The sequence below is a fragment of the Ceratotherium simum genome, chromosome 4, assembly GCF_057802395.1.
Source record: "Ceratotherium simum simum isolate JZ-2026a chromosome 4, ASM5780239v1, whole genome shotgun sequence".
In the NCBI taxonomy this organism is placed as follows: domain Eukaryota; kingdom Metazoa; phylum Chordata; class Mammalia; order Perissodactyla; family Rhinocerotidae; genus Ceratotherium; species Ceratotherium simum.
Window position 1 is genome coordinate 18806946 of NC_141903.1, and position 72089 is coordinate 18879034.

Genomic DNA, 72089 nt, shown 5'->3' on the forward strand with positions numbered 1-72089 from the left:
TTCAGCAAATTAACTCACTCACTGAGGCTCTGACTTTACCCAAGCCAGCCAGGTGTAAGCCACCCATTGCCTAAGGAGAAGGTTTTCTAGGGGAAGCCAAACAAAAGAGTGCCAAATTCTTGGCTCTTAAGTTTCAGAAGGCAGGTCCAGGTATAAGGTGGAAAACTGTGGAAGCATGCAAGTTCTTCCAAATTGACCCAGCCCTCCCTTCGTATCCCCACCCTCACCCACAGCCAGGCTAAATAAAGATTCCATGGACTGGTGGGGTAGGGCGAAGGGGGTCCTGAAGGGATCTGCTAGGAGGAGGTGGGGTAGCTAGAGGCTGCCATGTTTGCTCCCAGCGCCAGGTGGAAGCCAATCCTGAATCTGTTCTACTTTTTGGCATCTGGTGAGGACATCCTGGTGACAGCAGGCAGGATGAGGCCTGTTCTTATGTGGAGGAGCGATGCTCAGTACTTTGTGTAGGTCTCATCCAATCTCCCTCCAAGAACCCAGGGCGCTTAACCATCACCTCCTCGCCCCAAATGGAAGATGGAGCCTGACACTCGGGGTGTCACCAAGTGAGGATGATAGTGGACCCCCCGACCCCTGTTACAGACTCAAATAGGATTGCCTGGTGACCTGCCCACCTCTCATCCAGGCTGAGTTCCCCGAGGGCTGGGTGGGATACATTCACCTCTCTTGTGCGTACCTCTCTCTGGATTTGGCTACTTTTGTATATTGAGGGAGGTGAATCTGTAGGGAAGTTTATAACCTGGGTGTCCGTTGGGGGATTCGTGGGGCATGAATTGTAGGTGAAATTTGGGCTGTTATGTTCACTTTTCTCTAGTTTTCATCAGATTCTTAGAGGAGCTGCTGATGCAGGAAAAGTTGAGAACTGCTGGAATGGAGGATCTATAAGGTCACCCGCAGGTAATAACAATAGGGCCTACTCTGGGCCAAGCTCTTAAATATTTTGTTTCATCTCAGCCTTGTGAGGTCACTGCCAACCACGTCCTCAATTTACTCGTAAGATGATTGACCTCAGACGGGCTACGGTACCTGCTTCAAGTACTGGAGCCGGACCTTGATCTCAGGTGCATCCTGGGAGCAGCTCTGTGTCCCCTCCTCCTGCTCCTCCATCACAGCAGCACTGTCCCTAAGATATCCAGGCTTCCCTCATGCAGCCCGTCTGGTTTTGTCAACCTGGAATGTTCTATAACTTTTATTACATTTCATTTTTACTTTTCGTTTGGGCTGATCGCCTCTTTGAGTACCATGTTTCTTCCTGCTGTAGAACACACAATTCTTTTACTCTGTCATAAACTTGTGTTTTTCTTCTTCAAGGTAGACTCTGAGTCCTAAAACCCTGGAATCTGATGAATAACACTGAATTTGTTTTATTTGTCCCTTTACTCAGATTGTCTAAACTTCATATATCAAAGTAAAGAATTGAATAATTAATACTTCCGCTAATAGCTACCGTTTATCGGATGCTGACCCAGTGACTGGCATGGTGTTGTTTACCCTCATGGTCTCATTTGATCCTCCTAATGTCCCTATGAAGTAGGACTATTATTACCCCTGTGTTATAGTTAAGGAAACTGAGGTTTAGACTCATGATGTGAGTTGCCCAAGGTCACATGGCTGCTAAATGACAGAGGTGGGATTTGAGCCCAGATCTGAAGGATTAACTAACTAACCCCATCTTGGGAAGCCACTCACCTCTTGACTTTGATTGGCAGATGTTTCCCTGTGCACGCCTCAGTGGTAACAAATGACCCAGCAGTGTTTGGGTGGCTGGAGAGGATAAAGTAGGGCTGCTTTGCTGCCAGTTGGGAGGTCAGAGGAGAGAGGACCTGTTTTCCCCAAGGGCTGTTGATGAACTCTGGATCCTTCCTGGGCCTGAGCACAGTGAGGTTACCTGGAGAGTCACCATAATACAGGCCCTGGCTGGGGGCAGATCTGGAACCCAGCACTTTCTGGGGATGTGAGCCCCTACTTGGCCAACCTTCCTTCTGGAAAGACGCAGGAGGCTGCCATGGCTCCCTGCATGGCCTCCCTATGTTGCCTGGTGGCCTCCAAACACCAGTAATGTGTGAGGTCATCAGAGCTGAGCAGCTCAGGAAATGACTTTGGTGCCTGTGGCTTCAGATATCTGAGGTCCAAATTATAACTTGCATCTTCCCAGTGATTCATAGTTCGCTGTTTATACCACGATGATCTCACTGAATCCTTTGTGCTTCCTGGTGGGCTGTGGCGATTGTGCCATCTAACAGATGGGGAAACAGAGCAGAAGAGGCAGGGTGAATCGTTCAAGGTCACACAGAGCCAAGACTTGAACCCAGCTCCTACTGACTCCAAGTCTTATTCACTTGCACTAGACCAGTACTTTTCAAACCTCATTCTGTGGGTGCTTGGGCAGGCCAGAGGAAGGGGCTGAGGAGGAGGAGGAGGCCAAGGGAGTGGGGATCTGTCCTCCTTTTCCCACTTCACTCTGGGCCGCACTTACATCAGGATTCTGTGTCAGGCTGGTTTGAAAGATTTGCGTGGCTAACAAAATGTTTTCAGAAGACTGCCCCAAACTGTTCCTTCCTCCCTGGGAACTGGGTCCAGGCTCCTCCTTCCCTAGGACTCCCTTTTCTCTACAGAGGCAAGAAGAGACCTGCTTTCGGTTGGAGGATGTGCTCGACCCCAAGATGGCAGCATGAGGGAACGTAAAAGGCAGTGGACAGGGAGGCAGCAGACCTGAGCTCGAGTCCTAGTCCTAGTTTAGTATGACTTGGTCAAGTTATTTACCTCAGTCTCCCTATCTGTAAAGATGAGGGTTTGGCCTAGATAATTCTGGAAATCCAGTTTAGTTCAAATAACCTGTGGATGTGGGGTATCATGCTTAATTCGTTGGATCTTAAACAGGATGAGTCACCTGAAATTGTATGAAAATGCTGTAAATTTTTTTTTATATGTGCATTTTTCTGGAAGGTATAATGTTCATAAGAGTCTCAAAGGGGTCTGTGATACAGAACCTCTATCTTCCCAAGGACTTTTTTTTCTTCTTTGTAGAACTGCTGGGAAATCTTATTTCTCCTTTTGAGGGAGTTTCAAGTTGTAAGAATGGTGTGAGAAAGCTATTTGCAGAAAGGAAACAGGAGCAACATATAAAGATAAGCAGAGCTAAAAGACGGAAGCTAGACGAAAGAGTGAGAGCCTGTGAGCAAGCTGACAGTCTTGTTTAAGCCCCTGGATCCAGCCAGGCCTGACACACCCCCCCTTTTCAGCTACATGAATGACTACCTCTCCCTCCTTAAAGCATTTTCTATTTCAATCACCTATAGAATAAATGATTGATGTGCTAATATTATTGGAAGAGGCTCCTGCCATTTGAGAAATTATGAAGCTCAACTTAGAAAAAGCAAAGTGGGAAGAGAATGGGATTGAGGTGGGGCTTCCTCTGACGCTTGTTTTTGAATTTCAGGGAAGAAAAATGGTCCCTGTTTTGTTCTCCATCTTGTATTGTTTTAGCAAATTGGAGGCTTTCAGAGGCAGAAAAGACCCTAGAATCAATCCTATCATTATCACACATGGGAAACCAAGATCTAGAAAGGGGATGTGACTGTCTCAAGGTCATACTATAAATTGGTAGCAGGGCTGAAACTAGAACTTAGGTTACCTTCCTCAAGGTGGGCTCCACCTCTCTGCCTGACTTTCCTAGTCAGGCCCACCAGTTAGGAGAGCTTAGGAGGGTCATTGTGCCCATGTGTGTTGATTGGCCACACAGATCCATATCTTATCCAGAAAATTCTGCAGCCTGGATTTCTTTTTTTTTTTCCTTTCTTTTTTTTTTTTTTTTTGTGAGGAGGATCAGCCCTGAGCTAACATCCACGCCAATCTTCCTCTTTTTTTTTTGCTAGGAAGACTTGCCCTGGGCTAACGTCTGTGTCCATCTTCCTCCACTTTATATGGGACGCCACCACAGGATGGCCTGACAAGCGGTGCTTTCGTGCGCCCCCCGAGATCTGAACCAAGTCCACCAGCAGTGGAGCGCGCTCACTTAACCGGCGGGAGGGACGCTGACAAACCTGAAGGGGAAGGAAACGGAAACTCCAGACCCTGCCTACCACCCAGTTCACAAACTACTCAAAGCCGCACAGGAGAAATGACCTTTAATGTCCGACTTTGCTTCCACCCCCGCCAAAGTGCCACCGTTCAGGGAAGTACAAGGAGGGGCTTGAGAGGTACGAAGTCACAAGACAAACGACGCCCTGCTGCTTCCTGGGCGCGCACTCGCTCTGCCCCCGCGCGGGCGGTCCCACTCACGCACACATGCAGACACACGTACACCGCACAGACACACGCACGTGTACCCACGGTTAAATACATGTACACAAGGATTCGATGATATATACACAGAGAGAGAGAGAGAGAGAGAGAGAGAGAGAGAGAGGTAAATCCCGGCCGGCGTCGGGTCCCCCAGGCTCTCAGCATGCTCGGCCCAGCTCTCCGCTGTACCTGGCACCCATGCCCCTGCCAGAAAAGCAGCTGCCCCTCTCCCCGCCCCCCGCCCCCTGTTCCCCTTGGGGCCCGTGTCCACCGGGTGCCGACACTCCCTTCCTCCCCTCCCCTGCCCGCCCCCCACGATGATTTCCTCCCCAGGGAAAGGAAGCGGTGCGCGGGGCCCTAAAAGTGCCCGGGCGCCAGGGGCATGTTGGTTTTGAAGCCCGGCTGCCCGTTGGCCACGTCGGCCGCGGCCTCGCAGCCCCCGTCCGTCCCGGGGCTCTCGGGCTCGGCCAGGAGCTTGAAGGTGAAGAGCGGGCCCGAGTCGTGGCGGCCGCGGTGGCCCGGGGGCTCGGGCGCGGGCAGGCTCAGGAAGGCGCCGGGCGCCTTCCACTCCGGGAATGCGCACAGCTCGACGGGCGGCGGGGCGCCGCGGCCCAGGTAGCCGGGGCTCGGCGAGGCCGAGGGCAGGGTCCGCTGGCTGCCGCTCAGACAGCTGCCGCTGTCGTCCAGCGAGTCCTTGCGCGACTGCGAGCGCTCCAGCGAGCCGCCGCGCGTCCACGGCCGGTAGGTGTAGGCGCGGCCGCCCAGGCGGCGACGGCGGCGGCGGCGGCGCCGGCCGCGGCACTGGCACCCGAGGATGCGCACGAAGGCGCGCTTGAACTCCTTGCTGGAGCACGGGTAGATGATGGGGTTGAGGCAGCTGTTGAAGTAGCCCAGCCAGAACACCACCTTGAACACGGCGTCGGGGGGCTTCAGGGTTGAGAACAGGGAGCCTGCAGGGGGAAGGGGTGGGGTGGGGTGGGCACGGGCAGAAAGACAGACAGCAGTTTGTGAGTACTCAGGCCCTCTCCTCCACGTGCTCCGCGTAAACATTGTCAACGGGCAATTCCTGCTGCCAGGCCTTTGCCCGGGCCAGTTCCTCTGCCTGGATTGCTCGCCTTTCTGTCTCAAAATAAATGACCCCTACATTCATTTTTAGGACCAACATCGTTAACTTTCCCTTCGCCCATAAAACCTTTTCTGATCTAGCTAAACAGCGGTTAAACTCCTAGATCTCGCGATTTCCTAGGGTGGCGCTTATCGCTTTCTACTCAAACGATAATCACCACCCACAATTGCGCAGCTCTTGGGTCAGAGGCACTGTGCCAGGCGCTTCACCTATGTTATTTTATCCTTCACAAAACGCCCTGGAGTAGACGCTGATTTATTTCCATGGCAAATATGAGATGTGTTAAAGACCTAAATGCAAAAGGTAAAACTTGAAAGGTAAAAGAAGACAAATGTAAAGGACGATCTTTTTGATTAGGGGTGAAGAAAAACCACTGAACGCTTCAAAAAGATAAACTAGGAGGCAAGGGTGGGAGGAGATATTTACAATGCCAAGATAGTCAAGGGGTGTATTTAGAATATACAAGGAACTCCAGGAAATCAACAGGAGAGCGTTCCCAGTAGAAATGTGGGCAAAGAAAACGAACAGGCAATTTACAAAATCGGAAATTTATAATGAGCATATGCCAAGATGCTCAAAATATTAGACAGTCAAATAAATGAAAATGAAAGCCACTAAGAGATATAACATATCTGTTAGGCTGGCAAAAATTAGGAAGCTGGCTAGTGCCAAGTGTAGGCAGGGGTGTGGGGACATGGGGAGCCTTCTGCATGGCTGGTGGGGGCACAGACTCTGAAGACCTTCTGGAGAAGACTCTGGCACCACTTGGTCCCATTAAGTATACACACACCTCCCGACCCAGCAATTCTGCTCCGGGGCATAGATCTCAAAGAAATTTCACACAGGTCCATAAGGAGACAAATACGGGCATGGCTCAGGGCAGTGCTGTTTATGGTGACAGAGAGTTGGAGAAAACCTGGGTGTCCCTCACTGGGAATTACGAGAAGGTAGAGTGGGGTCGATGCATAGCATGGCGATTATGTGATGCTTAGAGGCCCTGGATGACAATGTCCACATAGCGGCATGGAAAGATCTTAAGTACATCGTTCTTTGTGAAAAAAAAAAAGGAAACAGAATGAGATTTATAACATAATACTGTTTAACTAACACAACAAACAATCACATGCATTTTGCAAATACACTTTCAAATTAAAAAATACATATCAAACACAAAATGGTTGCCTAAGGGTGGAGGCAGACGGAAATGGGAATAAAAGGAAATAAATCAGTAACATGAGAGAGAGGCCTGGCAGAGATTGACGACAGTGGGGTGTTATGAAATGAGAAACATGATTAACTCATCCCTCTGCATTCGAGGTCCAAAAACATTTTATGGCAATATTAAATTAAAAACAATTTCCATTTTAAATGCAAAGGCAGCTGAGACTTGGAGAGGTTAAGTGACTTGCCCCATGTCACACAGCATGTTTGTAATATTGCTGGGATTTAAACTAAATTCTGTTTGAATACAAAATACATTTTTATAGAAAATGCTATTAATAATATCCTTTGTGGAAAACGAGAAAACATAAGAAGCAAAAACAAAAGAAAAAGTGTTTTAAAAGCGTGCATAACCCTGCAATGCAGAGAAATCACATTATGGTACATACACTTGCAGATTTTTTTTTCTGTTGTATGTACATATTTAAATATTAAAAAAATGGGATTGTGCTGTACAGAACATTTTGTAACTTCAAACGACATCCCTAACCCTGCACTCCGCCTGCGGTACAGTGACTATCATATTCCTGTCTATTTCCTCCGTTAGACTGTGAGCTTCCCAAGGGCCTGGTCTTTGGGATCATCTTTGAATCCATTTGTTGATTGAAGAGCATGCACCTCTGGAATAACTGAATGGGAGGGATCTTAGCAATCAGGAAGTCCAACCTCCTCGTTTTGCGGATGGAGACACTGAGACCCAGTGAATGGCTGAAGATCCCACAGTGGTGGTGCAGATCCTACAAGAATTACTGTCTTTGATTTTGTATTGCGCTTGATTTTCCCCCTGTAGCACTTCACCCTCAGGATAAGTTTGGCCTATTGCTACAGGGAGCCTCCCGCTTCTCTGCTTAGCAATCCAGGGATGGTGGCTGGGCTCCTGGCGCAGGGCTAAGCCAGAGAGGGGTTAAACTTGGAAAGAAAGTCATCCATACCAGGATGTAAGTGCTAACTACAAGTACGCTGACTCTTTTCCCAACTCAGGGGAAATGTGGGAGTGGGCTACGTTCTGTGTTTGTCCTTGGTGAGGCAGATGAGGGCGCCACCTTGTGGTCTTATTTGTGACAAGGCCCACACCATTAGGTTTTTGTCCCACCATCCCAGATACTCCTTTGGATTAAGACACTGTATGGAAGGTCTGAGCTGAGATGCAAATACGGCATCTGAACACCTAGTAACCACAATGGATGAGTTGTCTCTGGCCACAGGGATGGACCTGTTTTTGTCACTGGGTCTGAAGGGCGTAGGAACTGGTTTTGATAAAATGGGAAACGGGAGAATAAATTTTGGGGAGAAGTGGAGAGAGGGAGATGAAGCTTGTGTATTACCCTGTGTGAAACGTTGTGTATTAACCTGGAGGGTAAATGCTGATGAGTGTGTGTACAGGTAGGCACACCATCTTAACGAGGACGTGTATGTCCCAGGATGGAGGCTGGGGATGCACAGACATTCGTGGCCAAAGGTGGGAAGGATCCAGAGCAGGAGAGCGTGCCTGCTGAAGACAAACTTGTAACTTTGCTTGCCAACCTTAGGTAGCAAAATAGGCAATAAATGGCTTAATGGGGATGCACCTTCAGGGACTGGCATTTTTAAAGGATACACAAATAACAATATAATGCTAACAGCTAATATTCATCAGAACCATGATTTATATTGTGTGTGTGCTCTGTACAGGTCCTGTGCTAAACCCTTTACACCATTAGCCCACTTAATTATCACAATAATCCCTTGATGAAGGCACTACTTGCGGCCCCATTTTATGGATCAACTCACCAGCATATGAAAGTGGTATTGCATTTTATACATTCATTCATTCCACAAATACTGAGCACCTGCTGAGTGCCATGATAGGGGCATGAATATCACTCTGTCCCCTCCCATGCCCAAATGGCATTTCTTTTTTTTTTTTTACTGAGGAAGATTCGCCCTGAGCTAACATCTGTGCCAATCCTCTTCTATTTTATAGGTGGGTCGCTGCCACAGCATGGCTGGTGAGTGGTGCATGTCCGTGCCCAGGATTCAAATCTGTGAACCTGGGCCGCTGAAGCAGAGTGCACCGAACCTAACCACTACGCCACTGGGCTGGCCCCCAAGTGGCATTTCTTTCTAGGTTCTTCTTCACTTCCATCACGTTGGAAGTCCGTTTTCAAGGACAAAGGTAGGCTGGACTTTTGCTTTTATTTTCTTACAAAGTGCTCTCCAAGGACCATGGCCCTGAGAAGTGTTCAGCCAAAGGTGAGGGGATGATGCCAACTTTTCTTGTGGACAAATGTTTATAGCCGCAGTTTGAGTTTGGGCTCCCTGAGCTGCGTGTTCCTCTGAGAAGGTCGTTCCTTGCCCTTGGCCGATTTAGGCAGTGTTTCCCAGTGGCTTGAGCACAGGGTTTGGGATCACGTAGACCTAGTTTTGAGTCCCTTTTTTGTGTGTACTGGCTGTTTGATTTTAGAAAAGTTAATTGGCCCTCTCAGGCTCAATTTTCTTATCCATAAAATGGGGGTAATATCTGTTTCATAGGGTTATTTTAAATACATGAAAATATCCACGTAAAATACTTGACACAGGGTCTGGCATCTTGAAAATAATAATAAAATGATGGCCATTTCCCAAATACACTTTATATCCTGGTTCAGCCATCGCCCTCCTCTAGAAACTCTGCTCTGATTAATCCCACCCAACTCAGATTGACTTCATTATTCTGCACCCACAGAACGTATACAATCAGATCTTATTCTGCTATATATTTTTTTGCCCGTTACTGTTGTTGAGCCATCCCAGGGCTGGCTGAGTCCTTGTTCACCCTCCAGACTGTAAAGTCCTTCTGGACAGGAACCACATCTTCTTTTCTTTTCTTTTCCTCTCCAGACACGTGTATGTCTATTATGAAAGTGACACATGGAGGGATGAATAGGGGAGCACAGAGGATTTTTAGGGCATTGAAACCACTTGGTATAATACTATAATGGTGGATACGTGTCATTATACATTTGTCCAAACCCATAAAATTTACAACAGCAAGAGTGAGCCATAATGTAAACCATGGACTTTGGGTGATTATGATGTGTTGATGTAGGTTCATCAATTGTAACAAATGTGCCACTCTGGTGGGGGATGTTGATAATGGGGGAGGCTGTGCATGTGTGGGGACAGTGGGTGTATGGGAAATCTCGGTACCTTCCCATCAATTTGGGTGTGAATCTAAAATTGCTCTAAAAAATAAAGTCTATTAAGAAAACCTCACTTAAAATTTAAAAAGTGAATTTTAAAAAAATTACACATTCATTACAAAAATTGTACAAAATATGGAGTGGAAATTCTTTCTCCATTCAAGTAGAGGGGGCCAGAGTTAACAGCTTTGTTTTTATCCTTTTAGATTGTTTGTTTAGGGTCATACACATATCTTTCCCTAAGTTGCTTAGAGTATATATTCTTTGCTTAGAATACATATAAAAGACATTTCCCCATGTCAGGACATTACATTCTTCCGTCTGGGTATATAGTAGTTTACTTAACTCTTTCCTAATGATAGTCAAGTAGGTGGTTTCCATTTTTGGTTGTTATAAACTGCAGTAATGAAAAGCCCCATGCATTTTGCTTTTTGTATGTTTGAGTTTTTCTGTAGCATAAATTCCTACAGGAAGAATCACTGGGTCAGTTGCACATTTAAGTGCTGACAGCTAGCCAAATTGCCTTCTGAACTGGTGGGACCTGTTTACCCTCCTATCGATTGTGTATGAGTGTGATATTTTCCCTACACCTCTACAACTCTGAGTTCGGTCAGTTTTTAATCCTTGCTTGTCTGGATGCTGAATAATGATGTTACCCATCCTCTTGGTCTATTTTCATTCCATTTATTTTGTCCTCCTGCAGACCCCAGCATGGCACACCCACCCTGAACAAGCCCTCAGTGACTTCTGACAGGGAGTCCCTTTTCTTGTCTGAACTGGACTCCTTGGGATAGAATCCTGGCTCTCTCACCAGCAGCCATGGGACCTTGAATAAGTTTCAGACTATCCCCAAGCCTCAGTTTTCTCATCAGTAAAATGGGGCTAATAATAGTACCAGTCTCTCTGGGTTATTGTGAGGATTAAGCAAGATAAAACATGTAAAGTCCTTATTAGCATTCTGTGTACCAGGTGCCTGCCACCCAGATCAACTCTGCATTAATGCTAATTAACTAAATCATTATTATTATTCCTGTAAATCTCTGATTGAGCTGGAAATCGAATTACAGGAAACCTGTGCGTGGGACCTATGTTTGGTGACTCGGTGTATCATTTTGGGTAAGTTGCTTTCCCTTTCTGGGCGTCAGTTTCCCTCCTCTATTTGGTGGTTTGATCTGAGTCCTGTCCAGCCTTAAAATTCAGAGTCCCCGTGAAGCTGGCGATGGAAGTCCTGCCCATCCCTGCTGGGGCATGCCTGCTTCTCTAGACCCACCACAGAGGGGCAGTGTGGGTCAGGGACTGCACTGCCGGGTGCTTTGGATTCCACACATATTTTGGCCCCTTCCCCCCTCCCTCTCCCTCCAGCAGCCCAGTAGCTACTGGGATTAGGGGCCCTGTTTGCTAGGCTGGCCAGCCCTGGTGGCAGCCAAGAAGCCGTAGTTAATTAGGGAAGGCACTGAGCCTCTTTGGCATGAAAGAGAATTGGTGACAGGGATCTTTTTCCCTGGGCACTAAAACAGACCTTTGGGGGCCAACGAAGCTGCCAGGAGAGGGGAGCAAATATCAACAGGAAATGCGGCTTCCTGGAAGGCCTGCTGGAAGTCAGGGCTGTGCCCCGCTCTTTGAGATGGCCACTAACTGGCTGGACATGTCTCTAAACCTAGCTCCACTTCTCTTGCTCATGAAATGGTCTAAGCCCCTTGCCATGCATCGTAGCATCACGGCTTGCCGGGACTGGGAAACCTCCTTCCTTAACGGAAGCTCAGTGAGGTTGAGTGACTTGCTCAAGGTCATTCAGCTAGTGAATGACAGGACAGCTGCCAGCACCTGTTCAAGTTATCATTCTTTTGATTCAGTAAACATTTATTGAGGTAGTGGAATTTAGTGGTTAAGGATTTATTCAGGCGCCACAGGTAGGTAGGTCTGGGTTCAAATCCTAGCTCTGGCTTCCCAGCTGTGTGACCTTGGAGAGGCTACTTGAGGATGAGAAGGGTGACAGTTCTTTTCTGCACGGATGAGATGAGCTTAGGCTTGGTAAGTGCCTGCCTGGCTGAAAGCACTCCGTAAGAGCAGTTATTCCACCTGCTTCAAACACTGTTACCTTTACCACTGCCAGCACTGCCGTTACTGTCAGGACTGCTGCCACAATGATGAGGGAGGTGGCGAAGAGGATGAGATCTACCGTGTTGACCAGGCATCGGGACTCTCGCCCTACTGCTCTTCCCAATACAGGCCCATAGATGGGCTCCAGGTGGTTCTCGAACCTGATGAAATTGTACTCGATGTTCATGCATTTTTCTGGGGGAGGATCTGTATGGGCTTGAAGGGGTCAGCAACCCTCTGAGAGTTAAGACTCACCCATCTCAAGTCTAGGGCTTCCTAAGCATCAGTCACTCTACCACCTGGACCATGAGTTACTTAATGATTTTCCTTAAATCAATTCACTTTTGGTATCTAAACTAAACTTTTTTTTAAAGGAAGCTTTCTATCGCTATTTTATTTTATTTTATTATTATTTTTTTTTTTGTGAGGAAGACCCAGCCCTGAGCTAACATCTGACGCCAATCCTCCTCTTGTTTGCTGAGGAAGACTGGTCCTGGGCTAACATCCATGCCCATCTTCCTCTACTTTATTTGGGACACCGCCACAGCATGGCTTAACAAGTGGTGTGTTGGTGTGCGCCCGGGATCCGAACCGGCGAACCCCGGGCCACTGCAGCGGTGCGCACGCACCTAACCGCTTGCGCCACCGGGCTGGCTCCCATCACTATTTTAAAACCTGCATCGTTTTTTATAAATAGAATGTCATGATAGAGAGAAATAAGATGAAAACAAAATGACGTTAGTACCTCTGGATTGCTCCAGACAGTGGTGGGCCTGAGCCTGCTCTCTCTTTTTCTAAAAGGGAGACTGGCAGGGGTTGAGGGGTGTTGAAGATGTGCTGCCCCTAAATTGAGAGGAATTTCTCTGTGAGGAACCTAAAGGACTGAAAGACAAGTGAACAGGGAATAATTTTCTCACTGGAGAACCCAGACCCTGGCACATAGTAGGTGCTAAATAAATATTTGCTCAGTGACTGACTGATTGACTGAATATGTGCCTCAGTTTCTTGTGCCATCTCTGGCTGTCACTTCAAGCTCTCTTGCACATCACCCAAATCCGGAGTGAATGTGAGCAGAGCATAGGCGCAGCCCCGGGAAACCACTTGCAGAGGCCCCACAGCTCCACCCTGATGCCTCTGGGTAGCCTCTTACTGAGGCTTTTTAAGCAGATTAAATGAGACAACACTTCTGAAAGGGCTTAGAGGGGTTGAAAGCTGGATACCTGGGTGGGGCAAGCAGGAGGTGGAGCTTGAGGGGGGAAGGATAAAGGGGCCAGCAGATGTTGCAATGAGCCCACCCACGTCACTTGGGCTTTGCCTGCCTGAGGATGATTTAGAGGGACAGGGGAGTGCAAGGATCAAAGGTTAAGGCTGAGCAGGATCAGCAGAGGGAGAAGCATTTCTTGGCTGGATGTGTTCCCAGCAGGTCACCCTTAAGGTGACATTCAACAAATCTGAACAGTGAACACAAAGTCTCAACCCTCTGTGAACCTCCACTCTTCAAAACCACAGGGCATGTTTGTAGAATAGTAGCTACCATTTCATAAGCTCCTACTCTCTGTCAGCCACCGGGCTAGATGCATATCCATCCTGTGCCAGTTACTCCTTCAAGGGTCACTGTTCCCAAGGCAGCCCGGCATGACTGTGCCCTGCACAGCCCTAGGGGGTGCCATTGCTCACTGTAGTCTACAGCACTGCTTGGTGACTGTGTGTCCAACCTGCATACACCTGCTGGAGGCCACGACTATTACACCTGAGGGAAGGGACAGTAAGCTGCTCGAGGTCACAGAGCTAGTGGGTGAGAGAGTTAGAATTTGAATCCAGCCAGCCTCTCACAGAGGCTCTTAGTCACTCCCCGTGCAGCTCATGGGGAAACAATATATATGTGTTGATGTGTATACAGGCCTGGAAGGATATACATGGAAGGAAACATCAAGTGTTTATCCTTGGGTGTTGGAGTTATGGGTGAATTTTGCTTCTCTGTGCTTTTTGGTGTTTTCCAAAATTTTCTCCATAAACATGAATTACTTTTGTAATTGGGAAAAATTCAATGAATATTATTTAAAGAATAAAAAAACAAACCAAAAGATACCGTGCTTATTGGGTCCTTGTTATGTGTCAGCCAACTTTCTCATGTTCTATTTCATTTAATGCCCACGATAGCTTTATGAGCAAAGGGGGATTATCCCTGCTTTACAGATGAAGAGATGGGGGTGCAGATGGAGGGCAGCACTTGCCCAAGGTCCCGCACAGGTAAGAGAGAGAGGTTTGAAATGAGATCTTTTGTTAAGCCCAGCACTCTCCTCTGTTAGTTCCCGATGTGCCTGGGGGCCCCCTGCCCTTATCCCCTTACTGTGGGGCAGAAAGGGAGGCCCTCTTTATTCTTTATGTATTCCTATATCCGTAGGCCTTCCTTAAATATGGGTTGATAGAATGACCAATGGGTGGGTTTGGAGACTGCAGCAAGGCATGGGGGCCCAAAGCACCATTTATCTGGTCCCCCCAGGGCTGGGTGGTTTGTGACATCCCTCTGGGCTCTGACATTCTGGGACTCTATGGTTATAACTTTGATGTGACTTATTTCAGCATCAGACAAACCGAGGACCTCAGGGGAGCCATTGCGTGGTAGAACCATTTGATCAGCTTGTAAATAGAGTGGAGCTCCTTTTCAACATGGCTCTTATTAGGAGCATTTGGCTACACCTACAGCCAAGCAACGTCTCCCCACTGAAACAGTTTGGCCCAATAAAAACTTGAAAAATTTGAAATAGTTATTAATTCTTTCAGCAGCAGCTTTGTAAAAGTTTACTTGGATTTGGAAATTCCCTTTGAGGTTTTTCCATTTTTATTTGCCACTTAATCCTGGAATGAGATCATAAAATTGTCTAACAAATACAATATCTTTGGGGCCTACAGACCCATGTTAAGTTTTAAAGCAAATGCTGAAAACAATAATAATCACTAGAGTCACCAATTACAATGAACTAGAAACCAGTTATTAGGTACTCTGTTTACAAACATTCGCTCATGCAATCCTTCCAACAGCCCTGCTATTATTGTACCTCATTTTACAGATGAGGAAACTGAGGTTTAAGAGATTAACAAAATCATATGTCTAGTAAATGGTAGAGCTAGGATTAAAATCCAACTCTGAAGTCTGGGTTCTTATTCATTGCTTAATAATAAGAAAGAGAAGCTTCTATTCATTTCCTTAAGCACCAGGCAATTTCTCCCTCAACTGGGAATAATCTCTCTCTTTGATGAATTTCAAAGCACTTTATCTGAACCTAAAATATGGCATTTATCACTTTCTACCTTGAATTACAGTTGCTTAGGGCTATGCCTCATCTCCTCTGATTAGTCTGTGAGCTTCTAGAAAAGAGAGTTATGTCTGATTCTTCTCTCTCTCCCCAGGGCCTAGCACAGTGCCTGACATGTGATAGGCACTCAGACAACATGTTACATGAATAATAATAGTAATAAAAAAAATAAAACTGACATATGTTAGCCCCTGGCTACTCAAAGTGAGGTTCATGGATAAACGGCATCAATTTCACCTAGGTGCTTGTTAGAAATGCAGAATCCCAGTGATCCAGTGAATCAGAATCTGCTTTTTAACAAGATCCTGGGGTGAGAAGCATTGCCTTCACCCACATTACAATTTTACTTTTAAAATTGTTTTCCTGGGTATCGTGGGATTCATGGATGAGCAAAGGCTGGGCTGAGAGCCACCTCACCAAGGGACTGACTCCCTTGACCCAAACCCTCCAGCGACTCCTATAGTTTATAGGATAAAGTTCAAATTACTTAGGCTGGAATGTACGACCTGCTCAACTTGGCTGCAATGGACTGATTCTTTGCAACATGAATTGACTTTTCTGGCTCCTTTCCCTTTATCCTTGCTGTCCACTGGTGTAAGATTCCCTCTCCTTTCCCCTCCTCCTGTCTATCTGTTCTAGCCTGGCTCAAATTCTTCCTTCTCATAACCACAGCCCACAATGCCAGGCTTCCTCTGAAGTATGAAACAAGGAGGAAGGAATGAGCAGGCCCGGAAGACCTGCTAAGATCCAGGTGATCTGCACACCTTACCCAATTTCACCTTCTCAACAGGCAGGAAGGAGGGGTGGGTTCTGTAATTCCCCATTCTTGATTAACAGATGTGGGAATCAAGTCTCCAAGTATACAGAACTCACTCAATGTCACATAACAATTAAATGGTAGAGCTGGGATTCAAACCCACATCTGCCTGGTCTCAAAGCTGGGCAGTTTCCCCAACAGACAATATTGCCTCTGAGCTCTTAGCACAATTCTGGGCTGGGAGAAGGCTAGAATCATTTGCTTGTTATTTGTAATAGTGTCTTTATATATATTTTATCTGGCCATTAAAACACAAGTATCTGGAAGTCAAGAGTTTTGTGTCACTCTACCCCAGTGATTCTTAAGCTGACAGTGCTGGTTACACAGATAATCTAGCATCATATAATTTCAGGGGCTCACAGACCCATGAATCCCATCCATGGTACCCAGGAGGTGCATAGTCACCAGTTTAAGAGTCTGTTGTTCTCTCTACAGATTTCTATCATAACAGCTGTTGAACTTATTTATTTAAGAACCTGTCTCCCTTGTTTACAAGCTCCTCCAGGCCAGGGTCAATCTTACTCTTCTTGGTTTCTCTAGCACCTAACCCAGAGCTTAGCTTATAGCGAATTTGCACAAACATTTGCTGAGCATGTCACCTCCTCTTCATGTGCCTCACCCAGAATCGGGTTCAGAGCAGGTGCCGAACAAATGGTTGTGGAGTGATTTCCTTGCTTCTACTTTGCCTCCTTCCTCTTCTTTATTTATTTAAGTGGTAACCACATGCCAACGTCCAGTTCAGTTCCCATCTCGTTTCTGAAACCTCTCCTGACTGCTCCAGGCTTCTTCTCCTTTATTTTTCATCAAAAGAGTCCATAGCACGTGGGTTAACATGGAATGCCATTCTTAAGGGATGTGCTGCTGTGTCTTAAGGCAGTGTCAAAGCTCCTTGAAGATGGGATCTATGACGTATCCTTGTAGCACAGGGCTGGGCATGTGGTCACTGTCGTCAGTTACCCACTGATTAATTGATGGACCCATGCCAGCCTCCAGGAGGAAAGCTACCTCCTGGCTTAGGCCCAGAGTTGGGAGCAAATGGAATGGAGTGGTCTCAGCAGCACTTAGGGGTCCATCTTTGATGCCAAACTGAGTGTGTTCCATGCTTTGATCTCACTGGAAATAGCATTTTCCCTGAAGAACACTTTTAGAAACTGCATATTGGTGGGATCTATATGAAGGAAGCTATAAAACTTTATAAAGGGGCATAAAAAGAAGACATGTATAAATGGAGAGACATAGGTTGCTTTAGTACAGGAAGTTTCTATCCAAGATAACTTCAGTTCTCCCCCAATTAATCTGTAAATTCAAGACAATCTCATTAAAATACCGACAGGGTTTATTTTTGGGGGTGTGGGGGCAAAGAGAGGAAACGAAATGATCCTAAACTAACTATATGGAAGATTCTGGAATATGGAAGAATAACCATGAAAAAATAGCCAGGTCAATTAAAATAAAGAAGAATGGTGGGGGTGGTATTGAGAAGATGAGTAGATCTACCCCTATAGATATTAAAACCTATCATAAGATCATAGTAAGAAAAAAATATACTAGGGCAGCAAGTGCAAGAAAATGCAAATAGATCAATGAAATTATATAGTTTAGAAAGAGGGCCAAATATCCACGAGAATTTTACATGGCATTTCAACATTTGTGGGAAAAAAGAGATTATTCTATAAGCAATGTTGGGACAACAGGCTAGGTATTTAGAAACAAATAAAGCTGGATCCCTACTTTATTTCTTTTTTTTTTTTAAAGATTTTATTTATTTATTTTCCCCCCAAAGCCCCAGTAGATAGTTGTATGTCACAGCTCCACATCCTTCTAGTCGCTGCATGTGGGACGCGGCCTCAGCATAGCCGGAGAAGCAGTGCGTCGACGGTGCGCGCCGGGGATCTGAACCCGGGCCGCCAGCAGCGGAGCGCGAGCACTTAACCACTAAGCCACGGGGCCGGCCCCCTACTTTATTTCTTACATCAAAATAAACTCAGATGGATCCAAGATTTTAGGTATAAAAATTATTAAAATATTAGAAGATATAAGTGAATATTTTTATGATTTTGAAATAGAAAAGACCATTTTAAGCATGAGGCAAGTTCAGGATCTGTAAAGAAAAGTATCGAGTTTGATTAGACATTTCTATAAGGTTGTAAACTTTGAAACAAAGTTAAAGGAAGAATAGAGAGAAATATTTGAAATTCAAATGACAGTAAAGGGAATAACATTTCTAATATACAAAGCTCTCTTTCAAATCAATAAGTGAAAAAGAACTCAATAGAAAATAAGCAAATTATATGAATAAGCAAATAAGTACAATGGACAGCTGATGAATTTAATGAAAACATAATAAAATTCCTTTACAAAATGAATAAGGCAAGTTAAAAAGCAGCAAAATATTTTGAGTCTATTAGTTTGGAAGATATTTTAAAAATTGCTTAGGCTCAATTTGGCAAAGGTATGGGAAAACAGACATTTTCATACATTCTGTGTGCGGGTGTAAGTTTTGGGTAGAAAATTAGCATTATCTAATAAAATTAAAACGAGCATAGCTTTTGATCTAAGTACTCCACGTCCAGGAATTTATCCTACAGAAGTACTCTTAAAAAGAAACCAGGACAAAAGTACAAGGAATTGTACAAATGTTCCCCTGAATGGGAAATTACCTAAATTCCAACAACGGAATTGTGAAATAAACCATGTACCATTCACACAATGAAACACCATACATCTATTAAAATAGTCTCTCTCTGAAAGTCTACATGGAACGATGTCCATGAGAGATTTAAGTGGAAAAGAGCAAATTTCAGGAGAGAATGCCTAGTATGATCTGATTTTTATAAAAAATGTGTGTTTGTGTGTGTGTGTGTATGTGTGTATTAGTATATTCACAGAAAAAAAAAAAAGGTGGGTGAATATACACCGAACTATTTATAGTGATTCTCTGTGGAGGATGGGTTTATGGGAAGATTTTCACTTTGTATTTAAAATTGTTTCTGCATTGAACAATCATTGCTTTTGTGATGAGAGAGAGAGAGGTTGAGAATTTGAGAATATAGGGAGAAAAAGAGCCAGCAGAAGGCTAGCAGCAGACGACTTTTAGGTGGGGTCATCACCTTTCTGGGCCCCCATTTCTTCAGGTATGGAATGAGGGGGTTGCATTAGTTACCAGGGCCCCTCCTGCTTGGATTCTAAGCTTTGTGTTCACCCTATTTTAGAGATGGAATGAAAATTAGGGGAGAAGGTACAAATATACCTGCAGCCAGAGTGTCTCTGGGCCTAGAACAAACAGGCCGTGCAACACGTGATCCTTCCTTCTGAGGGAGCAGACGAACCTACCGGTTGGCGGAGAGGCCCTGTGTCTTTGGATGAAAGGCTCCATGAAGGAACAGGCACAATTACCGGCCTTGGGGAATCAGACGGTAAAACGCCCAGATCGGGCCACTTAGGCCATTAGGCTCTGAGTGATGCCTTTCATCCCTTCCCTCTGCAGCTGTCTGCTGATTCCCCTGCCCTCCTCTTTCTGACTCATCCATCTGTTCTGTCCTTTGGCTGGTGGTAATCAAACTTTTCCCTATATCCAAACTGCTTTGTGAGGTTCAGGTTGGGCCTGGGACCCCTGGACAGCTCTGTGTCTCCTTTCCACTTGTCTGGCTTGGTCTGGGATGCACTCCTCCCTCAGGGGGTCACACTTGGGGTCATGTCTTCATTGTCACCTGCAGCCCTCGGAGTTTCTCAACCACAGAGTGAGTGATGCCAGCCCACTGTCTCCAGCGTGTCTTGTCTTCTCACCGGAGCCCTCTTCTGCCTTTTCGTATCCCCAGAGCCGGGCACATCTCTGGTATCATGAATATTGTACAATGAAATGATTAGTCTTTGCTGCTGAATACGTGCCGCTCTCCAGATTTTAGCAAAGTGGGGTTTTATCTCGCTTCTCAGTTTAGGTCAGGTTTAGGCGTGCTATAAAATGACCCTGAAATTCCTGCCCTTACTCAGAGCTCGAAGGCTACTCACCACTAGGAAATTTAATAGGTGGAAGTGCCTTGGAGGACAATTCACTGCTCAACTCAGAGACGGCCTGTAGGACAGAGAACTGGCTGGGCTTGCTGCGGCCACATGAGATTGTTTTCTGAGAATTTCCATGAAGAAGGGACTGGATGTGTTGAATATTTACTGCCTATGCTGTTTATATATGTGTAGCCCAGACATCAGCTGGGGGCCTTCCCACCCCTTGAAAGCTAAGTGAGATTATCTTGAGTATCCCTTTTCCATAACCCTGGGAAGTTGAGAGCCCTCCTTCAAAGTCTCTGGATTCCTGGAGTGGGACAGAGGGACTAACTTCATTCCTGCCTCGCCTGCTCCTTGGGCTCTATTTCCCTCGACAGCCTGGTCTGCTTATACCACCATGAGGCACTGATGCCGGGGAGGAAAATCACCCACACCAGGCCTTTGGAGCACTACTTAATGCTGGGCTCCCTGAGCCCCTCCTCGCCCTCCCCCATCTCAGCTCCTCTCCTCCCAGATTGCTTCCAAAACCTTATCACTTTTTTTAAGGCACACATTTCTGTTCTTCCTCCTAGTACCTTTGCCATCAGCCTTGTTGAGGGCGGCGGGGAGAAGAGAGATGGGGGCAGTGAGACAGTTCCTTTCCTCAAACACAATCTAGATTTTCAGAAAATACCATTTTCTCCACCTCTTGCTGTGTAAATAAATGCCCCCTTCTCAGTTTGATGTAGGTTTTTAGATTATCGCTCTCAGAGGGAGGTCCCCAAGCTTTGTCCCATTTTACAACAAATCTTTACTGAACATCTCCCAGGTACCTGGAACTGGTTGAGCATTTATTCCAGGAGGTTAACATTGATTAGGGAAGCAAGGAGATTTTGCCGATTATTTTATTCAGTCTCCACAAGCCTATGTGGTGAATAGAATTATTATGCACATTTTATGGATGAAAAAACTATGGCTTGCAGTGATTAAGGAAATTGCTCAAGATTACATAGTGGTAGAGACAAGATTCAATTCCAGGCCTGACCTCAGAGCAACTGATCTTACTGCTACCTCAAGGCTGATTCCCACAGACTGGAGACTTGTCACTTCCCAGAACATTTGGTTGGAGGTGCCTAGAAGAAAACCAGGAAGTGCTGGTTACAGTAGGATTGAGAGATCTGTGTGTGTGATAGTTTGGGAAAAAGGTGCTATTTGACATTGCTACTTTCAGAGAACTTTCCTGCAAAAATGATTCCATCATACATTTTGAGGAGACAGAAGCTGGAAGGGCAGGGAATTGCACCCCCTTTGTGGGTGACGGTGCAGCAGCAAGGGGACAAATGTGTTTCAGAGAGCTGGTAACTTAAGTTTATTTAGTTCTTGAGAGAGGAGGCCTGACTTCCTTCACAGCGTCCTGATCCCAAGGAAGTGGAGAATGCATGCTGACTCTCACAATAGTTACAAATGGACTCAATCTTTATGGAGTTTCCAAGAAAATACAGAAGATGGTGGCCATCTGAATTTAACAACAACAACAACACAACAATAGCAGTAACCATCTATTGAGAGTTTATAGGTAGGAAGCAATGTATCTGACCCCTAACATGCGTAATCTCATTTAGTACCCAAAACAATTCTATATGGGAGGTACAGACATTGTCCTCATTTTACAGACGTTGAAATGGAGGCTTAGAAGAGAAGTCATTTGCACAGTCACCGATCTATTAAGTCTTAGAGTCTCATTACTACCCACAAGTTCCCATCTCCCATCTTCTGCTGTTTTGACCCTGTGAGGTGGACCACCAAGAAATGAGGGACTGAAAGGACATTTAAGAAAGTGGAGCAGATGCCACAGGGGAGTGCAGGGCACGAGGGAAAAAGATGAGCCGGCTTTGGGTGCGAATATACTAGTTTTCAGATGACTTTTCTTCCCAGCCAAATCCAGGAGGAACTGTAATCATTTAGAATTGAACAGTCATCCTTCAGTCATCTCCTGGCCGTGTGAAAGTAAGTTCCGGGGACCCAAGAAGGTGGAGGGAGAAGGGATGTTTAACTCACAAATTCTTCCATCATCTGCTGATGGGCCATGCCAAGAACAAAAGCGAGAGGATAGGGCAAAGTTCTCATAGTATGGGGAAAAATAAATAAATAGAGATCAAAAGATAGAATTAAGCCAGGCAATAAAAGGGCAGAACAGCCCCCTTTCCCATCACCACTCCTCCCCATATTTCTGACACGGATGTTGTGGCCTTGTGCAAAATGAGACCCCAAAGGTGGCCCTGGATGGGCGGCAGGGTTCCAGCTGGAGAGGCTGCCCGCATTCTTTGTGTGTGTCTCACGGTGGTCTGGCAGCCCTGGCCTGTCCATCCGGATGGAGCTACATTCTCCACTAGGTCACCTAACAAGGCAATTCACTCAAGAATGCTAATTCCTCTGTCTATCTCCTTCCTTGGAAAGGAAGGAGTCTGGGACCAGATGTTCCACCCCTAATTCTGAAAATGTCACTGAGCCTCAATGGATCATTATGAAAAATGGCCCCCATTACTCCCAGAAGCATGTGCTCAGGCCAAGGAGGGCTTCCAGAAAACTGCCTGGCATAGCAGCATTCACAGCAGATGGGCGGGTGAGGCTCTGGCCCTCATGCTCCCCTCCCACCTTGTCCTAATCCACTGCTTGTGATGGGAGGGGGTGGGTCGAGTTGGTGGACATTTGACTGACCTGGAACGAGGCTTTCCAAACGATAAAGGAGCAGGATGTGAGCAGAGATAAGGAAGAACACCAGCGTGTAAAGAAGTGCATTTGGCAGGAGGATCCTGGACTTGTTCTTCAGAGGCTGCTGCAGTGCACACATGGCGGCAGGCCGGGGCTGGCCTGTCCATCTGCTCTGCGGTTTGCAGGAGGACAGCACAACCTCTGGAGAGAGTTTTGACTTGGGTACCTCCCCTCCCCACCCCACATGGCAAATTCACCATTATGGTGCCTGGGCATTTTATTCCAGCCTCTTCTAATCTGGTTCCTTACGCGGCAGGATTGTTAAAAAGAACTATCTTGTCAAACCAGCATTTGACTGGGTTTATTAGTTCTGCTGTTAGTTTTAGTTTCAAAGTTGTTGATGTATCAATCCTCTAGCAAGCACAGGAGTTCCTAATGGTGGCTGTGAACCCCTGAAAAATAAGGGGTGATTGGATGTGCATAAGTGCATTTTCTGTGTGGCTGCCTCATAGCTTCCATCAGATTCTCAAAGGGGCCCATGTACCAGAAAAAAAAAAAGGGATAAGAACCATTGATTTAAAGAAAATCAATGCTTCCATCAGGAACTGGGTTGCATGCATGCACTAAAGAACATGAATAAGCCATCAGAAGTCTGGGATTCATTTCTCTAATGAACAATACACTTTAACAGTGCCCCGTGTTGGTGATGATGCAAGTAAATGGGCATTCATGTCCTGATAGCGGGAGTATAAATTGGGATATGCTTTCTGGAGGGCAAATGGGTAATATGACTCAGAGACCTTAAGATTTTACGTATTTAGTTACCCCGAAATTACAATTCTAAGAATTTATCTTGGTGGTAAAGAGTGCTTGCTCTGGAGTCATTATCTATGTCATCGTGGGCAAGTTACTTAACCTCTCCAGGCCTCAGTTTCTTCATCTGTAAAAAGGAGGTAATATTATTTATCCATAGGATTCTTGGGAGGGTTAAACTAGATAACACATATAAGACACTTAGTACTGCAGCTGAGACATAATAAATACTCAATAAATGTTGGTTATTATTATTTAGATACAAGGATTTTGTTGCCATATTACTTATCATAACTAAAAATTGGAAACAATCCCAAATATCTGACATAAGTGATTGGTTTAATGATCTCTACAACTCAACCATTAAAGATTAAATTAGTGAATATGATCGGGAAAACGTTCATAATGTATCAAAAGACAAAGAGCAAGTTACAAAATAGTACGTATGATATCACCGCATAGAGAAATGGCTGAATAAATATGCATTAAACATTTCAGTGGTTATGTTTGAAGGATGGCTATTATTATTATCTTCTTTTGTTTTTCTGTACCTTCTAAATTTTCTACAATGAGCACGTATAACTTCTTGCAATAAGACAAAACTAACCCAATAAAAGTTACTTTTTAAAAAAAGGACGACTAAACTTGGTAGAGATAATTTCTGTGAAGGTTCCTTTCCTCATGTCGAACGTGAGAGTTGTACCTTCTTTCCTTCTTGAGATTCGAGGAAACTCTAAAAGGTGGCTGAGGGCAAACGTGCTTTGTGAAGGGTGATACCTGGCACGTATGGAAAAGCAGGGGTTCTCACCTGAGGAGCTCTCACAAAATAGTCTGCGTTGTAATGCAGGGACCCCGGAGGCCCAGCTATCTGGACTTGGAAAACCTGCCTCGGGCGGTGGGCTAAAGTCCTGTTATGATTAACTCTGGGGAGCTTGGTATAGATTAAGGATGAAAGGTACGGCCACTTTCAGCCACGAAAATTGGTCTGCAGTCAGGATCCCAAGTTTAATCTCTGTGAAACTGATGGGCAAGTGTGGCCATGCTTACTAATTAGGCAGCAGCAACGTAATTGATCAAATCAATTCCCTTCATGACGCAAAGCCAAAGAACCCAGGGACAGCTGGAGCTTGGAAGAGCTTCCGCAAAGCCGGAGAACACGAATCTCTCTCCCAGAGATGTTAACGTGTTTAACCTAGATTGCTTTGTTAATTGCTGGCTCCTTTCTCAATAACGGATAATATGGTGATGCAATGTGGCTCCCGTGTCCCCCGTGCGGCCAGACTCTGGGTTGGGCGATGTAAGTTGTGCTCATTCATTTCTTTCCTGGATTTACAGCAAGCATTAAACTTCATCAGGCTTAAAGAGTCCTCGTTTTCTGGAAAGAAGCAAAGTTATAGCCAGGATCCCCATTTCCTTTACGAGTAGCTTCACTGTTCATTTGAAAGTCAGTGTATTAAAAAAGAATGTAAAAGGGAAGCTAGCAGAAGAAATGGGGCTTATTGCAGCAACCAAGTGTTGAGAACAGCATTTTCGATTTATTTAATACAAATCAAAGAAAGAAAAGCATGAAGAGGCTGCTTGGGGTGAATGAAATGAGCATGGGATTTGGAGGCAGACAGAGGGTGCTGAGTCAGCTCTTGTCACTCATGAGCCCTGAGAACTTGGGCTTTTGTCAATTATTTTACTCTTCCAAGCCTTGGTTTTCTTATTTGTTCAATGGAGAGAATGATACCATCCTCAAAGGGTTGTGAAGATTAAATAAGATAAGATACTGAAACACCCAGCTCAGCGCTGGGGACATAATAAGTATTCAGCAAATATTAGTTCTCTGCCATTGTCTGGTCCCCTGAACAAAGTCCTGAAACTGTGTCTTTGCTCTATTTTACAAACTCACGTATCCTAGTCCTGCCATCTGTGCCATTGGATTTCCAGAAAAATGCAAATTGCAATCTTTCCAGCATTTGCACCACATGATTCTGAAGAGGGGGCTTAACAGAATCTGCGATTGGGAATTTATGTCAAGTTTGAAAAAAGCATATTCAACATCATGCTATAATTTTTCACGTGAAAACCCTGTTGTTTCATCATACATATCACAGAATACAAAGTTCATATTTTCTTGGCTAGTGGTATAAGAATCTCTGATCACAGAGGGCATGTGAATTTCAATTTAGAAAAAGGGGTCATGGGTTAAAGCAAGATTGAGAAAATTGATTTACAGAATGTCATTCTGGCAAAATACACTTAGAATGCCAGAGAGTGACTGGAAACGGGCATGAGGGGAGATTTGGGGGTATGGATAACCTTTTTTTTTTTTGCTTGAGGAAGATTGTCCCTAAGCTAACATCTGTGCCAATCTTCCTCTATTTTGTGTGTGGGTCACCACCACAACCTGTCTGGTAAGTGATGTAGGTCCGTGCCCGGGATCTGAACCTGTGAACCCTGGCCGCCGAAGCAGAGTGTCAGGAACTTGAACCACTCGGAAACGGGCTGGCCCTTGGATAATCTTTTCTTCCGTGTTCTGGGGGTGTTGCTTAGAGGGGTATGTTCACTTTGTGAAGACTGATAGGGCCCTACCCTTATGGTTGGTGCACTTTTCAGTATGAATGTCACACTTTAATAAAAAGTTTAAAGAAAAATAAGTGGCACATACTGCACTCATATTCACTATGAGATGGGACAAGGCCTGAAGATGTCTCATGTCAATTTAATTTTTTTTTAAAGGAATTTATTTATTTATTTTTTTGTGAGGAAGATCAGCCCTGAGCTAACATCCATGCTAATCCTCCCCTTTTTTGCTGAGGAAGACCGGCTCTGAGCTAAAATCTATTGCCAATCCTCCTCCTTTTTTTTCCCCCCAAAGCCCCAGTAGATAGTTGTATGTCATAGTTGCACATCCTTCTAGTTGCTGTATGTGGGTCACAGCCTCAGCATGGCCAGAGAAGCGGTGCGTTGGTACGCACCTGGGATAGCAACCCAGGCCGCCAGTAGCGGAGCACGAGCACTTAACCATTAAGCCACGGGGTTGGCCCACATGTCAACTTATTAAGGAAGGCAGGGAATTATCTGTAAATCCTAGATCAGACTTTTTCCTGGATGGTCCGGATTTTTATATGTAAGAACAGAGCGCAATCCCAGGCCACTCTCACCTCTCTCCTGGACCACTGCCACTAGCCTCCTGAGTGGCCTCCCTGCCTCCACTCTTAAGCCTCTACAATCCATTCTTTATCCACAGAGGTCTTTACAAAACATAAATCAGATTATATTAGTTCCCTTTCCAAAACTCTCCAATGACTTTCTACTGCACTTAGAGAAAACTCTAAACTCTTTATCATGACCTGGAGGGCTGTACAGAATGTTCAGGCTATCTTTCTATCTGACATCATCTGTTACCTCTCTCCTCTTTCTCTTCCCTCCAGCACTCAGGCTGCCATTTTCCCATCCCTCTCGGGTACACCACCCTGTTTCATTTCCTCTCTAGTATTTACAATAACCCGATATCATATTGTTTATTTATATGTGTACTATTTGTTCATGCCCACCCTCCAAGAATGGAAGCTTCATGAAGGTGGAGGCTTTGCCTGTCTCCTTCACTCTTGGCTCTGCAGTGCCTACAGGAGAGCCTGACACATAGTAGGTACTTCATAACTATCTGGCTGTGCGGTCTTCATAAGCCTCTCAATCTCTAAACTTCAATTTTTACCTCTGTAAAATTAGGCTAACAATAAGACTCTCCTGCCATCCCCAGGCTTGTAAGATTACAGGAGATATGTATGTCAGGCACTTAACACAGTGCCTGGCACATTGTACAAATGGTGGCTGTGCTCCCTGGGTGCTAACTGCAAGGCTTTGTTAATTTTACACCCACTAGAGGCCTCCGATTCATTTATCATGAGCAAGCGATCACCTTTTATTAGGGACACTTTGACAAAATGTAACATGGCATGTCGAGAGACCAGGTTTCCCATTATTCTGAGTTTTTTTGGCTAAGTGTTATCCATTCTCTGTATGATGTACAACTATTGACTGATTAACGGTGACCTTGTGCTACTTCAATCACTCTTCAAAAGACAGGGCAGAGAGAATGTGTATCTAGAAGAATGAGCAGCCTGCAGGACACTGCACCGTGGTCAGACATGTAAGAAACGAAGACACAGGAGCATGGCACTCAGGCCAGCAGACGGTGGCCGGTGAGAAAGCAGATTGCCAAGGCTCTCTGCTCCAACAAATGGGACCATTTGTTCCTGGGGCATCCTGAGTAAATTGGTATCTTTAGAAGTGCTTTTTTTGGGGGAAAAAACTGCTAGAAATGTTCAGAGGGAACAATACCTGTCTGCTTTAAGAAGTTCACAAAGGTAAAAGTGGTCTCTATAAGATGGTGATGTAAATAAATGGGCAAATCTTGGGTAAGGCATCTCATTGAATGACAAAGAGCCACTGATTTGAAAGGAAGAGAGAAGCTAGAAAAATAAAATTGGAGAGCGAGAGTCAGAGAGAAAGAATGAATGAGAATGAGAGCCATTATGGCAGTCAGTCAATCACTCAGTAATAATATACTGATTGGAAGAAAATCATCACAGAATTTTAGCTACAAAACGAGAAAGTGTTCCATTGTGTTCTTTTTTAGTTTATCTTTTTTTCTTGTGATGTGGGGAAGAAAAGATTGAAAAAAAATTGGGGAAAAATCAAATGGAAAGCAAATTGCCTCCTCTACCCAACCCCTGAAAAAAAATCCCCCTGGGTAGGTTACACGCAGTGTCCTCAATCATCTCGGCAAAGGCCAGGCTACAGGAAGCATAAAATCTGATTAGTGAGAGGGGACGACAGGTGATACAGAGAGGAAGTCATCCAACTAACAACTTTTAATCAGGTTGGAGCTAAGGAGTTAGGGACCTTCAGGTCTGGGGCTCTTTCAGCAGGAAAACCACAGGAAGTAGCCCTGTGGGGGTATTTTCAGATGTGGAGAGCTCAGGGCTAGGCAAAGTTTACGAGTAAGTTTGTTTTTCCTGGGGGAATATAAGAGGAGCTCAACTAACAAAGTATCTGATTATACTTAGATAATTTATTTCTTTGAAACTTGCTTTTCATTATTTTTCTCTTTATCCCCCACTGAGATGATCTAACTTATGTTTTTATTCTAATAAAGAGAGCTTTAAAAATTGTTAGTTATACACATAATAAATGAATACTTTTTCTTTGTAAAAATTAAGAACATAACTTTTGACCACTGCCAGTAATTCCAGGCCCTTTCTTCAGAAGTAGCTTTTGTTATCTTTTTGGGACACAATCTTCCAGTTTTTTCCTATGTATTTTCTTTTATACACATATACTCACAGAAAATAGAATATTTGAGATTTTTGATTTTTTTAAATGTAACATTTTATACTATAGGCAACTCTCTGAAACTTGCTTTTTTCACTCCCCTCAACAATTTGTCTTGAAGATCTTTCTTCATTAGTATACAGATCTAATTCATTCTTTCCAACTGCTGTAGTGAAATCCACTGTATGGATGTGTCAGGATTTATTTCCTCACTTGTATATAGATGGACATATAGGCTGTTTCCCAATTAGAAGAGTATTTTTTTTTTTAAAAAAAAACAGCTTTATTGAGACATATCACATACCCTAAAATTCACCCGTTTGTAGTGTATAATTAGTGGTTTTTAGTATATTCACAGAGATATACAAGTATCACCACTATCTAATTCCAGAACATTTTCATCACCACCAAAAGAAATCTAGTGCCCATTTGCAGTCAATCCCATTCCTCCCTCTCCTCAGCTTCTGGCAACCACTAATTTACTTTCTGTGGATTTGCCTATTCTGGACATTTCATACAACAGAATCATACAATATATGACCTTTTTGTTTGGCTTCTTTCCCTTAGCATATCCTTTTCAAAGTTCATCCACGTTGTAGCATGTATTGGTACTTCGTTCTTTTTTTTTTTTTTGCTGAATAATATTCCATTGTACATATACATCAAATTTGTTTATCCTTTTTCAGCTGATGGACATTTGGGTTATTTCCACTTTCTGGCTATTATGAATAATGCTGCTATGAACATTTGTGTTCATGTTTTTGTGTGAGCATATGTTTTCAGTTCTCTTGGGTATATACCAGGAGTGGGATTGCTGGGTCATAAGGCAAAACTCTGTGTTTAATTTTTTGAGGAACTGCCAAACTGTTTTCCAAAGTGACTGCATCATTTTACAATGCCATGAATATATTTTTTTAAACAAGAAATAACATACACATGGGGGAAATGGATGTGTCTATTCTCTCAAGACATCTTTATCAACAATGTTTGGAGCAAGCTGAGAACACACTGACTCAGCGCTGTCCAATAGAACTTTCTGCAATGATAAAAATGTTCCAAATCTGTGCTGTCCAATGTGGTAGTCACTAGCCACGTGTGGCTATTGAACACTTGTGATGTGACTACTGTGACTGAGGAACTGAATTTTAATACGTTTAAATTTGATTCGCCTCATGTGGCCAGTGGCTACTGTATTAGACAGCATACTCCTTATTCTCTCCTGTTTGTAAAAACTCACAGTTCCCCAAAAGATTGCCTTAAAGATACTGGGAAAGTACCTTGCAGCTCCAAATTAGCTCTTGTCTCAGACATCACAGAGAAGAAATTCAGAGGCTGCAATGCCTTAAATCAGAACCGCACCACATTGAAATTCAGGTAACTCCCCTTTTTCAAGGATATGTTTGGAAAATTGGCACTTCATGCGTCTCCTTTATGTTTTCAGCTCACTCAGTTTAAAGAACTGTGTTATTTTGTTTCTTACTACAACAGCAATAGTCACTACAAAGAAGCATGAGAAGAAAATAAAAAATGACCACAGGTAATTATTGCTCATATCTTGGTGTGTGTGTGTGTTTGTGTGTATATGTGCGTGTATACACAGAGTCCATCTATTTTTCAGCTTTGGGGACAGCAGCAGAGGTGACACTGGACCCAATCTTGTTCTTTTCTCACGGTTCCTCCTCATAGTTCCTGTGACAAGATTTTATTCACTTACTGAGTCTTCACTGTGTGCTAGGTGAGACCCAGTCTCCTGGGGGAGATGGACGGTAAACACCCATTTCAGCCCAGTGTGACAGGGTTCTGACACGCCTGGAGCGAGAAGAGAGAAAGCACAGGCCAGGAGTAGCTACTGCCTGAGGAACTGTGGAAGGCTGCAAAGGGGAGGTGACATTTGAGCTGGACACTTGAATCGGAAGAATTCACGATGCAGAGAAGAGAGCGAGAAGCGTTGCAGGCAGAGCGAACAACGTGCGCAAAGGCTTAGGACGTGAACGAGCCAGATGTGCTCAGGGAAGGGAGAGGGCTCCTGTGTGGCTGGAGGGGTAAGAGCATGGGTCACTTGTGGCTTTTCTGCTTTATTGGCATTTAATTCTCCTATTAGCTTGATGAGATAAGTAAAATGTCATCCCCATTTTATAAGCAGAAAGTAGAAGCTGAGAGAGATGAAGTAATTTGCCCAAGGTTGCACAGCTAGTGAGGGGCAGAGCTGGGATTCCGGTTTGTTGATCACAAAGCTCAGTTTTGAGAGATGAGGGATGTTGGAGCCCAACTGTGAAGCCCAATTTTCTTCCTTGCTCAGGAATTCAGAAGTTGCCCTGTGGGTAGTTCAGCAGGACCCCGGCATGGCCAGATTTATGTTTTAGGAAGATCACTGTGGCAGCAACGCAAAGACAGTCTTGGAGAGAGTTCAACTCACATTGTAAACAGGTTAGCAGTTAACCTGGGACTGAACCACTCTCAACACACACACACACACACACACACACACACACACACACACACAGCTTCAAAGATAGGCATCTCCGGGAATCCACCATTTTGTCTTTCTCTCTCCTTCCTAAATGAAAATCCATAGTAGCAGCCAGAGTTCTGTGTTTATTCCAGACTTCAGATGAAGAAGATTGGGAGGGAGGGGGCACAGCTCCTCGCTGGGAGATCTTGGACAAATCACTTCTGCTTGGCCTGTCTCCTCTTCTGTAAAATGAAATTTTGGGATTTCCATCTTTAAATGCCCTTTCTATCTTTAAAATTCCCTGGCTCCTAGGAGCAGTGGGACCTATTAAGGGATTTCTTACTGGCCGCACACCATGATTTTTGGAGAGCTAAGATAGTTGCTGACGGGCTGCCCCCAAATTTAGAGCCTCTTAGCGTTTCCTGCGTGCGACTAGAGAGTTGGCTTTCTAAGCATCACTGAAGACATAACAGAATCTTCTTTTGATTTCAGGCTAGGCCAACGGCAGCAAATAAGCAAATTAGGACCTCACAAGCAGCTTGCCCAGTGAAAGCTAATTTAATTAGGGTCCTATTAGTTGTTATAACTACTTTTTAGTGAAGTTTTATTACATTCAACTACGCAGATCCCAAGCAGTTGTATTAAATGTTGGCAAACAACCCATTAGTCTTTGGTTTCACTTCTTTTTTGCATCGTTCCCACTTCTCCTAACATTCAGATGCCTGTAGCTCATTCTTTATCTTCAAAGCCAGGTGCAACCTTGACGGCATATTTTCCTTTTTTATCTCATTTCCCTTTTCTCTGGGATTCCCTGCCCACTGGAGTTGTATAGAGTGATATGAGGGAGGGGGTAAGGCTCCTCACTGGCCTTCCATAGTCTCTAATATCTCTACCATTAATCACTCCTAAGGTGCACAATTTTGAGGACTAAGGGTGCCTGGTTGAAATACCTGTGGTATTTTGGAGGCAGACAAAGAAAACCATTATTATGAATTAATACCTTAGTGAGGATTAGCTCATCATGTTAGCTAATTGGCCAATAAATGAGACTTCAAGAGACTCAGTCCTGGATTGATTTTTTTTTTTTTTTTGGTGAGGAAGATTGGCCCTGAGCTAACATCTGTGCCAATCTTCCTCTATTTTGTGTGTGGGACACCACCACAGCGTGGCTTGATGAGCAGTCCAGGCTCGGGATCCGAAATTGTGAACTCCGGGTTGCCAAAATGGAGTGTGCAAACTTAAGCATTATGACACTGGGCTGGCCTCTAGATTGAGTAGTTTTTGATATTTGTTGGTGTGTAGAGGAGGATGGGAAAAAACCAATAGTTAATTAGTTTCTACTATGTACCAGGCACTGGGTTAGATATTTTCACGTTTATTATCCCATTTAATCCTCTTAACAACTTGGATGTGAATGTGTTATTACAACTGATGTACGGATGAGAAACAGGAGTACAGAGAGGTTGAGTCAGCTTCAAAGTCACACAGCCACAAAGAGAGAGAGTAGGGATTTGAAGTCCCAGGCCATCAGGCAAATGGAGCAGGCCGCAGTGTGGGGAGTCCTGGGCTCCAGGGGGCAGTTTCAGGACACTTTTCGGCACCCTGGGGGATTACGTGTGGGCAGGTGAACCCCAGCATAGGTGACTGAAGGACACAAAGATAAACTTGGCAGGGCTCACAATTTGGCCCCAGCAGGGCTGATCCGTCTGTGTTCTGTCTTTCTTCTCCATCAATGGGCAGCGTGATGTCATTGTTAAGAGGATAGGATTGGCACCAGGCTGACCCAGATTCAGATGCTGGTTCCAGCTCTCTTCCGCAGGTATGACCCTGGGCAAGCTGTTTAAGCTCTCTCAGCCATGATTTTCTCATCTGGAAAAAGGCATAATGGTATCGCTCTCATATTCTTGTCGTGGAAGTTAAAGGATATGTGTCAAGCATCCGGGCCAATGAAAGTGCCAGTAAGCAGGGGCTCCTCCACTCCTGAACTGGTATTAGTAAGCTGCGTGCCTACAGCGGGAGGGCCACGGACACCAGGAAATGGACCCACAGGGAAAGTGGGATCTGGTCTCATTAGGCTAGTGGTTCTTAAAACTTGAGCGTGCATCAGAGTCACCTGTAGGGCTTGGGAGGCCCCAGATCGCCTGGGCTCCATCCCCAGTTTCTGATTTAGTAGGTCTGGGGTGAGGCCGAAGAAGAGTCATCTCTAAGAAGTTCCTGGGACACGCGGATGCTGCTGGGCTGGGGACCGCACTTGGAGACCCACTGGATAAGGCCACTCCTAGTGGGTGCTCTCTGACCAATACGAGGGGGCCTCTGATCCCTGGGGTGGCCATGGGCAGAGTATTCTGAGTCCCCCCAAGCCTGGGGTGAATCAGAGAAGCAGAGCTCGGGCCTCTCTCCTCTTCCCCACTTCTGTGGTTTCTTGAGCCTTTGGGAGCCCGTCTTTGCAAACAGGGGCTAAAAATATTCACTTAATTATGGCGCCTGATTTGTTTTTTGCCATGCCGGTCCCTGGGCCTGCTTAGGTTGAAGGAATATTTGTGGTTTAAATGAATCAATTTTGTGGCTGAAAGTGCTGATACAATTTGTTCTTCACAGAGAGCAAGGGAGGGGTTAGGATCTTGGTAACAACTTCCAATTAATCTAGTAGCCTGAAATTTTACACTTTTAATAAGTTTATCACTGACTTAACAAATAGGATAGATATTCTCAGGCATGCAGAAGCAACAGTGCTTGGCTTCTGTCATTCGTTTTACTAAGAAGGGGTAACTTACTGGATACTAGTGAGATAATGTATGTGAAAGTATCTAACGTAATGTCTTGTAAATAAAAAAATTATTGTTTGTTATGTTTATTGAACAAATGTTTTTTGAGCCTTTATAAATAGTGCCAACATGCTTTATATTAGGGTTTCTCTACTTTGGCACTATTGACATCTTGGGCCAGATAGTTCTTTGTTGTGGGGGCTGTCCTGTGCATTGTACGATGCTTAGCTGTATCCCTGTCCTCTCCCACTAGAGGCCAGTAGCACACCCCAGTTGTGATAATCCAAAATGTCTCCTGACATTGCCAGATGTCCTCTGGGGGGCGGGGGGGAATCATCCTTGATTGAGAATCATTGCTTTACATGAATAATCTTACTTCATCCTCACAATGACCCAGTGAAGTAGGTGTTACTTGTCCCACTTTAAATTTTTTATTTTTTATTTTTTTTATTTTTTTCCCTCCAAAGCCCCAGCTGATAGTTGTATGTCATAGCTGCACATCCTTCTAGTTGCTGTATGTGGGATGCGGCCTCAGCATGGCCAGAGAAGCGGTGCGTTGGTGCGTGCCCGGGATCCGAACCCGGGCCGCCAGCAGCGGAGCGCACACACCCAACCACTAAGCCACGGGGCCGGCCCTACTTGTCCCACTTTAGAGAGGGGGGAGAGGAGGAACAGAGAGGTTGAGCAGTTTGCCAAAGACCATGCAGCTCGTAAAGGAGCAAGAGCAAAATTTGAACTCAGAGCCTCAGTCTTGACCACTCTTCTCGCTTATGAGAGGGCACATTTAAGAAGGTGTAGAGAAGAGAGTCCACTTAATTCCATGCGTTGTGGTGGTTGCCTCTGAGAGGGAGAGAGGTGAATGGGAAGAGGAGTGGGGGCTTTTATATGAATTTGTAACATTTTGTTTCTTAAATAAAGATTTAAGAAAAAAGATTTGCAGCAAATTCAGTAATGTTAGCATTTGTTAAATCCGGGTGGAGGAATCGCCCTTATCTCTCAAATTATTTTTTGTACTTTTTGGAATGACTGAGATATTTCATAGTTAAGTATCCAAACAATTTTAAAAAGAGAAACACCAGTAGAAAAGTTAAAGTCTTCTGCTATTTTCCAAGTGTGTGACCATCGCACCCGGCACTCTATTTATTTTGTTTTTTATTCTTTTCGTCTTTCCTAACAGAGGGATCCCCCAACCTTTTAATGAGAAGGAATCGGTCCTGTTGTTGTTTCCCTGAAAGACATAGCCCATTCATAGAATTAGTCATAATCACGATCATATCAACAAGTACTTATTAAATATCTCCTCCCAAGTGGATAGTATGTTAGAGGCTTTACATACATTAATAGCCCTGAGGTTTATGAAATATTTACTAGTGTTTGGCACCTGGCTGAGTGCTTTTCATCCGTTCTCTTATTTATTCCTCACTACACTCCTGTGAGCAGATGAGTTCAGGCTCATTTTACAGGTGAATTAGCTGAGGTTTAGAGAGATGAGCTGCAGAGTCAGGACTTCATACCTGATTTGTCTAATTTCAATGTCCCTGTTCTCTCTCGTACTCTGAGCTGCCACTCAAACAGGAGTCATGAAGGGCTAACGAGGATGTCCCAGAGAAGGCAAGGTGCCAGCCCTCTTCACTGGATGAGGGAGTGGGATGGCGGTGACAGACACAGGTGGCAGGAAGGGCTTTCCTGGTCAGGTTCTGAGAATCATTGGCTGATCCCAGGCCCCTGGCTTAGCATGAACTTTATCTCCAGACCCTGTGGCAGTGGGTCAAAGTTCACTCCCTCCCTGCCCCATCCTAGATGCTGGTTCCAACACCTCTAGATTTAGTATGGTCTGAAAATAACCCTGCCTCTCCTTCCAGATCAGCTGTTCAAGGTCAGGAGTAAATCCTGCCCCTGACCAACCACGGCCCATTGACTGTCTCTTGAAAAGCCTCCTTCTCTGGCAGAATTTGCTCAACGGGCCATCTCCTCGCTTCTTAAGCAGTGCTCAATTCAATTTTCAGTTTGTGAGGCTGGCATCTTCTAGAGCCAATTTGAATTTTGCAACTAAAATGTGGTGCATTTGCCATGCCCTTGTCTAAATATAGGTTGTCCATTGTGTTCTCTGGGCCCCCATGGTGGGGTGAGGCAAGCTTGGATGCCCAGAGGAATCCATACTTATTAACTCATCCTCTGAGAGCCTCAAACTCCATTGTTTTCCTGGGGGGTGGAGGGCAATGTTTTCTTTTATTTTGTTATGGTTTTAAATCGAGATGTCAGCCCTGGAGCCTAGAACCACCGACATGGACCATGGTGGGCTGGCAGCCGTGTGAAAGATCAAATCCGTTTACACACCATGGGTGACTGCTTTTTGTTCTCAGATCCTGGGTAAAATACACACATTCCAAGGCCGCTGCCTGCTCTGGCTCCCCTGATGGATGAGGTGTTGCATTCCGCGGGCAGCTTGCTACCCTGACCTCTAGGAAGCTGACACCAAATTAGTTGGAAGGATTTGAAGCTTTCAACCCATCTTATCAGCTCTGAGGGGAAGCTGACTTTTCATGTAGATGCCTGAAACTTCTCGGGCCTCAGGCAATGCAGAGCTATCAGTATAAAAAGTGATTTCTTCAGCTATGCTGCACCACACTTAGTGGGAGTGCAAATTGCTACACTCTGCCCAGAGGGTAATTTAGTAATATATGCCTGACACCTTCCACATGAGTCTTCCTTTTGATCTAGCAGTTCAAAGTGGACTTTATCCTAAGGAAATCCTAAAGGGCAGGTACACAAAAGATATTAAAAATGTGTGTATAAGAATATGTGTCACAGCTAACACCTGAAAACAAATGTACAACAAGAGAGGATGCATTATCTTAAATTTACGAAAAGATGCTTAGCCTCATTCACAAACATTTCACCTATTAAATTGGCAAAGATCAAAAAGTTTGGTAAGACACTGTCGGTGAATGTGTGGGCACTCTCAAATGTCAGTTATGGACATGCAAATTGGTGCAATCTCTGTGAAGGACTATTTGGCAATATTTATAAAAATTAAAAAAATTTACTCAGAATAGTCCACTTTCAGGATTTTACCTTACAGATAATGTGGGAAATGGTGAAATATGTACAAGAGTATTTACTACAGTATTGTTTGTAATAAAAGAAAATTTGAAGCAACTTACACGTCCTTTTATAGAGGCCTATTCGGGAAAAAAAACCCAATGGAATACTATGCAGCTATTAAAAAGAATGAGGTTACTCTATTTATATTGAAGTGGAATGCTCTCCAAGATACAATGTTCAGTGAAAAAAGCAAGGTGCAGAATAGTGTTTATAGTTTGTTATTTCCCTTAAAAAAGAACTTATAAATATATTTTTATATGCATAGAATATCTCTGAAAGGATATGTAAGAAACTGGTAAGAGTAGTTGCCTCCAGGGAGTGGTGGGGTAGGGGGAGGATTGGATGGCTGGGGGCCAGGGAAGTGAGAGAGACATTCTTTTTACTCTATACTTAGGCCTTGTGAATGTGACACCTTGTGTGTGTCTTACCTATTTACATACACAGGTTGTCATAAGTGGATTGGTTAAGTACATTATGGTACCTTCTATTATGGAATACAATGCAGCATTAAAAAGATGTGAAACACAAATAAAAAAATTAAAATATTCAGATTTATTGAAATGGCAAGAAGTCTACTATTGATACTTAGTGATAAAAACACTGGGTGATCCAATTTGTGTACACACACATATAGAGGTGAAGTAATGTGAAATAATACAGAGGTATATAAAGAACGTTAGTAATCTACTCCTGCTCACTTCATTCTACCCCTGGGTGACTAAGTTAATAGCTTTTGAAAATGGGATGACATATTACTCTATGACTTATCTTTTTAACTTAAATACAGTCATGCATTGCTTAAGGACGGGGATATGTTCTGAGAAATGCATCGTTAGGTGATTTCATCATTGTGTGAACAACCTAGAGTGCACTTACACAAACCTACATAGTATAGCTTACTACACACCTAGGCTATATGGCACTAATGTTATGGGACCACCGGCATATATGTGGTCTGTCGTTGACGGAAATGTCGTTATGCGGTGCGTGACTATATCATGGACAACCTTCCTAAATGATAGATTAGTAGACATAGATCTAATCTACTTGTTTAACAACACTTTACATTTTACTATATTTTAAATTCCTTATTTAGTAAAATTGACATAATCACGTTAAACTTAAAATGCCAAATATTCCTTGCCCCAGCGATTCCATTTCTAAGAATTTATCTTGAAAATATGGGCACAGACATATACACACGAGTACCCATTATAACACCGTCTGTAGCAGCAAAAAACTGAAAATAACCTAAATGTCAATCAATTGGGAAACTGGTAAGTAAAATAGGATACTCCATGAAATGGATTACCATACAGCCATGAAAAGGAAAGCATAACTATACATTCTGGCATAGAACTATGTCCAAGATATGCTGATGAGTGTAAAACGTAACCTTCACTATAATGTTTACAAAATGATACTATTTGTAGAAATAAACAGGGTGGAAACACACATCCCATACACGTACACACTCTTCTATATACATAATCACCCATATGCATATGTATGCTTACAAATAAATAGAATATTTCTGGAAGCGTACACAATCTGGTAACAGTGTTTGCTTCTGGGGAAAACGACTGAGGGTGAGGGATAGAGATGGACCAGGGGTCTGGTGAGAGCAGAAGAATTTTTTTGAATTTTTTTTTTTTCTTGTCTCTGATTTAAATAAAAGTCTATGCTTTTTTTTAGGGGGGGTGAGGAAGACTGGCCCTTAGCTAACATCTGTTGCCAATCTTCCTCTTTTTGCTGAGGAAGACTGGCCCTGAGTTAACATCCGTGCCCATCTTCCTCTATTTTGTATGTGGGATGCTGCCACAGGGTGGCTTGATGAACGGTGCGTTGGTCCACGCCCGGTATTTGAACCTGCCAACACCGGGCCACCAAAGCAGAGTGCCCGAACTTAACCACTATGCCACCAGGCCAGCCCCTATGCATTATTTTTTAATGAAGAAACTTGTTGATTAAAGAATTGCTACAAGTAATCATGCAAAATAGTTACAAAGCATGATGGTACACACAATCCAAGTTCTCTGTGGTCCTAAGACTGTATTGTTTAAAAGAAAAAAGTGTAAAAAACCTCACATTTTGAAGTACATCTTTCTAATGCTGTGAGTCTTTTTAATCTGGGGTTAGGGGGTCTGTGAACTTAGATGGGAAAAATTACCTTTTTTTTTTTTTTTTCCAAGCTAACCTTTGGCTGAAAGTTAGCATTTCCTTCACTAGGAACGTAGGCAGCAAGCCACAGTAGAATTAGCAGTGTTTGTCACCAATAGAAATCAGATTTACGATATCACATTACGTTTGTTGCAGACATCTTGAAATATTTCCACTTGTCACTACTTCAAAATTATAGTAGTTATTTATTTGACTTGCTGCTAAATCTTGTTTATTTAATATGTTAATAAAGAAGAACATTTTTTACTCTATAATAAATTTGGGTTTTTTTCAACATTATAATAGCTATTTCAACATAATTGGTTTTCTTTGAAATCCTGTCTCATTTTATGTATCTATGTGAGAAGGGGCTTCACCAGATTGCCACAGGGGCCCATGGAACAAAAATGCCTGAGAGTCCTTGTGTTAAGGTAAAATCGGAAGGTCTGGGGACAAGAAGCCACAAATGGACACTGTGAGGGTGCACCTGGAAGCAGGGAGAGGGGCCCTACCACTTTCTCTTGATGCCAGGGGGCGATTTATGGCCCGAATATATAAATCGGAGATGTAATTTTTTTTTCGTTCTAGTTGGTGGAACGTTCTCCTCCCCCACCAGCTGTCTCCCTGGATCTCTGCCCGGCCCTGTGCTAGTGGTGTGAGCCTTCGGGCCCACGCCTGCGAATGACAGTGAGCCCGGCTTGCCCTTGGTCCCATTTTAACCTCCTTCTGGGGCACGGCCAGGGTGCTGAGCTCAGCCTCCAAGCGACGCACATCAGCCTGGCAGGAAACTCTATCTTAAAGAAGAATTTTAAAAAGTGTGCAAAGCCAAGCCCCAAAAGCAACTCAGCTTCAGAGGAGCAAGACCCTGTGGGCAGATACCGCTGGAAAAATTAAATGGGGTTCTGTGAGGAATGGTCCACTTGCATGAGCTAGAACATTCTGTTTCTGAACATTTTGGCCTGAACTGTCCATTGGTGCAACTTTTATAGCACAGTTCCTGTGCTCACACCAGAGAGGGGCACTTGAGTGTCCAAAGGGGGCTCAGACGTGCTGCCGGTGGGTGTGGTGACGAGTGTGTTGTTAACAGAGTCCTAAGAACACAAGCCTGTCAGTGAGGACTGTGCCCTGGGCTGACTCAGGCTCTGTCATGCCAGGACGGGGGGCGATGGATGGGCTGAAGATGCCCCTCCCCCTACAGTTATTCCAGCCTTACAAGTCCTTAAGACACAGCTCATTTTCCTCCTCTTCCCCCAAATCTTATTTCAGCCCACTCTTCTTTCTGTTTCCTCTATATTCTGGAGACACTCATCATTCAGATCACACTATGTGTCTTGTGCTGAAATGGATCCATTCCTTCACTTACTCACTCATTTGCTAAGTATTTATTTAGGGTCAGCCGGCCATGGATTCAGATCCCAGCTCAGTCACTCACTTGTGTAAGCAGAGTAAATTTTTTTTTTTTTTTTTTTTTATATTGCAACTTGGTTTTATTTCAGGAATGCAGTGATAGCTTAACATTTGAAAATCATTCAAAGAAAGATACAGGAAGAAAAACCATTGATGGATTTTCCCAAAGATGTAGGTCCCCACAAATTAACATATAAATTCAATGTAATTTCTTTTTTTTTTTTTTTTTTTAATTTTTTGTTTATTGCTGTAACAATGGTTTATAACATTGTAAAAATTTCAGGTGTACATCATTGTACTTCTATTTCTGCATGGACTACATCATGTTCACCACCAAAATACTAATTACAACCCATCACCACACACATGTACCGAATTATCCCTTTCACCCTCCTCCCTCCCCCCTTCCCCTCTGGTAACCACCAATCCAATCTCTGTCCCTATGTATTTGTTTATTGTTGTTATTATCTACTACTTAATGAAGGAAATCATACGGTATTTGACCTTCTCCCTCTGACTTATTTCACTTTGCATTATACCCTCAATGTCCATCCATGTTGTCACAAATGGCTGGATTTCGTCGTTTCTTATGGCTGAGTAGTATTCCATTGTGTATATATACCACAGCTTCTTTATCCATTTGTCCCTTGATGGGCACTTAGGTTGCTTCCAAGTCTTGGCTATCGTGAATAAGGCTGCAATGAACACAGGGGTGCGTGTACCTTTGCAAATTGGTGTTTTCAAGTTCTTTGGATAAATACCCAACAGTGGAATAGCTGGATCATATGGTAGTTCTATCGTTGATTTTTTGAGGAATCTCCATACTGTTTTCCATAGTGGCTGCACCAGTTTGCACTCCCACCAGCAGTGTATGAGAGTTCCCTTCTCTCCACATCCTCTCCAACACATGTTGTTTCCTGTCTTGTTAATTATAGCCATTCTGACGGGCGTGAGGTGATATCTCATTGTAGTTTTGATTTGCATTTCCCTGATAATTAGTGATTTTGAACATCTTTTCATGTGTCTGTTGGCCATCTGTATATCTTCTTTGGAGAAATGTCTGTTCAGGTCTTTTGCCCATTTTTAATTGGGTTGGTAGTTTTTGTTGTTGAGATGCATGAGTTCTTTATATATTTTGGAGATTAAGCCCTTATCAGATGTATGGTTTGCAAATATCTTCTCCCAATTGTTAGGTTGTCTTTTCGTTTTGTTGATGGTTTCCTTTGCTGTGCAGAAGCTTTTTAGTTTGATGTAGTCCCATTTGTTTATTTTTTCTATTGTTTCTCTTGCCCGGTCAGACGTGGTGTTTGAAAAGATGTTGCTAAGACCGATGTCGAAGAGCGTACTGCCTATGTTTTCTTCTAGAACTTTCACAGTTTCAGGTCTTACATTCAAGTCTTTAATCCATTTGGAGTTAATTTTTGTGTATGGTGTAAGGTAAGGATCTACTTTCATTTTTTTGCATATGGCTATCCAGTTTTCCCAACACCATTTGTTGAAGAGACTTTCTTTTCCCCATTGTATGTTCTTGGCTCCTTTGTCAAAGATTAGCTGTCCATAGATGTGTGGGTTTATTTCTGGGCTTTCGATTCTATTCCATGGATCTGTGTGTCTGTTTTTGTGCCAGTACCATGCTGTTTTGGTTACTACAGCTTTGTAGTATATTTTGAAATCAGGGAGTGTGATACCTCCAGCTTTGTTCTTTTTTCTCAGGATTCCTTTAGCTATTCGGGGTCTTTTGTTGTTCCATATAAATTTTAGAATTCTTTGTTCTATTTCTGTGAAAAATGTTGTTGGAACTTTGATAGGGATAAGCAGAGTAAATTAACTGAATGAAGATTTAAAAATTTCAAACCAACATTTACAATAACTCCTGTTTCCCACAACAAACACACATGTGAAGTTGCGTCTTTCCTCCTTAAATTGATGTTTACTTCATTCTCTCATTATTAATCTTTGAGCTGTCGAGGCTGTGGGTGCCAGATCCTCTCTCCCCCTGCATCTCAGGCTCCTCAGTGAAACTCAGGCACTGTTGGGGGTTCCGCTATAAACACTCTTACGCCAGGGATTAGTACGCCGGGGATTAAAATAGGGAGGTACTTTCTTCATTCAAATTGAGATACTTTTGAGAATAAAGGGGTTGTTACAGTCACGTGCCCCATGACAATGTTTCAGTCAACCACAGACTGCAATGGTGGTCCCATAAGATAAGTACCATAAAGCCTAGGTGTGTAGTAGGCTATACCCTCTAGGTTTGTGTAAGTACACTCTGTGATGTTTACACAATGACAAAATTACCTAACAACATATTTCTCAGAATGTGTCCCTGTTGTTAAGAGACACATGACTGACTATATAATAATCATGCTTTGGTAACAGACATAAATGGGAACTGGCTCAGGCAAACTGGAACGTCTGGTCGCCCCGTTATATAGCAGTGCTGTCTTACCCAATGAACAGACTCAGTGTGTCTTTGGAGCATTAGCAAACCTGGGGCACCTCCATTTTTTGGAAATAATTTGATATTAAAATAATCAAAGTAGGCGCCAGCCTGGTAGCATAGTGGTTAAGTTTGTGCGTTCCACTTTGGCGGCCCAGGGTTCGCAGGTTCGGATCCTGGGCGCAGACCTACACACCACTCATCAAGCCAAGCTGTGGTGGCGTCCTATATACAAAATAGAGGAAGATGGGCACGGGTGTTAGCTCAGGTCCAATCTTCCTCACCAAAAACAAAACAAAACAAAACAAAAACAAAAAGTAGACTTTGTGGAATAAATCAGAATGTTGTTGGCCTTACATTCATCTATGGCTCCGTGTGTGTGTGTGTGTGTGTGCGCGTGCACACGCACGCGTGTGTTTTAATTTAGGGTTACATTTGGAGGTGGGGTGGCGTTCACTTCTCAATACCTTGGGCCTCTCTGAAGGTCTTCATCTGGCCCTGCTATAAAGTCACCAGAACTGTTTCCTCCTCTCCCACTTCTGTGGGGACCAAATCTGACCATATCCTCCCAGAAGTGAGAGGGAGGTGACAAGCGCTGGTAAGGTGAGGGGAAATGGGGGCTGACTGACAGTGGACAGTCTCCCCTAGAGGCAGGTGGAACGGCAACCTTTTAATTAAGAATGGATTTTCAAGCTCCAGCCTTGTGTCCACTCTGGGCTCCACCTACCCAGTCTTTCCTAACTGGCCCCATGACCAGGCCCATATTGCCATTATGGTTTCACAAGAGCAGTCACAACAGTCTCTGTTCAATGGGCTCCTGGTGATTTCAAGGAATGGGACAAGTCCCTTAACCACTCAGCCCATTTCCTCATTTATAAAATGGGGGAAACATGAACACCTACAGATGGACTGTGGAGGCTCAAATGGTGGATGAAGTCCAGCACACACTGTATGAATCGCAGCGGCAACTGCTATTTTTACTGAGAATCTATGAGGTACATGTCTCTGGGTGTGGAGGACAAGAGCGTGAGTCAGACATGGCCCCTGCCCTCCAGAATCTGCAGCCTGGTAGCGCTGCTGAAGAGCTGCCTGTGGGTCCTGACCCCATGGACAAATGAGATGAGCCTCGTAAACAGGGTATGAAGGAGTGATCATTGCCAGGACAGGGTAGGAACCAGGAAAGATTCCATGAGAGAGGTGTCAACAGAGCCGGGGGTTTGCAGGTGGGAAGGATTTGGATATTCAGAGGGTATGGGAAGAGCATTCTTGACAGGGAGAAGAGTACGAGCAAATGCACAGCAGAAGGAAAGTGCGAGGTGTATTGTGGAAATGGGAAATCATTCTACTTGAGTTGGAGTTCGTTCCTGATTCTTCTGCTGAACCCACCGTGCTGTGCACTCTCTCATTCATCTAGCTTTTGTGAGCACCCGTGTTAGGCAGAGAGCAAAGATGTGGTCATTGCTTACAAGAAGTTCACAGCTTGTAGAGGAGATAGGTAAGTCCGGTCAGTCACGAGGTGGTTACAGAGAGCCATCTCTGCAGTGTTTGGGTGTGGATGAAGGGCACCCATTTAGCCTCAGAGCTCCTGTCTTCATGGGACCCTCCAAGGCCCTGGGAGGGAACCCAGCAATGGTCATACGATTTCGTAAAGTTTCCAAAGGTAAGATCTATTAACTGCAATTGGTTAGGACCACTGTCTATTTCCACTCAGCCTTCTTTCTGACCTGTTTCTCCTCATGTGGTGTTAATATAGGGGTTGCGGGCGTTTTTGGGAATGGGCTAAGAGTTGAGTGAAGATACATTTCATTTGGGTTCTGTCAAATATATGTATGTGGTTTGCAATCTTTTCTTTCTGCATAGCTAGGTTATCATCAGGCCGAGTTACTGCAAGATGGAAAACAGCTTCTAGAAATACTCTCTTGTCCATGATGCCGACTCACTGGGCCCTGTGACATCAGGAGGTAGGACCAGAGGCTGATCCAAGATAGGAGAGGGTCCTGTGGTGCTGAGACCACACGTATGTGAGTGGCAGAGGTGAATTAAGATCTGCAACGGATGCAGACAGAAATTAAACTGTGAAAAAAATCTTCCAAATTTTGTTTCCCTAAATTTGATAAAAATCTTAAAAACGTATGTGACATTGCCATAATAAGTTATGAAGCTGAAAGAAGTCTAAAGTATCCATAATAAAAGAAATTTTGACTTATCTTGCTAGAGGAAAGACCCAATTACTTTTATATTTTTATGTTCTCACCAGGATTCGGTGCCTCTAGGCTGCTGAATGATAGGCATCCACTTGCCCTTCCTTGCCTCCTTCTCAGAATAGACTCTGGTTTCCCAGTTCCTTTTTGGGCTTTCATAAATCGGGGCTCAGAGCCCCACACCTAGGGGACCCCCAGTGATGAACCCTTTAGCCTTATCTGATTGCCTAGAAGAATCCGGGTTCTGTTACTGCTCAGCTGGGTGGCCTGGGGCAAATCACTCAGTCTCTCTGAGCTTCAGTTTCCTCATCTGTAAAATGGAGACAACAACAGTGCCCACTTCGTAAGCCTTTGGGGAGCAGAGAAGGAGAGAACGCATGGAAAGCACCCCCAGCCCGGTGTAAGCCTGGCATACGGCATGACCTAATAAATGGTAGCTATTAGTATTATTATTATCAGACGCGGTCAGGGAGCACAGCGACTGCGGAAACAGTCTGCAGATATGGCAGAAAGCAATTTCCCGGTGTGGCCCGGCGGCCATCAGTTATTTTTATGAGCCACACGCATCCTCAGGTAAAGGCATCTCCTGCATTATAATCTTAATAGGCCCATCTCTGATGGCACTGCAGCCACAAATGCACCTGCTGGCGTTTCTGTGGCCTGTTTTGCCCCAGCAGGACTGGGTGCATCCACAAATGGCCCCTCATCCTGTCGTACCTGACAAGCACGACCCTTCACACATCATCCTTCGCCCTCCTCGCCCTCTGCCCAGTCCTTCAGATCTCACGGGAAAGCTGAGGCTATCTCATTTATCCATCCCTTCCCTCTCTTCCTCTCTCCCTCTCGTCTTTCCTGCTTTCTCACAGGAATATTTATGGTGTTGAACCACCGTGGTGCCTCCATGATTCCAAGACTTTGGGAGACTCACAGTAAAATTTCAAAAAAATTTTTTGGTGGGGACAGACATAGGGTTACTAACTTTTTACTTTGCCAAATGGGACATTAAACATGCGCGTGCGCGCACGCGCGCACACACACACACACACACACACACACACACAATGACTAGCACCACCACTTATTACCATCGTTCCATCAAAGAAATGCTATTTCAGTGTCCCAAAATAGAAAGAACACAGTCTTGAGAATAAAAGGACAGTCATTTATACTGAATACATTTGGAAAAACACTGAATTTTCCTAATTTTTTTCTCATTTTGTCATGAGCCAGTAAAAATTTTATCACCCATGGGCACCAGACCTCAGACAAACTTTCGGGAAGCAGTGTAGTAACAACAGAAATAACATAATGAATGTTTGTCGAGTGCCAAATGTGGAGTGCGATAGACTCTGCCATTTACTAGCTGTGTGACGTTGGGCAAGTTACTGAACCCCTCTGCACTCTAGTTCCATCACCTACAAACACAGGGGCAATGATGCTTGCTCTGCAGAGGGGTTGTGAAAATCACGAGCTATAAAGAGCATTCCACGTTGAGCAGTGTGCCTGCTGCATTGAAGAGCTGCTTCCACAGCGATCATTCTCTTCCCCTCCTCCAGGGAGGCTCTGGTTTAAAGAATTCACTTTCCCTCCTGCCAGCCTTCTGCTTTCCTCCATGTGGACTGGCCCAAGGGACGGGGCAGGATTGAGGATGCTTCTGGCTGCACTAGGGAATCTTAACCAAGCTTTTTTTGGCTCTCCATGGAGTGTTCATTCCAGGGTTTCCCAGACATGGGGAGGACAGGTGCTACGCTGGCCGCATAAGAATCACCTGGGGAACTTGTTAAAAATTGAGATTCTTGGCCCCGTCATGAGAGATTCTGATACAAAAGATCTGCAGTGGAGCCCAAGAATCTATGCTTTTGGAAACAGGCCCCCTGCCAGATGTTTCTAATGAGCAGCCAGACTTGCCATTGGTCATGGCTCCTGGCTTTTGGGTTAGACATTTTGTCTACTCAATTCATAAGAGTGTCTGGTGTATCACTCCTGGCATGGTGTCTTATGAGCCCTGATGAATGGAGTCTGAGGAAGATTCTGGGGGGAATCCTCTTGGCCACGTTTCTCTGGCATCTCAACAAATGGTACTCCATCACTCAGACACCTCAGGGTTATTCCAGACACATTCCTGCTCTCACTAACCCTCCTACAGCATAACCAACCCATTCCCAAGTCCTTGAGTCTGTCCACTTCTCTCCACCTCCACTGCCACCAGCTTGGTCTAAGTCACCACCAGCTCTCACTGGGATTGTGGCCTCTTAACTGCCCGTCTCTGGTTTGTGCTCCATACGGCAGCCTGAGTCATCTTTTAAAGACATAATTCAGGTTGTATCTCTCATCTGCTTCAAATCCTTTGATAGTGGCCAATGCAACTTAAGATAAAATCTAAAGTCCATAATGTGGCCTAAAAGTCCCTGCGTGGCCTGGCCTCTGCCCACTCCTCCAGCCTGGACTTGCACCTGCCTCCTCTCTAGTCTCCAAGTTCTGTTAGTTTCCCACCGGTTCCTTCCTCAGGACTTGCAGGCCTGTCCTTCCTTCTCTCGAGAGCCCTCTTCTTCTACCTGCTCCCTTCACTGAATTAGCCCTTCCAACCCGTTCAGGGTTCTGCCTAAACATCACTCAGGGACTCCTGTGATATACTGACCCCTGCTGTATGCTTGTAATAGCATCTCACCCTTTTTCTTCAAGTCACGTATCACAATTTGCATTCATGTTTATTTGCATGAGTGTATATTTCAAATTATCTGTGTTTCCCACTAGGACTAAATTCTATGAGAACATGGAACATTGCTGTTTTGCTCACCACTCTTTATCTCCAGCACAATGCCTGGACATAGCAGGCATCCAATAAATACATACTTACTCAGTGAATGAATGAATGAATGAGTGAGTGATTGAAGATGTGGAGCCAGGTCCCTAGATGAAGGGCAAGGTCCCACTTTTTCCTTATGGCTGGGGTGACAAAGTGCCCAAACTTGGGAGCCCTATATTATCACAGTGCAGGAGGTATGGAGAACATCTAGCCCTGAGCTAGAATGTGGATGAACTTCCCCGACATTTTAAGAGTGAATCTTTTTTCAAGAGTGAGCGGGGAGTGGAAGAAAGGCAGGGTTTTGTAACAGAAGTACAATAACCGGCTTTTCACAAGGTGGCTCTGGGATTCCTGGAGAACATTTGCTATGAGAGCAGATTGGGACCAGACAGCAAAAAGGCCAGACATCTCCTTTGTGCAGTGGAATAGGTATGTGCCTGTTCTGACAGACCTGAATTAGATTCTTGGCTGTATCATTTACTTGCTCTGTGACCTTGGGCAAGAGGTCTAACCTCTCTGAGCTTCAGTATATCCATCTGTCAAGAGGGAGCAATTACTCTCCCCTGTCCAGGTAGCTGTGAGGATTAACGAGATGATGTCTGTAGAGGGCCTAGCAGAATGCCTGGCACATAGTACGTGCTCCATGATAACATAATCTCACTAGGCTGTAAGCCTCCTGCAGGCAGGGCCATATTTGCTTTTGGCTGAACAACCCAGTGATTAGTATACTGCCTAGCACATAGTAGGTACTTTAGGAAGTCTTTATTAATGATTTCATAAATGGTCAAATGTATTTTCCTTCAGTAGAATTTCCCTCTTCTAGGAAGGATTCCCTGTGTATAAAAATTTCCCTCTTGCTCAAAGCAATTGCTTTCCTCACGAGCAACTCAAATCCCTGTGTTTTGAAACCTCAGAGCTGGAGGATTAGTGTGTGTGTGTTTGTGGGGATGGCTCTGCCCCGAGTCATCTCTGGGACCCCCACCCTCCCTTGTGCTCTCGTGGGAGGTGGGAATTCATCAGCACTGACTCAAATGAGATAACTGGAGAAACAAATCAATGGAGAGAGCGATTCCTAGCTGGTTCCAGTACTATAGAGAACAGAACTCTTTCTTTGAAATTGACCTGCATTTATTTGGAGGGGAAAGCAGTTAGTTCAATAATGGCTTCCTGGTGCCTTTCAGCATTTTAAAAGACGGAAGAAAGATTTGGAGTGAGGCAAGCTTCTAGTGCTTTCTAAACAACACACTCAGCTCAGCCACCAGTCGGCTGCCCAGCACTTCCTGCTCATCCCCCCTACCCCCATACATCCCCCTGAGTGCAGTGCACATCCCTCAGTGGCCCAGCCGCTTCTGGAGACCCTGATCAGGCCTTCCTCAGGCGAGTGGGAGCTGGCTTGCATTATAATGTTGGGCAGCTGAAGATTTCTTGGACATCTTGCACATGGCCCATCGAGTAGAAATGCTGCTATATTATATTCCAATTATTTCCTGTCCCTCCCCGGCCTGATTCCAGGGTCTGAATAAAGAGGTCCTTGTTTGGTGGAATCCATCCCTGCTCACAAGTGAGAGCTGGTCCCTGGCCCGACTTGGTCTGAGGCCACAGGGAAAGGGTGGGGAGGAGGTAGGGAGGATGCTACAGGTGGGGAGGGCTCCACAGGAGATGAGATGCCTGGCTCTGCAGGCAGCCCAACTCTGCTCCCAAAAATAAAAATTAGAAAGGAAGGAAAACAAATGGGGCCCCTGAGCAGGACCCTGTAGGCGGCATAGCTATTTTCCCTCCTTCCCAGGAGGGATCCCAACCCTCCTCTCCCACAGAGAAGACAAACACAGCTATGGAAATCTCATGCCATCCAGGCACCTGGGAGTCTACGTCCAGTTGAAAGTTACTCCTACCTGCACGTCTCTGTTTGCCAACCACTAGCTCCCCCAGATCTGCACGTTTTCTCCTCATTTTAAGTGAAAAGCCTTTCATGGAAAGTTTAGTATTTGGAGGCTTCCTCAGATTCCAAAGGAGTTGTTGTTCTACATCATGCTACTTTCATTTGGGTGTTATTGGAACTGAGATGAAGTAGAAATCCACAAGAAAAACCCTGTTTTGCTTGGGTGCTCCTCCTAAATTATTAAGAATACGTGAATTAAGCACCTTCTCTGTTTGAAGCTCTTGAGTACCTTTCGGAGTCCATCCGAAACCCGAGGCCTGGAGTCCATATTCCTCACCTGCCAAGGGTTGGGTTTCCGGGGGAGAAGCACGTGGACGGAGTCAGCTCAGGGACAGCACACTGGGAGATGTCCGGGAGAGAATGGCAGGGATGGTCAGAAAGTTTTCATGGCAAGGAGAGGAGAAACGAGCTCTGATAGCAACAGGGTGGCAAGAATGTCTCACTTTCTGTGGCATGGAAGCCAAGGACCTGAGATGTTAGGGGGATAAGGTCTCAGAAAGGCAGAGACAGAAAGGGGAGAGAGCGGGAATAGCGTGAGTGAGAAGAAAGTGAGGGTGAGCTTGACAAGCCGGACCCAGAGAGAAGCCACATCATCCCGCACCCCTGTGTGGCAGGGGAAGGGCTAAGCTTTGCAGCATTTAAACCTTGGAGTCCGGGAGGCTGGAGCCTGAAGGGAGCTGAGAGATCCTCTGGCCAGTGATTCTCAAAGCCTGGTCCGTGGGTCACCTCCTCCGAATCACCTGGTGGACTGGGTACACATGAGCATTCCTGGGATCCACCTGATTTACTGAATGAGACTCTCTGTGGGTTAGGCCTAAGAAGCTGCATGTTCATCAAGTTCCACAGATGATTCTGATCCTTACCAAAGTTTGAGAGCTCTTGATCTAGGCCAACCCTTTTGTTTTCTGGAAGTGAGATCCGAAGCCCAGAGAGGTAAAGCAACGAGCCTAGGGTCACAGAGCTAACTGATGGCAAAGCTCACGTGGGAACTCCAGTGCTCCTGACCCCCAGAGCAGTGCTCTTCCCGTTTCAACAAGCTGGCAGCGTCCTTGCCTGTTTGGAGCTGTTTCTCTTGCCCCCTAAAGTGAAAGCCTGCACCTTTGATCCATTCCTGCATCCTGCTGGGGCCTTCTTCCTGAGGATGCTCTGGTCACAGCCTCTGCAGGCTGAGGAGCAGGGACAGAAAGAAGAAAGGAGAAAGATCTAGTTCCCTCTGAGCACGTAGTAACAGGTGTCGGACTGGCAAATGAGTAGAGAAGGAGAAAACACACAGTTATAGCTGAGGGGTGAAAGACCTAACTTTCATTGGGCATTTACTGCGCTTAAAACAGACATTGTATTAAGTCCTTTCCATGCATTAGTGCAAACTCCAAGGAGAAAATAGTAACTAGTCCTCTTATGCAGATAAAGAAACTGAGGCTCACAGAGGAGTGGTGATTTGCCCAAGGTCACAGAGTTAATAAGTGGCCATTTACAACCATCATCTTGGCATGGTCCAATGCAGTGTGAACTGTCACCCACTTTAACCCAACAAGCCTGTAAAATGAACCTGAGACCTTGGGAAAAAAAAGAGAGCTTCTCTGTAGTGGGACGGGATCACTCCGGGGGGAGGCGGGGCAGAGTGTCAAACCCTTTCCACTCAACACACTGGAAATATTTCTGAAAAGCCTTAGCTCACGAGCCTGCCTTAGAAAAGACAACATGGAGAGTAGGTTAAACAGCTCTTTTTTCTTTATCTTTTTAAAACGGAAACTCCTGGTATCAGTTTGCTTTCCTTCCATTCGCCTTTTTCTTGAAAGCAGTGTGTCTTCAGATTTTCAGTTACTTGAGGGATCTGCTTGGGTTCAGATCTGACCCTGGTGTGACTGTGGGCGGACGTGGTCCATGGCCGGCAGCAGCTGTTACCTCTTCTGATACCACACACATGACTTTGCCATGATCACCTCCCTCCATTCATTTTCTGGAGTGTCCCCCAGGGAAAGGAGAAGAAATCAGGGCAGATCAGTGCCTCAGCGAAGGGACAAGTGTTTCCCGAGCCATGTGGACAGCACGTCTCCATACTTTCCTCTAGGTTTGCCCCCTAACCAGACCTCGGCTTCTTCCTTAGAAGAAATCGGGTAGCCTTTTGAACAATTCAGTTAGTATGACCAAAAGAAGATGGATGTATTTTTATGGGTGAGGAAGGACTCAATTTCATCCTGGCAGGACTTGGTGTCTGGCAGCCGAAGGTGAGGGACAGCTATAATTTAATTCTGGGTATTCCATAAATCACAAGAGTTAGGACATTTTTGGGTGAAAACTGAGAATGTGTGACCCTCTGGTCATCCTGCTTCTCTTTCAAATCTCAAGCTTTAGATGACTTAAAGGCTGGTTGGGGCCGTGTGGCTGTAAAATGCTTGTATTAACTCATAACGAAGGGAGTGTGCCGAGGTGACAGCAAGCTGTGAAGGGAGGAGGGGGAGAACGCAGCCTCTGCAAAGCTCTGGAGAAGCGTAGGTCTCTGCAAGAGCCCTGGAAATGCTGAATGAAAACTGCCTTTCTGTGTACAAGCTGCCTCCCTGCTCCCCAATGCCGTGGCTGCGGTAACTACAAACTATTTCGTGTGCTGCATTCGTGACGCTGCCTTAGCCGGCACCTCAGTACCACTGAAATCACACTGGTGTGATGTTCAAGTCCAGTGTCCTTTTTAATTATTAAACCGAGGCTGCTGAATGAGTCATTCCACATACCAGATTCTCCTCTCGTGGTTCTATTTCGAGTGACTAGTATCTTAGCGTGTTCCACTAACACCTGAGTTGGTTCTTGGCCAGCTACCCAATCTGCAAAGCCTTTGCAGAACAAACAATATTCTCCAATCTCCAAACACACAGACTGCATAAAAAAAAACAGAACCCACAAAAAACTTTACAGTAAGCTCATCAGTAAACCCCAGATCTGAAAATGCCCGGTTCCCCTCCGCCAGGCCCCAACTTACCAAGTGGTAGAGCGATGAAGAAGGGTAGCCAACACAAGATGAACATACCGACCACTATGCCCAAGGTCTTGGCTGCTTTCTTTTCCCTGGAGAACTTAAAAAGTTTGACAGCTATGGAACTCCTGGGGTTGTGGCCCTTGGCCTTGGTACTGCTTAGGGCGTCCTCGTGAAAGTTCTTGGAGTGGATCCTCAGGGTCAGCTCCTTGGAGTTGGACATCTCCTTCATGACTCCTGCCTCCAGGTTCTTGGTGGTCCTCTTGGCAACGATGTAGACGCGGCAGTACATGACCAGAATGACCGCCAGAGGGATGTAGAAGGAGCCCAGGGAGGAGAAGAGGGCGTAGAAGGGTTCTTCGGTGACCCCGCATTCCTTGTCATCGTTGGGTGCTGGCTCCTTCCACCCAAGGAGAGGCCCGATGGAGATAACAGTGGACAAGACCCAGACACTGAGGAGCGCCAAGATGGCCTTCCTCCGGGTGACCAGCGCGGGGTACTGCAGAGAGTAGCGCACCCCGATGTAGCGATCGATGGAGATGGCGCACAGGCTCAGAATGGAAGCTGTGCAGCACAGGACGTCCACGGCGGCCCAGATGTCGCAGAAGATCCGCCCCAGCACCCAGTAGCCGAGCACCTCCAGGGCAGCCGAGAAGGGCAGCACAGTGAAGCTCAGCAGCAGGTCGGCAATGGCCAGGTTGACGATGAAGTAGTTGGTGGGCGTCCGCAGGTGACGGTTGCAGGCCACAGACAAGATGACGAGGATGTTGCCCACGATGGCAAAGAGGATGAAGGCGCCCAGCACCAGGCCCACGGAGATGGCCCTGGTGATGTCCAGCTGGGGCAGTGTGGAATTGCTCGAGGTCTGGTTGGGGCCAGTGAAGTTGGCATTTTTCAACTCTCCCCAGTGGGCAGGTGCTGATGTGTTGTGGCCGGTGTCCAGATCGGGATTCATCTTAGAGTCCGCCCTCCATAGCCAGGGAGGTGAGAGGGCTTGGAAGGGCTGCGGCGAAGGCTCCTCAGCTGCCCTGAAACTTTGCTTCCCCCGTGGTCTTCTTCCCAGAGGCGCCCTCCCGGCCAGAAGTCATCTCTCCCGGGCAGCCCAACCCGGCGGCACGTCTCCTGCCTGCACCGAGCCGCTCGCTCGCCTGTCAGAGGGAGGAGGAGGAGAGAGGGGACGAGGCGGCAGCTCCAAGTTTAATGGTCCACGTCAGGCGCGCCGGGCCGGGCTGGCGGGGGAGCGGCGGGGAGCAGGGGGCGGCGGGCAGGGGGCGCCCGGCTCGGTCCGCGCGCCGCGGGTCTGCGGACGGCGGCGCCTTCGCCCAGCCAGCGCCGAGGAGGGTCTGCTTTCAATGAGCCGCCTCTGGGCTGGCTGCACGGCGGTGACATCAGGCGGGGGAGCCCGGCGCCCTGACTCCGCGCGGCACTAGGGGGCAATGCGGGTCCAGCGAAGGCGCCCGCAGCCCCGACGCCGCCAGCCGGGTCAGCCAGCAGCCCCGCCACGCCCCCGCCGCCCCCGGGGCAAGCCTTGCGCGGGAGGTAGGAAGAGCGACCTGGGCGGGGGGATGCCCTTGTCTCCCACCCCGAGGTGGCCCGCTGGGATTCTTTTCCCTCCTGTTCCTTCTCAGTTTCAAGAGTGAGGTAGGGGTGCTTACTTCTAATGGGGGCGTCTGGAGCCAGCCCCCAGATTTAGAGGGCTATGCAACTTGCGTGGCACCCACAAGAGGAAGAATTCCAAGGTTAGGCAGGTGAGAGGACTTGAGTCAGATCTGAGACCAACCCCTATCCTTTATCACCATGTGAAATCTCTCTGGTCTCATAATAAAATTCAGGCTTCTCTTCATTCATTCTTCACTCACTCACTCAGATACTCACTCACTCATTCTTTCAACAAATTGTAAACGAGTCCCCACTGCCTGCCCTGGGTTCTGTTCTAGGTGCGGTGGGCATAGCAATTGAGACAAAGCAAAGACCCCTACCCTCCAGGAGCTTACATGCTAGTGGAAGGAGACAGACAATAAACAAGTAAGCAGATTATGAGGTGTGTCCTGTGCTGACAGGTGTAATAGAGAAAATAAAACAGGGAGGGGGAAATGGAATGGTGTGTGTGTGTAGGGGCATTCGAAATTTTAAATGGCTCAAGACGTCACTGAAGTGATATTTGAATCAAGACCTGAAAGAAATGAGAAACAATCTAGAGGGCTATCTGGGGTGAGGGTGGTGGTAGTGGTGGGGTAAGAGGCGTCTGGGGAAGGGACTTGGGGAATCTGGAGTATTTGTTGATTTTTTTCCCTTTCTGTCTGATATCCATGTTGGACATTCAGCTATAGGGACACACTCCCAAATGAGAGAAGGTGTGGACAAAGATGTTGAGGGACAGCCTTATATTAGGTGACGTTTATCCAACACTTGTTACATCCCAGACGGTGTGCTAAGTACTTTTTGCATTTGCTCATGAAAGAAGGACTATTCTCATCATCATTTCCGTTTTGTGGATGGCACACCAAGGTCCAGGGAAGTTTAACTCTTTGCCCAAGTCCACACAGCCATCAAGGAGAGAGCTAGGAGTTGAACCCAAAGGTGAGTCTATCCAAATTTGAGCACTTGGCTGCTGTGTCACACTTTCCCCCCAGGAGCAAGGTAGGAGGTGGATTTTTTTTCCCCAGATTTGTTGAGCTACAATTGATATATAACATTGTGTACGTTTAAGGTGTACATCATGTTGATTTGATACACATATATTGCAGAATGTTTACCATCAGAGTGTTAGCTAACACCTCCATCATGTCACGTAATTACCATTTCTTTTTTTGTGGTGACAACATTTAAGATCTACTCTCTTAGCAACTTTCAAGTATATAATACAGTATTATTAACTATAATCACCATGCTTAACATTAGACCCCCAGAACTTATTCATCTTATAACTGGAAGTTTGTACTCTTTGACCATTATCTCCCCGTTTCCCTCACCCCTCAGCCCCTGGTAACCACTCGACTTTCTGTTTCTATGAGTTTGGCTTTTTTAGATTCCACGTATAAGTGATATCATATAGCATTTGTCTTTCTCTGTCTAACTTATTTCACTCAACATAATGCCCTCAGGTTTCATCCATGTTGTTACAAATGGCAGGATTTCCTCCTTTCTCTTGGCTGAATAATATTCCATTGTGTGTGTGTGTGTGTGTGTATACACACACACACACACACACTATGTCTTCTTTATCCATCCATCTGTTGACGGACACTTAGGTGTTTTCCGTATCTTGGCTATTGTGAATCATACTGCAATGAACATGAGAGTGCAGATATCTCTTCAAAATCCTATTTTCATTTGCTTTGGATATATACCCAGCAGTGAGATTGCTGGATCATATGGTAGTTCTATTTTTAATTTTTTGAAGAACCTCCATACTGTTTTCCATAGTGACTGTACCAATTTACATTTGAGGTAGAGGGTGGATTGATTGTTATAAATGAAGCTGTTTTCCAAGTAGTAAATTTTGGGACCTGAACTACTAGTGCTGGGAGGGAACTCACATTTACTGAGGTCTTGTTGATAACCAAGCATTTACTCATTTTCTTTACTCTTTACAACAACCCTTTGAGGGGCATAACCATTCTCCATTGACAAATGAGAAAACTGGTTCAGAGAGAGTTAGTACATTCCTGAGGTCACATGGCTAATATACACATGGTAGAGTAATGGGTAGTGACAGTTGGAGATTGAAAAGTAGAGCCTGATGCTTCCTTTTGCTCCTGTCCAGAAGCCTACATCAAAGGCTCCTCCTTCCCTTGATAATCACTATAACCTGATATTTGGGGGTGAGGAACCAGGAAGTCACTCAGAGTGACTTACATTTAAGCTCCTCAACCTAGAGGTATGTTCCTAACCTCTGTTTATCTTTTCTTGGGGGGTGCACAGGTGGTTAGCACACACCTATCTAAGGTTTTAATCTTCTCCCATCAAAATGCACAGGCTCCCAAATGCACAAAATACACAATTTCAAGGAGTTCCTTGAGATTAAGGAATCTGCAGTAGAGACAGCCTTGAAGAAAAATAGATTTTTTTTCTATTTGAATTAAACTGGCTTAAGTTGTATTTGAAGATTTTAAAATAAGAGGTTTGCAGGTTTATAGTGATTTAGTTCTTCAAGAACTATCAGAACCCTAGCTTGCCCATCTTCCCATTTTGGAGGTGGTCCTGGAGGCAGAGGGAATTGGCGAGCTCCCATAACTGGTCAGGTGCAGAGCTGGTTGTCGAACTCCAGTTCCCTGGCCCACAGAGCAGTGCTCCTTCCTCTGCCCCAGTGGGAAGCCACACACAACAGCAATCATGACTTATACAGTGAGGGTGTGAGACGGGGACAACTTGGGCAACTACATCGGGGTGCGCTACTCTCTGCAGTACCCCACGCTGGTCACCCAGAGGAAGGCCATCTTGGCGCTCTTCAGTGATCTTTTGAGGACTTCTAGCTTTAGGTGGTCAGCCTCTCTTGCTGGATAAAGTGGCCCCTGAAAGCAACCCCATTGCTCTTCTCCCATGCATCGTACACAGTGGTGGTGGGAGTGTAGTGTCATACACTGAGTTCCCACCATTCCCATATATCTTCAAGTCAAGGATGATGGCATTTCTCTTGAACTGGTTTGCTCCCAAGGGGGAGTGGGAGGAGGAAGGGAATGCCAGTAAGTTGGCGCAAAGTTGCCGATTAGCACTAAGCAGAGATGCGGAAGGGCAAGGGTGGGACAGAATGAGAAGCAAGTTCTGAGTCCACATTTCAATTGTGGTGGCCCATTTCCCACTTCCCTGGGCATTAATTTCACCAGCTATTGAGCAGCCAGCAACACGCTATTGAATTTACGGAGGCTGTGTCTACATAATCACAGTAAGCAGCTGCAATGTGAAAATTCAACCTATCAGACATTTCTCTATGGTGGCAAAAGGCCAGGAAAAGAAAAAAGGAGCAAATATGAGGTTCAGAGTTGGTTTATACTTGTAATGAAAGAAAATAGTTTGTTACCTAGATGAGAACTTACGTCTTGATTGAGGTGTCAGGACGTGGAAGAGATTATTGAGCCAGATTGAGAGGTTCAAAATCCTTGTAGATTTCAGACATGTTGTCATTTACCAGCATCTTTCATGAAGCAGAACAAACATCCCACCGTAAGGCAAACAGGTATTAGCCTTAAGAGCAGGCATGTACCAGGACCCCACTGAGCAACCATTGCTAATGATCCATTCTTTACTGCTCCTTCCTTCTCTTCATGGAAGATATCTCTTAATCCCCCTGGCTGATATTTGACCCATGGTATTGACCATTTGTTTAGGTGTCATGAAGATACAGACAATATTTCATTTTCTCGGTACTCCCTGGGGCACAGCCAAGCACAGAGCTCTGACTCACTCGAGGCTTGGGGAAGAAGAACCTTTTCATTATCCGTCTGATTACATTAGAAGCCTCTGATGTTGCAAACTCCCATTTCTGTGGGCCCTCTAGGAGAAGCTGCCACTGAGTTTGACCTGTGGGGAGACTGGGGCTACAGGAGTCTCAGATGTCTGCTTAGGGGATCTATGGGAGGAGATCTCTCACCTGGGATCACGCAGTTTTGCATGGTTCTCCCTTTCCAGCTCTCTCCAGTTCACAATTCAACCAGCCCTATACAGGAGCATCTACTCTGTGTAAGGCACCACGAGAGGTGCTGTGGGCAAATCAAAGATGAATGAAACCAAGCAAACAATAACCTAGCGCCAAGCTAGGTGCCATGGGAAATGATGAGGGTAAAACACCCTTTAGAGAGTAACTACTATGTGCCCGGCACCATGCTAGGTTCTCTGTGTGCATTTATTCAAATCTTCATGACAAAGCGAGGTAGGAATTATCCCCATTTTACAAATGTGGAAACTGAGGTTCAGAGAGGTTCTGTGACATGGCCAAGCCCATTCAGTGAGTAAGCAGCATTGGTATTCAAAGCGTTGTCGTCTGACTCCGAAGCTTGCATCCTTCTCTCTGCACCGGACTGAGATTTAAAAAAAAAAAAAAAGGGCAGCAGAAAGTTCAGTGTTAGCCCTGAAGGAAATTACAGCAGAAAACAGAATGTGATCAGGGTCCTGAGCGAGGCAGAGGTCAGGGAGGGGCCGACAAGGCAGGAGGGGATGGGCTAGAGGAGCTCTTTAGATCAGGTTTCCTCATCTCCCAGGCCAGCACTGGGTCTGCGAAGAGGTGAGAGCCAAGTTGGATTCTAATCCCACTTCCATCATTTAATAGCTACTAATGTCACCTTGGGCAGGATGGTAAAGTGATTAACAGCCTGAACACCAGAATAAAACAGACCTGTGTTTATGTCCGAGTTCCACTAATTTATTTGCTGTGTGTCCTTGGGCAAGTCACCTAACCAATCTAAGCCCCAGTTTCCTCATCTGTGAAATGAAGATCATAATAGTCCTTACCTCACAGGGATCTGGTGAGGATTAAATTCAATAATGTGTGTAAAGTGCCTAGCACAGAGTAACAGTAACAATATCAGCCAAGAGTTATTAAGTACTTACTAGGTGCTAGGCATTGTGCCAAAAGAGCCTTAAGTACATTATGTCATTTAATCTTGATAATACTATTATGAAGTGGATGCTATTATTACTGACATTCTATAGATGAGGAAACTCAGACTGAAGAGTGTTGCCCAAGGCTGGCAGGCTAACAAGTGGTCCAGCTGGAATACAAAGCACCCCATAAACGAGGCTAAAAATGAAGAAAGAATTGGAGCTGTGAGGCATCTTCTTCATGAGGTGTTCTGGGGTCTCTGGGGGCTTGAAGGAGAATTTTAGCCCCTTCTGTAGCCCCGGTGGGGGAGATGAGAAGCACCCTTTCTTCTGGGCAGGGGACACTGGCTGCAGCAGCGGCATTTCCTCCACCTCCAAAGGCAGCAGGTCAGAGGCTCCCAGGAGTGAAGGATTTCAGCTCCCGCCGGGCAAACCTGCTTTTGTCTCTGGTAATTACAGTTTGTCAATCTCTGGTGAGCGCGGATTCCGCCAACCCAGAAGTTCTAGTCGCACGGCATTTCCCGGTAAGGTAGAGAGAGCTCAGTGGTAGCCCTTTGCAGCAGGCTGGTGAAGATTAATTGCCAAGTCATCCAGGGCCTGAATCCACATCACATGTTCGGAGAGAGCTGGGGAGCTCTGACTTGGGGGCGGGGGTGCGAGGGTGCAGGGCACTGGAGTGTGGAGTGTGAGAGCCTGCTGCCTCTGGAGCTGGAGCACGGGTCCATCCTCCCTTACGCCCCCGTGGCTCCTCTGGTGGGACAAGGCAAACAGATTGCCAACACCAACCCGTGGTGCTGCACAGTCCAGGGCGAGGGGGTGTGTGTGCCTTTTTCTTGAATGACTCTGGCTGTTCCTTATGGCTGTGGGCTTTGCCCATCACCTTACACAGGAATTCGTGGTGGCCCCAAAATTTCTCTAGAAAAGGTCTTCAGGTTGCAATCTGGTTTGAAGCTGGGCATGTAGCTGGGTTCACACCATGCTCTCCACAAGACAGAGGTCACTGCCCATGTCAAAGACCTAGGGCAGGGAGCTGATGGAGATCCTACTGGGGCTGAAGCTCCCCCAAGCTGCCTTTGTAGTGCCACTGCCGGGATTTACTTTTTAACCATATTTGTTGAAATTGTCAAAGATTAAAGCAAGACATAACCAAACAAGCCTTATGGCAATATGCTCCTTACAGCTGACTTTTCAAGGCACTGCCGCTCTGGGCTCCACTACTATAGTCAGGATTGTGAACTTCCAAAATGTCAGAATTGGAAGGACCCTAGAGATCATCTAGTCCAGGGGTCAGCAAACTACAGCCCGTGGAACAAATCCAGCCTTGTTCCTGTTTTTGTACATAAAGTTTTATTGGAACACAGCCACGCCCATTCACTTAGGTATTGTCTGTGGGTGCTCTCATGCTGCAATGGCAGAGCTGAGTAACTGCAGCAGAGACCCTCCATCCTGCAAAGCCTAAAATATTTACTCTCTGATGCTCCATGGAAAACATTTGTTGACCCTTGATCTAATCCAACCCTCTTATTTTACATGTGGGGACACAAAGGCCCAGAAAGCGGAAGGGATTTGCCTAAGGCAGAGCCAGGGTCAGTAGCCAGGAGATTTGATTCCACCCCCACGACCCTTTCTTGCCCCTGCTGTCCTCTGTTTCTGCAGCCTGGTGCTGCAGGCTCTGAGTTTGAATCCCAGCTTTAGTTGACTGGATGTGTGACCTTGGGGAAGCTACTCAAATGGAGGTTTTCAGCCTCTATTTTTTCACCTGAGACCTGGGGATAATGCTTCCTATTTCCTGAGATAATGCACATACTACGTGGTTGTGAGAACTAAAGGAACTATAGTCTGTAATGCTTAGGATGGGCCCTCGCTCATAAAAAACACTCAACCAAAGACATCTACTATTATTATGCTGATGTTCTCCATGATTTTATATGTATTAGTCTTATCCTTCCCATTCTAAATTTCATAAGGGAAAGAGCTATCCCTTACTGGTTTTTTAACTTTTTTGGGTCCTAGACCTTCTTGGGAACCTACTGAAAGCTGTGGACACGTTGCTTTACTCTTTACTTTTCCTGCATTCCTTATAGGGGCTTCCTCAGTGCCAAGTTCCTGGCAGGCCCCTTGACCAATTGATCTCCATCCTGTTACTTCCTATTTTTGTTTGCTGTGCCTGTCTCCTGCTAACTTTATCTTGATGTAACCTCTTATACTCTTGGGCAACAGAACTAATCCAGTGTTTTACCATTCATCATGGAACAGAACTTGAACTGAATAAAGTGAATGAAGGCCAGACTTTCTTGTCCTTTTGGAGTTCACAGTCTAAGATGAATAATGGGAGTGTGCATCTGAGGATGCACAGAGAATTCTATCTGACACTGAACAGGGATGTGAGTTAAATAAGGAAGCAAATAAGTACATGACATAGATCTCAAATTTCCCCATCCTTCCTTTTCTTCTTCTCTTGTACTCTCTGAACCAAACCATCCTTCCTTTTTGGGGGATTTTCACTTGTGGTGGCCACCAAGTTCAGAGAGGTCTAAAGGAAGTGGTGGGAACCCTTTTCCTTGGGGGCATCTAAAAATTGTATCTGCATGAAGTGTTAGAGCCCAGCTTTGGAGAGGAAATATGAGGCCCCTGGGGAGCAACAAGGAAGTGATGTCAGAGGGTAATTTCTGTCTTCTCATCGCCATTTTCTGGCAGAGGTGACAGGGTAGGACCCTGGGATTGTGTGGGCATGCTTGGGAAAGGGTGTGTGGCATCACTGGGCCCCATGGGCATGGCAAAGGAGGGAGGAGTGTGAGAAAGAGGCAGTTTTCTTTGCCCATCTCTCATGTACTGAGGAATGCTGGGACAGGAAATGCCCAGCGTTTCTCAGCCGTTTACTGGACGCCAAACTAGACAGATTTGGAAGGTTGCCTTGGGAGTCCTGAAAAGATGAAGGGAGAAAGAGGAGGAGCCTTGATTTTTCTGCCTCTGTGAGACTGCTCTGGTACATGCTCGGGGGTGGGGTATGGGGAAGATTTTGTGGAAACTTCTAGACAGGAGCAACCTGGTATAATGGCAGTTAACTGCATGGTGTGAATTGCAGGTTCCTGGAGGGGCCTCGAAATATCTCCCCTGCCCTTTGGAGTGCTGTCCATTGAGAGGTAAGCATTGCCCTCTTCCTATGGCCCTATTTTAATTACCTACGATTAACTGAGTGCGGTTATACACCAGGCATTGTGCTAAGCTAATTCATAGGCATCATCTCATTTAATCCTCCAAGCAACACTTTTCTGGAAGACATTGTTGGCTCCAACTTACAGGTGAGGACACTGAGGATAAGAGAGATTAATTAGCTTGCCCAAGATTACTCAGAGATGGGTTTAGAGCAGAGGCAGTTTGACTCAAAGCTGATACTTTTCACCTCCCGGATGACCCAAATTTGGCTGCAGGCTGAGCTCGCTGCTAAACAGAACTACAGGAATTTCTGGGCAAACTTCAGCAGGCTAGGGACATAGATTCAGAGAAGCAGAAGTCGCTTTGTACCGTATTCCACTGCACAACACAAACATGGAGCCTTCTCTGGGGTGGGATCTGAGGAGTACATCTCTCCTCCTAATCCCTCCCTGGGAAGCTCACATGAGCTCAAGGGCTTGTATCAGGCTCGAGTCTTGACTCTTCCAGGAGGAAAAGTGGGAGACGTGCTCCGATAATAGGCTTTAAGGACTGCAAAGGTTATTGACCCCATGATGGCAACCAACTGTTATCTATGTCAGAGAAAGAGAGAGAGCACAGATATACACTCCAAAGACAACATGAGAGGTGCCAGTCAGACCTAAGGAAGTAGCTTATTGAACATCAGATCAACTTGTAGTTCCTGCCACTCCCCCGCTTTGTGACGTTGGCCAAGTTGCTCCATTTATTTATGCCTCTGTCTGTTTACCTGTAAAAAGAGGATTATAATGGTATTTACCCCACTGAGTTGTTGTCAGGATTACATAGGACTTTGTCTGGCATGTGGAAAACTCTCAGTAAATATTAGTTATTGTTGATATTTTGTATAATTGTAAAAACATACAACAGATTTCTCAGGATTGGGAGTAGTAAGATACAGATTTTCCTAGTTGATTTCTCAGTGATGCTTCCAACCCTTTACTTGCCAGTTGATGTCACTGATTCCTTTTTTTTTTTCCTGATATAAATAGCCCTAAACAAACAGTGGATGAAAAAATAACAGTCATATAAATAATAGCTAACATTTGTTGAGAACTTACTGTGTGCTAGGCTTGTGTTATGTGCTTTCCATGCACTATCTCATTTTAGCACAGGAATCCCATCAGGTAGGCAGAAATAATGTATCTGGCCTTTGAGACGCAGCTTCTGAAATTGGCTCTACCACACCCAGAGACCCTAGGGCTTGCTGGAAATATTTCTTCACGCAGAGAACTCCTAGCGAGGTGGAAGGCCAAGCCAGTTCGGGTGTTGGTGGGCTTGGGGAGTGGGATGTGGGGGCCAGTGGGCCCTGTGAGCAAGCTGTGCAGAGGGAAAGGGAAACAGCACAATCTGGCAGGCAGGCAGCCGGCTCTCAGCCTATAATTCTTGGCCACTGGTACAGTTAGTGTCAACATGAATTTTCCTTGTGTATCAGACCAAAGAGACTCACAGACTATAAACTATCACATCAGAAGCAATCACTTGTGCCCTTGAAAGGCGAGGGAGGAAGTGGGGTGCATGCGAACCTCCACCTGCTCCTGATACTGCAGAGAGGACCAGATCCATAAGAAGGGGAAGGAGAGAAGGCGGGAAAAGGGCAGGGAACCGACTCCAGTGAATACATATTTTCAATTAAATTCCAGGGGCTGAGTGGAGAAATGAAAAGAAAAAAAAAAACATTCTATCTGGAGCCATTTTCTCTCAAGTCAAGCTGGGGAACTTGTCCCTGAAGCAGCTGGACCAGCTCCAGGTGTGAAAGCTCAGTCCTTTGTCGTCACCTGGAAACTTTAGAACATTCCTTCACTCAATTTGGGGGACTGCCCACTCTGCCCCTCTTGGTGCTGCTCCTTTGGGAATTTAGAAAGGAAGAAATATGGAGCCATTGAGCAGGCAAAGATTTGCCTACACAGTCAGTGATGCTCAAACTTTTCTGGGCATAAGAGTCACGTAGAGGAAGACTTAAAATGCAGATTCCTGGGTCCCAGCCCCAGATATTTTGATCCATTAAGTCTAAAGTGAGGTATAGGAATTTATATTTTTTATAAGTAACCCAAGTGTTTCTACAGCAGAGGACTGGTAGACCACATTGTGAGAAACGTCATTTTAGTCCATCCTCCCCATTTTATAGATCATCAAATGGAGGCCCAGAAAGTACAAATGACTTGGCTAAATGTCTCATAGAGAAGGTTCTTGTAGGGTCCAGGTTTTCTGATTATCAGTCCTGCTAGTCTTGCCTCGGCTGGACCCATTAAAAATGACTTGGCTTCCACTTGTGGCGTATTCCTAACCGGGGGCCTACTGGTTCTTCACACCACAAATCAGGGAAACTCCCTCAGGGAAGACTGTCTTGCCCCTCTCCACCCCAATCTAAGTGAGGTTCTTTTCTTCTCCACTCTCAGAAAACCATATCCTTCTCCTTCCTAGCACTTACCCTGGTTTGTGGTTACACACTCCTCCATGTGATTGTTGGATCAATATCTGCATCCCTCCCTAGACTTCAGGCTCAATGAGACCAGGGACAGTGTTTCTTTTTGCTCATCCAAGGGCCTGGCACAGTGGATAGTAGGTGCTTAGTAAATATCTAATAAAGATGGTAAGTGAATGAATAAGTGAATGAATGAATGAATGAATGAATGAAAAGGGTAGGTTGATTTCAGCCTTAACTGAAAGTCAAAATAAAGCAAAATTGTGAAACTTTTGTCTTTCAATGAGTTTTCTCTTTTTGGACACTTTTTTTTATTCTTGTTTTTGGCTCAGCCTGTTTGATCTCAACTGCTCATCCCTTCCCAGAAACCAGAGCTTCCTGCAGGCGAAATTGTGTACGAGGAGGTTTGCTTAGTTTGATTGTCTATCTGTTTCGTTAATTTTTCTATTTCTGCAGTGTATTTTGTGTTGGGGATCCATTCTCCTCTGGGTAACCCTCCCTTCCTTTCACCTAACCCCTGCCTGAGATCCCAACGCTCCCATGTTGCCTCCAGCTACCCCTAAATCCTGACTTTTCCTAACTGTCTGTTCCCAGTCAAAGTCTACCAGTCCGACGTCCTATTTCCTGAAGATCCTGTGAGCATTAGGACAATGCTTCAAAGTGATGGCTTCCTGCCAACAATGGATAAGGGCCCAATCTGTTGCTCCTCCTCCTCCCCTTTAACTTGAACTAAGATCATCACTTTCTTAACCAAAAGTGTGCGCTCCAATGAGCTGGTCAAACCGTTGATATTAGGGATCATCCTCTAAGGGGCCCAAGAAGCACTGATGAAAGGAGGAGGATTCTAATGGTCAGCAAATATTTGTTGAGCCCTGTGTTAGGGGCTGAGGGACATACAAAGCTGGATAGAGAGAGTTCCTTCCTCTCAAGGATCTTGATGGGGAGGCAAGTCACAGACTCACATTCAATAACTGTGTGGCAATTAAATAGCACTGCAAGAGGCCTCAGTAACTAGGTGCTTGTCAAACAAATGATGGTAGCCACAAGGGCTATGAGTTTAAATTGGACCGTGTGTATAATACACTTTGTATTGGGCCTGACACATAGTAGGCCCACTCAGTAAGGTTATGTTAATTCTTCTTCCCTCTGAGCCGGGGAGAGATTTTTCAGGGCTGGAATAGGTTAGCTGGTCTTCACTGATGGGGGATATTCTCTTTGTGGCTCTGGGGAGGATATTCAACTTGTGAAGAAACTTTTTCAGCTCCACAAATGTACCCATTTGCATTCAGAATTGATTTCTATTTAGAAACAATTATTCTCTTTGCATCCAAGCAGGTCATCTAGGACCCAGCTGACCCACATGTTTTTACTTGGCTGTGGTACACAGACGCAGGAGGAGAGAGGCGTTCTGAATCAGAGCTGAAAGGGACAGTCGAGGTTGTGTAGCCTTGCCCTCATTTCACAGATGGGGAAACTGAGGCCAGAAAAGTGACTTGACTATGGTCACTCAGAGCCAGAACCAGGACTGAGGCCTCTAATGTCCAGCCCCATCATTTGATCACTAAACAAAGGAAAATAGCTTTTAAAAAATTACCAAAGTAAATTGTGCTTATGGTAGAGCTATGGAAAGGTATAGAAAACAAAAGAGAAATCACTCTCTATTCCACTTTCTGGAGAACATCACTGTGAACGTTTTGGCAAATGTTTTCTAGACTTTCCATGCAATGCACACGCACGCACACACACACACACACACATGCATGCATGCACACACAAACGAGTGCATCTGGTTTAGGCCCCTAGCCTGCATTCAACCTCCCTTTGTAACTACAGCTGTCCCCTGAGTCTGACCTCTCAGACCCAGCTGCCCTGCAGCTCTATGGTGGACACCCTCACCCTAGAGCCAATGAGAGCCCAGGGACTCTTTTGCCATGGGATCTGAAGATGAGGGGCCGTAAGGTTTGGAGCAAGGTCTGGAGGCGTTCCAGCCATCACACAACCACAGTGAGGGCACTGTCTGAGTGTGGAGCTGAATAGAGCCAGTGATATTGTCGGTCCTTCCCATACACTCCCACAGGAGTTACCAGAATAATGCCCATGCTTTAGAGTAGCTAGCTGGCTGTTACCAGTGCATCCAATTCTTGGTAGAAGGATTTTGAGCAAGTCACTTAATCTCTGAGTGGAGTTTCCTCATCTGTAAGATGGGATGATTCTTGGGGGATTATAGTGAGGACAGCATACCGCTACTACTAATTACATTTACCCCAGCCTCTAGTAATTGTTTGCTGTGGTCAGAACTTATGCCAAGCAGTTTAATATATTGTTTCATTTAATCTTCACACCCACAGAGAGTGGAAGGGGGATCTGCTTATGATTGCTGGTGTAATGGGGCAGGATTGAAGTGCAGGACCAGATTCCAGCTGTCCTGATTCCTGTCACAGTCGTTTTGCTAACTGATCCCCTCTGCCTCTTTGAACGTTTGGTAGGGGCGTCTGGGTGCTTTTCAGGGCCTCTTGGCTGGGTGCCACCTTTGCCCTCTACAGGGGGCAGGACACTGGTTCCAAACTAGAGAGTGGGAAGTGCCTGCTGGGCTTTGGCCGAGAGGGCTGGGACACTGGCCAGAGACCTCTCTGTCTGCAGCGCCCCCTTCCTGGCTGTGCCCCAGTGTTCCCCAGGTAACCACGGGAGACAGGGCACGGATTTATGGATGCCCTCGCTGAGTGAGTACCTGACATATGCTGTCCAACATCGACGGTGTCTGGCTCCCAGATGACTCATCGGGAGGGGAACAGACACATGGCGGCATAGAAGGAAGGAAACCCCCGTTTCTCACCTCCTACAAGTATATATAGAGAGAGGAATTGCTCCATCACACAGACCGTTAAATAGGTAGCTATTCAAGGCTCCCATTTGGTAGATAGACACACTGAAGCCCTTCCATCTGCTCCTCCATTTATTACCTGAACACGGGTTGAGATTTGTGTCAGGCTGTGTTAGATCATGTGGGAAACACAAACATGGGAAAAACACAGTCTTTGCCATCAACAGTGCTATTGACTAAACAGGGGGGTAAGACGTGGAACAGGAAACCATCACACTGTAACAGGGATGTTACAGTGTGGGGGCCCCAAGAATTAGCAGTCAATCACTAGTATTTAAATAGGTTCAACTTCACTGCCCTTCATTCTTCAGCATCCACTAGGTTCTGAGGACAGCTGAGACGAACAAGTAACCCCTCAAGAAGCTTTTAGAAAAGTTTTGGGTTTTTTCTCAAGGTAACATCTGGTTGATTTTAAGAAAGTTGAATGATACAGAATTGAAATTACGCTTTATGGCAGGTTCACTAGTTCATGCTGGTATTTAGCAAGTCCTGTATTTACTTTTGAAATATTGTTCCTACTGGGATCCTATTTGGCCTATTTGGCTGGTGCTGGAGACAGGAGAGGATGCACCTGCTGAGAAGTATCCTCACTTTTCTCTCTGAGGATGGCGAGCATGCTGCCCTAAGGCAGAAGGGAGAAAAAGAAGATTCCACTGGGTCCTTGCAGAGAGTGAACGATCTTTGGTCTCCACTCCTTGGGCACTTGTTGGAGGGAATAACACACTTATTTTACATAATGAATAATTCTACGTTAATGTGCCTACTTAAAAATAATACCAGTACGTCCATATGTAGGTTTTCCCCTTCAGAGTAGTCACCTCAGGAAGTGATAATCTTGTTTCAACAATCCAATTAAAACGATTTTTTAATCCTCTTTCAATATTGTTCTCAGACCAATACACATTCTTGTGGTCGTCGTGGTGGAGTCAAACACTCATTATTTCAGAGCAGGTGTGATTTTTAGAAGCTGATTAGTCCTTATGATGGCACCTAGCCCTGGTCCTCCACCTGTCTGTCCCAGATCCCTTCCGCGACTTCCCTGTGCTGTTCTATGTGGCTGGGGCTGACCTGCCACCCTCCAGGCTGCAGTTCCCAGGCTACCTCGACATCTGGCTTCCAGCCGGATCTGATCAGTGCCGGGCATGGCAGGAGGGAGAGAAACGGAAGTCAGAACATTTCTCTCTCTCCTTCTTTTTTGGGGGCTATTTCTAGCAAAGGTTCATTACTTCCATGGCTCCTGCTCCACCCGACAGGTCCAACAGTACAAGTATATGTATATATATTTCAATGGCTTGCCATATACCAGCGTGAACTTGCTATAAAATATAATAGAAAAGAGATTTCACTCATAATAGCAACCAAATATGTAATACCCAGGAGTAACTTTAATAAGAAATGTATAAGATCTATATGGAGAAAATGACAAAACTTGAGTAAGGAGCATGAAAGAGGACTTTAATAAATGGAAAGATATATTATGCTTCTGGAAGTATTGTAAAGATGTCAATGCCCTACAATTTAGTCTATTAATTTAAGGCAAGTCCATCCAAAATATCAATGGGATTTGGAGAGACCTTAACAAAATGATTCCAAAGTGCTTCTGGAAGAATAAATGCTTAAGAATAGCCAAAAAAATTTACAAAAAGGGGGTAAGGTGGAGGGGATTGCCCTACTAGATTAAAATGCATGAAAATGTGACTGTAGGTAAAACAGAGTGCTACTGGCAGAGGGGTGGGCTGGCAGATCATTGGAATAGAATAGATCGTTTAAAACCAGATCCACTGGAATAGAATAGATAATCTAAAACCAGACCCATTGGAATAGAATAGATCATCTAAAACTAGATCATTGGAATAGAATAGATCTTTTAAAACCAGATCCATTGAAATAGAATAGATCATCTAAAACCAGATCCAGCTATGCATGAGAATTAATATGTGATAAAGATATTTCCTTTTTCCAAATGGTGTCAATTTTGGATACTTGGAAAAAAAAATAAAGTTAGAACCTTACTTTTCACCTTACATAAAATATAAATTTCAGATAAATTAGAGATTTAAATGTAAACTTCTAAATCGTAAAGATAGTAGAATAAAGTAGGTGCATATTTTTAGCTTCTTAGAGTTAGGGAAATTCTTCTTAACTATGGTGTCAACATTAGAAACCATAAAAGAAATGAGTATGAATATAAATAAAAATATAAAACTTATGTGGCAAAACCTCCCACATTACCAAGTTAAAACACAAAGAATAGGGGCTGGCCCGGTGGCGGAGCAGTTAAGTTCGCAGGTTCCAGTCCGGCAGCCCCAGGGTTCCGAACCCAGGGTTCCAAAGTTCGAATCCTGGGTGTGGACCTACTCACTGCTCATCAAGCCATGCTAAGGCGGTGTTCCATATAGAAGAGCTACAGCTCTACAACTATGATACACAACTATGTACTGGGGCTTTGGGGAGAAAAAAATAAGAAGTGGAAGATTGGCAATAGATGTTAGTGCAGGGCCTATCTTCCTCAAACAAAACAAAACAAAACAGAACACAAAGGATATATTGAAAACACATTGTCAACATATAAGAATAATAGATAATTAATATTCTAGATATTTAAAAAGTCCTTATAGATTAATCATGGAAAGATAAATGGCATCCAAATAAAAATGTGAAAAGGACATAAATGGATAAATCTTAAATAAAATACATGGATGACCAATAATCACATAAAAAGTTGTAATAAAAAGCAGTAGTAAAATAAATGCAAATTACTCAACAATATCCGGTTTTTACCTTTTGAGCAGATGGGAAGGAATAAAACTAAGTCTGAAAAGTCTCAGAAAGGTAAGGGAAAATTGATTGTCTCATAGAGTGTTGGGAGGCGTGTAAATTGGCACATTTCTAAAGGACATTTAACAATAGGAGTCAAAATGAAAATATGTATACCCTTTAACACAGTAATCACACTTCTTGAAATTTATCTTAAGAAAACAAGCAAACAAATGCACAAAGATCTGTTCGTCACAGTTTTGATATAAAAGCAAATTCACGCACACACACACTCACACGTAATAGGAAGCAGCCTGAGTGTCCACCAACAGGGAACTTGTTAAGACAATATAGTACATCACACAGAGAGTGCTCTAGAGCCATTTAAATGATAATGATGTAAAATCATGCCATAGTGTATATTTATTGACATTCTGTGCATAAAGTATTGACAGTGAACAAAACCATAATGCCACACTGTACAAATAGTTAAAATTTACTTTTATAATACATAAATGTTTAGGGTATTTAAAAAGAGGTAATAAGCATATGTACAAAGGTATTAGCTGGGATTATGTCTGAGTAGGTGGAGGTGATTTCGTACTTTTCCATATTTTCTAAAGGCTTTCTTTTCTTTTTAAAACAAAAGACATGTGGTTAACTGTTCCTTTCTCCTAAAAAAAAATTATTTGAAAAGGAAAGTCAGTTGGAGCCAAGTCTGTTAAATAATGCAGGAATCAAGATGGAAGGCTTTTTAATTTAGAAGTCCACTAAAGCTGTGCTTATCCATTTTTCCACAAACTTTGGCTCATTTTGTTTCTTCTGTTAGAAATCCTCTTTCCCAGCTGCCTTCCTCCTATAATTCCAGTCCTCTCCAACTATTAAAGTCCTACCCAGCCTTTGAGGGGTCGCTAAGTCCCTGTGGTCCTCTCTGGCCAGGCGGCTTGTTCCCCCCTCTGCTTTCCCACAGCACCGTGGACACGGCTCTAGCACAGTCCACACCTGCAGCTGAGTGTCATGGTTTCTTGGAAACTTCTTGTTCTATTTCCTTCCCTTCACAGGGAAATCAAGGTGGAGTTTTGCACGCTGGGTCTTTCCACCTGAGAGACAGGAAGGCATCATGTTGGAGGGGCGCTCAAGGCTCACAACCACACAGGTCCAAATGCAGGAATTAGGGAGGGGACC

At 45.0% G+C, this 72089-nt stretch overlaps 1 protein-coding gene across 1 annotated transcript; it reads right to left on the reverse strand.

Annotated features, from left to right (window-relative positions):
• Positions 1-4656: 4656 nt before the first annotated feature.
• On the reverse strand, positions 4657-54304 carry ADRA1B (adrenoceptor alpha 1B). Its single transcript, XM_004428576.3, has 2 exons — positions 53119-54304; positions 4657-5249 (listed from the first exon to the last, which is right to left on the reverse strand). Exons 1-2 carry the CDS (start codon positions 54065-54067, stop codon positions 4657-4659), a joined length of 1542 nt encoding a protein of 513 aa, XP_004428633.1. The 5' UTR covers positions 54068-54304.
• Positions 54305-72089: the final 17785 nt, after the last annotated feature.

Excerpts from the sequence above, each read along its gene's own strand:
- ADRA1B (XM_004428576.3), bottom strand. The coding sequence starts at position 54,067 with ATGAATCCCGATCTGGACACCGGCCACAACACATCAGCACCTGCCCAC. Across the intron at positions 5,250-53,118 it reads CTTCATCGCTCTACCACTTG|GCTCCCTGTTCTCAACCCTG; the intron begins GTAAGTTGGGGC and ends TTCCCCCTGCAG.